The sequence below is a fragment of the Lissotriton vulgaris genome, chromosome 1_1, assembly GCF_964263255.1.
Source record: "Lissotriton vulgaris chromosome 1_1, aLisVul1.2, whole genome shotgun sequence".
NCBI lineage: Eukaryota > Metazoa > Chordata > Amphibia > Caudata > Salamandridae > Lissotriton > Lissotriton vulgaris.
Window position 1 is genome coordinate 1461445369 of NC_141685.1, and position 72089 is coordinate 1461517457.

Sequence of the window (72089 nt, forward strand, 5' to 3'; positions counted from 1 at the left end):
TAATGCAAATATTATAGAAAAGAAACTCATACTCCCTTTTCACACATTTCCCTTTTAGAGAACTTTCACTGGTTAAAGTTACCTACTGCACCATCAAGATACCTCGTCAAGACTTCACCCTTCACAACGACAACACGGACGCGACGCTACTTACTTACCAGTCGCAGGTAGGCTTTCTTTCAAGAACAGTGACAAATCTTTAGAAGCACACTAGGGGGTAATTCATTAGAAATACAGGAAATAGTTTTTACAAAGGTTTTCTTATTGCTTCGCAGGTCGACAATCAAGGAACCAGGTAGCGTCCACGATCCGGCCTACCTCCCTGATTTCTATTTAATTACCTCAGTGTAATTTAACAATCACTAGGTGTTGCCTAGAATTTGGGGAAGTTGGTCCATAACGTCTCTGCGAAAACCCACATCAAGCAACCTACAGGTAAGGGTGCTTGTAATCTTGTCAGAAGGCAAAGCCCACGACGATATTTTCGCCCAGACGTTATGGATCCTTCCATTGCAAGTTCTTTGCAAGACATCACAACCTTATTAACAGCTATTCAAGCCGAAAACGTAGCCCTTCGTAGGGATATCACTGATATTCAAAGCAATATGCAATCCAGTTCAGGAGCGTGGGGGTTTACTCCAACGCAGAAGTCAGTGTTGAAACCAGCCACGTTTCAGCCAGGGTTCCAAACCTTGCATTCAGATTCCAGCTCTTCCACCACTCCTACTCAAATTCAGGTAGTGACGCCAGTGGCAATTCCTCTAGCACCACCCGAGCGATTTTTGGGAGATAACAATAAGTTCTCAATCTTTTTAAATCAATGCCATTTGCATTTTATAGCGAAACCAACAGCTTTCCCAGATGACTCTTCTAAAGTGGCCTTCATCCTCTCCTACTTAGGGGGGGACGCAGCCCTTTGGTCAGTGCCAATTGTAGAGCGAGATGACCCGATTCTTTATAACCTTAGACTTTTCAAGAACACTATGAAAAAGTTATTTGCCAAACATGTCTTTGTTCAGTCCGCAGACCATGAGCTATTACACCTCAAGCAAGGGTCTTCGGACTTATTGCATTACATCTCTCAATTCAATAGACTCGTTATTGAGGCCCGTTGGCCTGAAGAAAAGAGAGTTTCCATATTTTACAAAGGGCTTAGAGATGAGTTAAAAGATATGGTAACGCAAATCCTAGACCCACCTGATACCATCGAAGACTTCATAGATCTAGTAGTAAGACTGAACCATCGGTTATTGGAACGTAGAGGGGAGCGTGGTAAAGCTGAAACAAAAGTGTTTTCTTTTAAAGAAAGATTCAATAGTGTTAAAACAGAAAACATATCTAAGTTGGACTCAGGGGTAGAACCTATGCAGATAGGAACTATCAAAGGCCCTTTGAGTAAGGAAGAGAAGGACAAAAGAAGAAAGTTGAACCAATGCTTATATTGCGGCAAATCAGGACATTTCGTCAAGGAATGTCCAGTTCGCCCAAATAAACCTAAAGGGAGGAATTCTGAGGTAGCTTTAGTACAGCAGTCGGAAAACTAGCGGGCTCGACTAATCAAGAGGTCAGATTGTCGAGTGAGTTATCTAGCTTGGCCTCAATTACCCCAGAGATAGTTTCTCATCATCTTAGCATTAAAGTTACCTTACAATCTGAGACAGAAAAGGGAAAAGAATGGACTGTAGACGCATTGATCGACTCAGGGGCTACAGGCAATTTCGTAGATACCATGTTTTTGAAGGAATTGGATTTTAAAACCAAGGCCAAACAGCATCCGGAGGTGGTCAAGGCTGTAGATGGTAAAGAGTTGTAATCTGGTTTAATCCAATTTCACACCGAAACTCTTGTGATGACCTGTTTGCATAAACACAAAGAGAATATCACTTTTGACATCATAGACGCCCCCCAATTTCGCTTAATTTTAGGCATACCTTGGTTAGTTAAGCATAACCCTAAGATTGATTGGGTGGAAAGAACTCTGCAATTTGACTCTGAGCATTGTTTATCTTCTTGTTTGACAACATCAGATTCCAAAGTATTAATTCCAGGAAATAATTTCCCCTTGACATCAAAGAGCATACTATTACTAGAAGGAATCCCTAAGGAATATTCAGACCTCCATGATGTGTTTGACAAAAAGAGGGCCAACACTCTTCCACCCCACCGGGATTTCGACTGTCGTATAGATTTAGTGCCAGGGGCTACCTTGCCATGTAGTAGAATATATGCTCTTACTGAAAAAGAAAACGAACATTTAAGAGAGTATCTAGATGAATACCTGGCCAATGGGTTTATCCGACATTCTAAATCCCCTGTATCCTCCCCCCTCTTTTTTATTCCAAAAAAGGGAGGTGAGTTGAGAACATGCATCGATTATAGGGCCTTAAACAATGTTACCATCAAAAATAGGTATCCGCTTCCTCTGATCCCGACACTTTTAGATCAATTAAAAGATGCCACCATATACACTAAATTAGATTTGCGAGGAGCTTATCATTTGGTGAGAGTCCGCAGCGGGGACGAATGGAAAACAGCGTTCCGTACTAAATTTGGTTTGTACGAGTATCAGGTCATGCCATTCGGACTCTGTAACGCTCCAGCAGCTTTTCAATTTTTCATAAATGAGGTTCTGAGGGATTTTTTGGATATCTGTTGCATAGTGTACATAGATGACATTCTCATCTATTCTAAGAATTCCACAGAGCATGTACAGCAAGTGAGAGCTATTCTTCGAAAACTACTTGACAATTCCTTGTACATTAAGCTGGAAAAAAGTGTTTTCCATACCACTAAAGTAGACTTTTTGGGATACGTCCTAAGTCCAGATGGCATTGAGATGGATCCTAAGAAAATCCAGGCAATTTTAGATTGGACCAGCCCCTCTTCAGTCAAACAAATACAAAGTTTCTTGGGGTTTGCTAATTTCTATAGGCGCTTCATATGTAATTTTTCGCATGTGATAACCCCAATCACTAAATTGCTAAAGAAAAATGCAAAGTTTGACTGGAATAAAGAAGCTGAAGAAGCCTTTCAAAATCTGAAGAAATATTTCACCTCAGCTCCGGTGTTAATGCACCCTGACCCTTCCAATCCATTTATTGTAGAAGCGGATGCTTCCCAGTTTGCTATTGGAGGTATTTTGTCTCAAAGGCACAAGGAAACTGGTCAGATGCATCCAATCGCATACTATTCAAGGAAATTAACTCCCACCGAGCAAAATTATGCCATAGCTGACAAGGAGTTGTTAGCCATAAAAGCAGTCTTCGAAGAATGGCGTCATTACTTGTTAGGAGCAAGACATCCCATAACAATCTACACGGATCACAGAAATCTGCAATTCCTGCGTTGTGTGAAAGCTCTTACTGCTAGACAGTTGAGATGGACGTTATTTTTTAATGATTACAATTTTGTAATAACCTATCGTCCTGGGAAAGAAAATCTAAAGGCAGATGCGCTTTCACGTTTAGGGATAGTTGATGAAAAAGAGAGTTCTCTTGAAGAAGCTCAAGCTGTTCTACCTGATGGATGCTTCAGGGTGGGAGTAGTGATTACTGATGTAGTGGAAAACATAAAACAAGGTCTTCAAGAAAAAACCTTTCAAGAATGGAAAGTTATGTATCCTTTAATGCAAGTCAAAGAAGGGTTATTGTATATGAGTGAACAAATTTTTGTACCTACACAGGAACTACAAAATAAAGTTATACAGTTTCATCATGATGCTTTAATGTGTGCACATCCTGGAGTTGCTAAAACTAGTCAGTTAATCAAGAGAAAGTTTTGGTGGCCCACTTTGTTAAAAGATGTAAAAGCTTATGTAGAAACTTGTGTAATTTGTACTCAACAGAAAACGCAAAATCAGACTCCCAGTGGTCTTCTGCTTCCCCTACCAATTTCGCCACAACCATGGCACACGATATCGCTAGACTTTGTTGTGGAACTTCCTGAGACCAAAGAGGGGTATAACACTATTTTGACAGTGGTTGACCATTTTTCTCGAATGGCTCATTTTATCCCGTTAAAAAGTATCCCGTCCGCAAGAGAATTGACTCAAATCTTTTCAAAAGAAATAATTAGATTGCATGGAATTCCCTCTGTAATCATTTCTGACAGGGGCCCACAGTTTGTCTCTTATTTTTGGCAAAATCTAGGAGAAACTTTGAACATGGACATTCGCATGTCCTCTGGTTACCATCCTCAAACAGATGGTTTAACTGAAAGAACAAATCAGACCATAGAGCAATTTCTAAGATGTGCTTTAGCGGAAGATGAAAGAGATTGGTCAGATTTACTGTGGGTATTAGAATTTGCTTTCAATAACTTAGACAATGCTTCCACCAGTCTCTCACCTTTCTTTTGTACTTATGGTTTTCATCCTAAAAACATCCCAGAAAAAGTACATGTCCCTTCTGATATGCCGTCTTTGGAAGAACATATTGCTAAATTAGTTCAAGTACAAGATCTGGCCCAATACCATTTAGCTCAAGCAAAAGAAGGCCAAAAAGAAACAGCAGATTTACATAGAAGACCGTCACCTAAGTATTCTATCGGAGACAAGGTTTGGTTATCCACAAAGAACTTGCGGATGACAATTTGTAAAAAATTGCGTCCCAAATTCATTGGCCCATTTTTGGTAGAAAAGATTATAAACCCTGTCAGTATTAAACTCACTTTACCTAAGAGATATAAATTTCATTCGGTATTTCACGTGTCATTGATCAAACCTTGTAATCCCATGACTAGGTTTAAAAAGAATCCACCACCAATATTGGTTGATGGTGTCCCAGAATTTGAAGTTCAAAAGATTGTGGATGCAAAGAGGGTTCGAGGGAAATTATTCTATCTAATACATTGGAAAGGATATGGTCCTGAGGAACGAACATGGGAACCTCTTTCTAATGTTCAACATTCAGCTCGACTACTCAGAAATTTTCATCTTCGTTATCCAAATAAGCCAAAACCAGTTCCACAGATTTTGGGAGGACTCTTGAGAGGGGAGTACTGTTATGAAATACATTCATCTACGCTTGCATGTACATGCAAGCGCAGTTTTCCCACTCAAAAAACCCACCCCTGTCCCGTGCAACCAGCACGCCAATGTGAATGTTAATGTATACTTGTAGAGTGTTCGTATAAAGTGTTCAAGGGTATGTGATTATTGAAGTGCATAAAGGAACTGTGTTTTCGACCTTTTCATTATGTCATGAATATTTGCATTTACCAAGAGCTGTTGGCAGTATTTATAATTCTGTTGCCGATTCTCTAAAATAATGTTTTGGAGATTTAGGAATGCTTCGCTTGGTCTGGCTTGCCTGGGAGCGAGAGCGGGGAGAGAGGACAGCTCGGGGCAAAGTCGGGTTTTCATCTTCAACGCGCACGCTGAAAAACGGTGCGCGCTGAAGAAAACGGCACGCAGTCATTTGGCGCATGATGCGTCAACGTTCTCTGGGTGTGGCTGGGTGTGGCCTTCCTATAAATAGCCACACCCAATGTAGATCGGCGCTTTGCCTTCTATCATCGCCCATCAAGGACCCACGCAGCTGCAGACGATTCAAAGACGACGATCAACACAGCAACGCTGAAGGTCATCTTTCTTCTGCAGTCATCTGAAAAAGAAGGAAAGACAATGATAAGCTAAGTTACTGGCTTTTCTTTTTATTGGTTTTATTCTGGCGCCCAACGCAAGCAAGACATCGGTCTACCATAGAATCAAAGACTTACCTGAACATTGTTAAGGATTTAAAGACTGTAGAAAACCTCGCAGAAAAAGCGTATTTACAAGAACTGTTGGAAAAGACTTTTAAAGACTTTGAGAAGTATCAGAGTTAAACTAATGTCATTATTGTTTGCAAAACTTGTTTTTATGTCATATTGTTCATAATAGGAAGTGAAGGAGAAGAACAACTTGGTGATCATTCAGAGTAAGTGAGAGGAGAAGTTTAGAAGGCTCAGTGTAATGCAAATATTATAGAAAAGAAACTCATACTCCCTTTTCACACATTTCCCTTTTAGAGAACTTTCACTGGTTAAAGTTACCTACTGCACCATCAAGATACCTCGTCAAGACTTCACCCTTCACGACGACAACACGGACGCGACGCTACTTACTTACCAGTCGCAGGTAGGCTTTCTTTCAAGAACAGTGACAAATCTTTAGAAGCACACTAGGGGGTAATTCATTAGAAATACAGGAAATAGTTTTTACAAAGGTTTTCTTATTGCTTCGCAGGTCGACAATCAAGGAACCAGGTAGCGTCCACGATCCGGCCTACCTCCCTGATTTCTATTTAATTACCTCATTGTAATTTAACAATCACTAGGTGTTGCCTAGAATTTGGGGAAGTTGGTCCATAACGTCTCTGCGAAAACCCACATCAAGCAACCTACAAGTAAGGGTGCTTGTAACCTTGTCAGATGTACCTGTTAATCCACTGTAGATCACGCAAGTAGTGGATATTTAAATTGTGAGAGCATGCTGCGACCTTAAAATGCAGGGCTAGATATTTGCCTGCTGGACGGTGATAGTATAGTTATCTAGAGAAGTTTATAAAAAGCTGTGTTTAGAAATCAGCCGTTTATTCAAATAGTGTCTCAAACAACGAAGGTTATGAGCTTATTAAATTACCTTATTTCAATTCAAGGGAGCGTTACCACATGGGCGATTAGCAGGGTTCATACGAAAAAGTCTGAAATTACACAAGAGCACTACTGTGGAGAGCAATTTAGGAATTTATGGCTACTGACTTAAGCTCATAGCGCAGTTATTAACCAATAGTACCTTATGGCTGCAAAACGTATCAACCACTGGAGCGTTATTCTGTTGCAATCTGTCGTTACGAAGCTAGGACAATAGCCTGGCGTGCAGAGAAAGTCGTGGTATTCTGAAAGGGGAAGTAAAGCGATGTTTCAGAACCCACAATAAACTGAAGATAGTATTATGTTAGCGGACTCTCTATAGAACTATAGGTTTACCTTATTGTCGCTCAGAGTCTATTTCCGCATAAATAGTAAGCCAGCAGATTAGTTGCAATCTGAAATAAATATAAAGGTATATTTATTGAGTCTATATTAGATCAACCGCTAGAGGCTAGAATATTAGGACACCTAACAGAACAAAAAGAAAAGAGGTTGCCGTAGGTAATGATTTGCTGGAAACAGTCAATCAAACAGAATAACAAAGTCCAAGCAGATGTACCATAAGGTTCTAGAACTAGTGGTAATTAACAATGGAATCCACCAAATAAGAATGACACCACTATGTGAACTAAGAAACTGTTAGAGAATAACAACATAGAGACGTTGATGTCACATGTACATAATACCCCCAACAAAAAAGGGTGTACAAGGCATGAAGTGTCTTTGGCCACAGGCTAGAAACAAAGATTGCGAATGTGCTGGCTGTAAAAAGGCAGTGCCAGGATAGTGCAATGATGCCTACGTCGCTGCCTAACAAATGTCTTGGACTGGGACACCCAGTGCCAAGGCCATAGTTGCAGCCTTTCCCCTTGTGAAATGGGCCCTTAATCCCTCAGGGGGCTGCTTCTTCACCAAGGCATAACAGATTTAATGCAGAGAACAACCCAGCGAGAGATATTTTTTTTCTGCACTGTCTTTCCCTTCTTTGCCCCCACATACACCACAAAGCGTTGGTCATCCACCCGGAATTCTTTTGTGTGGTCAAGGTAGAACCACAACACTCTTTTTGGGTCCCAATGGTGGAGACGCTCCTCTTCCTTGGAGGGATGTGGAGGAGCAAAGAAGGTAGGCAAAGTAATGGACTGACCCAGATGGAATAAGATAAGGAGGCGAGCTGGATAACGCCTGCAATTTACTCACTCTCTGGGCTGATGTAATCGCCACAAAGAAAGCTGTTTTGATGGTCAACAGCCAGAGGGGACAATTGTGCAAAGGCTCAAAAGGAACGCATATCAGATAAGTGAGGACTAGATTAAGGTCCCATTGTGGCATACCAAAGAGTGTAGGAGAAAATAAATGAACCACCCTTTCAAAAATCTATTTACAACAGGAGAATTAAAGAGGGAAGGCTGCTCTGGCAGCCGCAAAAAAAGCTGACAGAGCAGAAAGATAACCCTTGAGAGTTCCCAAAGCAGATCCCTGCTGGGCAAGGGTAAGAATGAACAGAAGGACAGTAGAAAGAGGAGCAGAAAGAGTGTCAATAGACCTTTCTGTACAAAATAATACAAATTTCTGCCACAGGCAAGCGTATGCTGCCTGGCCCCCAGAATAACATTACAGACTTCTGGAGGAAGGTCAAAAGCCATCAACTGCCGCCCCGCTCAATCTCCAAGCATGGAGGCACAGAGTTGACAGGTTCGGTGGAGAACCCTCCCTTGCTGTTGCGACAAAAGATCCTCCTGAAGAGGCAGCCTGATCGGAGGATCGGCACTCATGCTCAGAAGCTCTGGATACCAGACTGTCCTTGCCCAGTACAGCGTCACAAGGTTGACTTGGGCCCGGTCGCTCCTGGTCTTCTTCAGAACCCTGGGCAGGAGTGGTATGGGCGCAAAGGCGTAAAACAGGCCTGAGCTCCACTTGCGATGAAACACGTCGCTGAGCGATAGCCGCCTTGGTTACTCCAATGCGCAGTACCATTGACATTGCACGTTCTCTCCGGAGGCGTACAAACCTAACCAAGGTTCTCCCCACTGTTGAAAGAGACCTTGCGCCACCTCCGATTGGAGATGCCATTCGTGATCCTGAAGGCATCAATGGCTGAAATTGTCCACCCTGGCGTTATGAAAACCTGCCAGGTGTTAAACCACCAGGGTTATGCCCTGATGTTCCAGCCATGCCCAGAGATGCAAGGCCTCATGACAAAGGGTCCACGACCCCAACCCGCTTTGCTTGTTGCAGTACCACATGGCAGTGGTGTTGTCCGGGGACATTGCACCAGCTTCCCCTTCACAGGGAAGAAATGCTTTCAATGTCAATGAATCGCTCGGAGCTCTAACAAGTTTATGTGGAGCCCCATCTACGCCGGAGGCCAGTGACCCCTGATCTCTGCCTCTCCCATATGGGAGACCCATCCCAGAAGAGACGCATCCATCACAACTGCAAAATCTTTGTTGTTGTTGTTGTTGTTGTTGTAATACTTTATTCGATATATTCATATCATAAAAGTACAAACGTTACAAAACTAAGCATAAAACGAATGTACAAGTATTACATCCATTTCATCTTAAAAGGGATTAAAATCCATATACATAAAACCAGTATACAAGATATTACATCCATTACATCTTAAAAGGGGTTAAAATCCATATACAATTAGAAAGGTAATAACAAAAACCTGTGGTGTATTCTCATTAATATTCATATATCTGGAGGTAGTGGGAGATTAATTTTAGTGTTACCTAACAGCCTGGTCCGTATGAACCAAGCGCTAGCAAGATACTTTGCAATCCCACAGACAATATACAAAGATGTTGTATCAGTTAAAAGTATACGTAATGCAATTCTGAAATCTCTAACACCCAACTCCCTGCATACAGGTTTTAACCATTTTGATCTAGGATGCTTGTAAGCCTTACAAGCGAACAGAAAATGGGGTAGAGATTCTTTCATGCATGGGCAGCCTGGACAAGTAACATCATGATCCCTCCCTGCTTTCCACCCCTCTGTAAACTTTTTAAGAGGGAGTATACCATATCTCATCTTCATGAAGAGGGATCTATCTATTGAGATTTGAATATAATCCAAAAAAGGGTCTAACTTCCTAGTTGGCTTGTGTTCCAGGAATTGGTTAGTCAAAGACCCCCACTTTGTGCTTTTTAGATCCTCATCCTCCACCCACTCCCAATATATTTTTTTAACAATTTGTTTATGAGGTGAGGACCGGGAAATCCAAGATTCAACCATTCCTAAATTCACCACCACCTGCCTCAATTTATTGAGCCACTTTATCTTTTTTGAGGCATTCAATTTAATCAGCTCATCAAACACCAAGGCATATTTTGCCAATTCAGGTGTCCTTCTCAGGCGCACCCAAAATAGCAAAGGGCGGAGACGTACTACATCAGCAATTGATCGTTTACCCATGTCGTTAAAAAGGGGTTTTAAAGGGGTCGAGTAGGGGAGCGATACTAAGTCTCTCACAAACTTATTCTCAGCTCTTACCAAGTCTACTATATTCTCTCCACCCCACAATTCAGAGACGTAAACCGCCGAAGCTAGCGCCTTACCCTCGTAAACTGCGAGGGCCGGGGCTATTGGCCTGCTAATAGACAAGCGCTGATTCCTCAGAATAACTCCAGAAACCCTTTTGAGATTTAGGAGCATTTTTGCTACGTGGGAGTCCCATTTCATGTTATTACTCAACCTGACTCCCAAGTAGTCAAATTCTTCCACCACCTCCAGCGCTGCCCCATTTAACGTGAGGTGAACTTTCCTAGCCTTTTTTTTTTAGGATAATACCATCAGCTTCGTTTTAGTTGTATTGACAGTTAGCCCTCGCTCGTCGCAAAACAAACTAAAGCGATCAAGCAATTTCTGTAAACCCGATGGTGTTTTAGACATCAGGAGGGTGTCGTCTGCAAAATCTGGTTTGTGGTAGGGAGAGAGGTCTGCCGTTGACCCAATCGTGGTTTATTAACCACCACTGCAGATCCTTTGCAGTTCCTTCCGAGATCTGAACCACATCAGTGAGATTGCCCTGAGGCTGTGCCCATTGGAACTTCAAGTACCACTGAGAGCCCGCATATGCCACCTGGCATGTTTTACCAAAAGGATGGAGGAGGCCATGAGACCCAATAGCCTCAGAGTCAACCTCACTGGAATCCAGAATAGAGGCTGAAATATCGGAATCATAACCTGAATATCCTGGACTCGCTGCTCGGGATGATAAGCCCAAAACTGCACTGTGTCAAGAACAGCTCTGATGAAAGGGAGCGTCTGAGAAGGATTCAGGTGTTACCTCTGCACATTTATAGAGAACCCCAGCAAAAGCAGGAGTCTGCTGTAGTCTGAAGGTGGGAGATGACTGCCTGGGGCGAGGATGCCTTCAACAGCCAGTCGTCGAGGTAGGGGAAGACTGAAACCTCTAACCTGAGCAGATGAGCTTCAACCACCGCCATCACCTTGGTGAACACCCGATGGGCACTGGTAAGGCCGAAGGGGAGCATGGTAAACTAAAAGTGCTTGTGGCCTACCTTGAACCGCAGGTAACGCATGTGGCCCGGCAGGTTGGCAATGTAAAAATATGCATCCTGCAGGTCCAACGCCACCATCCAGCCTCCTTGGTCTAGGGGAGACAAGACCTGAGCCAATGTGAGCATCTTGAATTTTTCCTTTTTGAAGAAGAGATTGACGGCCCGAAGATCTAAATGGGCCCGAAGCCCCTTGTTCTTCTTCGGAATCCTAAAGTAGCAGGATTAAAAGCCACTACCTACTTCTGAAACTGGGACCCTTTCTATAGCTCCATTGGCCAAAATAGCTGAACTTCCTCTTGGATCACATTCAAAGGATCCTCCACCAGCCGTTCCTGAGTTGGGTGAATAGGAGGAGGAAAACAAAGGAAAGGAAGGGAATAGCCCTCCTGTACGATCTGCAAAACCCACTTGTCAGTTGTTATAGATCTCCAGCGGGGGAGATGATGATGACTTCTCCCACCCACTGGAGTAGTGTGGTCCTGCAGAATCAGCCTAGGAGTGCTTGGAGGCTGCGGCTGCCGGGGGCAGTGTGGTCGACGACTTCTGGCCTCCATTCCAAGGACGGAATGAACCTGAACCACGCCTATGTCCATGCACAGCTCGGGTAGTCTGAATGGGACAGTGGCTAGGATAGGGCTGACGTGGCTGGAAACCCCTTCCACTGCCATGAAAGGGGCGAAAAGAAGACTGGCCGCAAGGAGTGGAGGAGAGGCCCAAGAGTCTGGCCGTAGCTCGAGAGTCCTTGAACCTCACTAGGGCCGAGTCAGCCTTTTCCCCAAAAAGGCGGGTTCCTTCAAAAGGCATGTCCATCAAATTGGCCTGGATATCCCCTTAGAATTGATTTGTACGAAGCCAGGCGTGGTGTATCAAAACCACATCGTATTGCGAATTTTGCTGCATCTCTCCCATCCTTGACAGCTTGGAAAGGCACTGCCTGGGCCTCCTCCAGGACTTGTGGCATCCCTGTGCAACCGTCTTCCAAAGACAGTGGGAGAAACGGCCCAATAAGCATGCGGTATGCACTGACCACAATGCCAGACTGGAGGAAGAAAACATTGTCTTCCCAAATTAGTTCTGTCACTTGGATTCCCTATTCGGAGAGGTGGAAGGGAATGTGCCCTGGGAAGAAGAGGCCTGCACCACCAAAATTTCTGGGATGGGGTGTTGGCTGAGGAACTTTGGGTCGCTCGGAGCTGGGCGATGGTGGCGTGTATTCGTCCTATTCAAAAGAGGCCCTGTGCTAGGCTTGGACCATGTTCCCAGAAGGACGTCCGTAAGTGCCTCATTAAAGGGCAAATGGGGTTCAGAGGTGGAAGCCCCAGGTTGCGGCACGTTGGTCAGGAGATTAGTCCTGACCTGCACTGAGGGCAGCTCCAGTCCAAGGACCTCAGCTGCCCTCTTAACCACCATGGTATAGGACGCCACCGCCCCCGTAGCCATTGTAGGTGGAGAGAGCATGCCAGTGTCTGGGGAAGTATCCAGGCCACTGGGTTTCCCAAGTTCCCCATACCAGTCCATAGTCTCCTCAGAGACATCCTGGGTCTCTCATGGGTTTCCAGCCTCCCTCCATTTATCTCCTGAGCCACGTGCATCCACAAAGTGCTCAGGCGACAACATAGAACCCCTGGGTTCTGTCGATGACAGAATCAGCGTCGCTCTGCGCCGTTCCCGGCACCGTGTCGTCAGGGATGAGGATGGGCTTGCACCGCCGAAGGGCACCGGTGACATCACAGGCACTGACTTCGGGTTCAACACCAGGAGAGGTCGCATTGGCACGACCGGCATTGAACCGGATCTGGGATCGGATCCCTGAAGCCCACCGGCGCCGTGGCTGAAGCCAATGGCGTTGAACCCAATGGGGCCCCATCCCACCCTGCGGGGCCCAAGGGCTCACCAACGGAGTAGTTTCACTCAAATAAGTGGCGCATGGCCTCGTAAAAATCTTTAATTTGAGCGGTAGTTGCTCTGGCTCCCGGGATCGATTCTGGCTCCGACTCCGCAGAACCGTGCCTAGAGCGTCAGTGTTCTTTACCTCTCTCGACGACGGATGCCAGTTGAGGTGAAGTCGAAGTCCTCTTGGACCCGTGTGTCCAGATGATCTTGAATGGGAGGAAGAAGACTTAGGGCTCCATGAGCAATCCAGCGACCTCCTCTTCCTTGAACGGGATTGTGACTTCCTCTGAGTCTCGCTAGACGGTGTTAACTGCCGGCCGCTTCATAGCCCGCTCACTCAAGGTCTTTGGAGCCATCGACCAACAGTCTGAACAGGACTTCGAATCGTGGTCACATTCAAGACACCACAGACATACGAGGTGGGTATCAGTAACCGACATCATGCGGGAACAGGACCCACATGGCTTAAAACCTGTCTTCCTACCAGACATCCCTCGCACACAAAGTCGTACTAAAAAATATCAACAAAAGTAGAGAAAAAAGCCTGCCAAAAAATGGCAAAGAGGTAGCTCTTCCCAGATCAATGCTTAAGTGGCGCAAAAAGAACTAACTTCCGCGCGCCTGGGTGGCCCCTATGTAGGCACCGCAACGTCATAACTGACGCTACCGAGGCCAACAACGTCATGCTAGCCGAATTGAGCCACCCGACTCAAGCGCGAGGGGTATTATTCAGCAAAAGTTTCTGGTTCATACCTACAATAAGATATTCACGTTACAATCAAGATTTTTACCTTGTTGCTATTCTAAAAAGCCCTGCAGAAGTTCCATTAATTGTCTATACAGGAACAAAAAGCGTTGGCTGTTGTTGTATCTATGTCATCTATGAAATAAAAGTCAACAGAAAAGGAAACATTTAGGACTGTACATCTTATGTTTAGTGCACCTCCATTTCTTTACAAAAAAATTGTTTAAATCTGTTTACAGAGGCACCATTGGGTGACAGGTGCTGGAGTTTTTGTGCACAAACAGCTTTATAAAGTGGCATTTACAGAGTGAGGTGCTATCATTTATGTCCGTCACCTTATAGCTTCTTTTTGTTATCATCCGGTTCAAGCCTGACGCCTGCGAAATTCAAAGGTAAAGAATCTGTAGCTAGAAGTCTCTATCAGATTGGCTGTATCAGTTTTCCAAGCTTTATTATACCAAGCAATGAAAAATTGCCTTGCACACCTTATGTGGTTATCTAGTCAGCACTACGAATTCAGCCCTAGGACATCTGTCAGCAACCCACCCATGTATCTATCCCGCCCCTTCTCCTGTACCTTATATACCCTCATAGCAAATGTTCTTTAAGCAGGGAGGAGGGGTCACTCATGCTCAGCTCCAACTTTATTAAAAACTGTGCAAACAATACTCCACTGAACAACCATACAAACCTGCTATGGAGGACTCTTGCCAGTAGCAGAGTATGTTGTACATTAGCCACTTTGACGTATTTACCAAGAGAATTGAATAGAACAAGTGTACTGTTGAACCTGGCCATTTTTGCAGGATTATACCCAAACACTGGCCTTCTTCCCCCTATTTTTCTGACCTTTTTGTTGGCTTTAGGACTCTGGGAATACTACTACTGCTAATCAGTGCTAAAGTGCATGTGCTCTCTCCTTGAAACATTGTATGATTTGTTTACACCTGTTTGACATATTTAATTTACTTGTAAGTCCCTTGTACAGTTGCATCCCATATACCCATGGCCTGTAAATTAAATGCTACTAGTGGGCCTGCAGTGCTGATTGCACTACCCACGGAAGTAGCATGTCAAACCTGTCTCAGGCCTGCTACTGCAGAGCCTGTTAGCACAGTTTACTGCCACTTTATCTTGGCATTTAAAAGTACTTGCCAAGCCTTAAACTGCTATGTTACCACACATAGATCCCCCCTAAGGTATGCCCTAGGTAGCCCTATGGGCAAGGTACTGTGTAAGTAAAAGGTAGGAAATGTGCCTTTATTGCGTGGAGTGTCCTGGTAGTGACAAAAAGCCTGTTTTGTTTCTCACTACTATGAGGCCTTATCCTCTCATAGGCAAGCATTGGGAATGTCCTTATATGTGTTTAAGTGGTAAGACCTAATGTGAAAGGAGTACCAGTGCCAGTGATTGGCGGTTACTAGCCCACACCACCTCCCTTGATAAAGTCTTAGACTGCTCCTCCTCACTACCCTGTCAGAGTCAAAAGCTACAATGGAGTGCTTGGATCCCACTGTGGACAATTGAGGAACTATTACTTGTGCTGGCCACACAACTAATAATCCAATTTCCAACATTGGGGATCAGGGGTGAGGATAGGACTTTCGTTAGTGTGATACCACAGTTACTTATTGTGGTACTACAACTCTACACTTAGACCATTATGTGTTTTTTTCTTATTTTTTATTGTTCTCTAATAGGCCATTGTGAGAAATGGGGGTCTCTAGTTGGCAAGGGTGTGCACCTTTGTCCAAGTAGGGACCCTTCTTCCTAATCAGGGTAAGGGGGATACACTCCCAAAATAACCCCTGCTTGCCCCCTTGCTAGCTTGATAAAAGGAGTCAGGCTTATCTCTTAGGCAGTATGTAATCCTTTTTTGAACACATACAGTAATACTATTATTAATATTATTATTAGTTAGCTTATAAAGCGCCTGGTTACTCCAAACCGGAATGTGTCCGCATGCTAGAAGACCAACAGATCCCTAACAACTGACCAAGCAAGCAGCCTAAACAATGCCACTGACTTCCAGACCATCAAAAGAGAAACTACTTTCGTCCTCCATACGAACGTTAAAACAGCCAGGTTTTTAATTTTTTCCTAAACAGAGTTTCCGATGCACACATCAGTAGATCCACAGGCAGATAATTCCATGCCTTAGCTGCCAGGAAGCCAAAGGATCTCCCTCTTGCTCGAGCCTTACGTACCCTGGGCGCAGTCACTTTGGCTGTGCCCAACGATCTCAGGCTACGAGCGAGTTGATACGTAGTCATAAGAGGGAGCAAAAATCTCAGCCCCTTTTGATAGAGAATCCTATATCCAAAGCATAGGACCTTAAAAATAACTCTAGCCTGTATAGGGAGCCAATGAAATTTCATCAAGGCTTCCCCTACTGAGGCTCGCCTGGGGATATTCAGAATCAGCCGAGCTGCTTCATTCTGAACTTTCTGAAAGATATTCAAGTTCCTGGCGGTCACCCCCAAATACAGAATGTTACAATAGTCAAGGGTCAAAGTTACATGAGCCTGTACAAGAGTTTGTTCAGCATCAAATGAAAGTAGGTCCAAGATTTTACGTAGCATTTTGAGAATGCCAAAGCAAGCTCCAGCTACCACAGATATCTGCTCTGAAAAGGACAGATTGTCGTCGAACCACACTCCCAAATTTTTGACCTTAGCTTTCGGGACCAGAGTAAGTCCCAATTCCTCCGGCCACCATAACTGAGACCAGAGTGAGGGCTGTTTACCAATTACCAACACCTCAATCTTCCCTGCATTCAACTGAAGACAACTGTTTTTCATCCAATCAGCAAGCGTACCCAAACACCTCTTAAAATCAGATGCCATTCCAGATTCCTATTGCTCCAAAGTAACAATCAACTGAGTCTCATCGACATATGACACCAGTTTTACCCCATGCCTTAATACAATATCCGCCAAGGGGTGCATATAGATATTGAATAGGGTCGGGCTGAGAGCCGAACCCTGCTGCACCCCCTGTGACAGATGGCAGATTCTAGATGTAAAAGGATGTTGTATAACCTGGAATTTCCTGTTCTGCAAGAAATTATTCAACCACTCCCAAATACCGCTGCAGACCACAGCCTCCCTCAGCCTCTCCAATAAGAGGCCGTGGGAGACCGTGCCGAACGCAGCGCTCAGATCAAGTAGGATCATTGCAGCAGTCCTACCTTCATCTGCTGCAGTTCTCAACACATCCGCAGCCAGAAGCAGGGCTGATTCCATGCTATGAATTAGCCTAAACCCAGACTGAGTGTAATGGAGGACCCGGCTTTCTTCCAAGTACATGTACAATTGGCGGTTAAGATGTTTCTCCGCAATTTTAGCAATGAAGGGGAGCAGAGAGATAGGTCTCAAATTTTCTGGAAGGGCAGGGTCTAAAGAAGGTTTCTTCAGCAAAGGTACCACCGTAGCGTGTTTCCAGTTGGTGGGTACCTGCCCCGAGCTGAAGAACATATTCAGTAATGCGGTGAGAACCGGAGCAATAGCCTCCTTCCCTAATCGCAAAAATTTAGGCGGAATGGGGTCCAAAGAGGACCCTGATTTAACCACGTCCATCAATAGCAGGATCTCACTTTCCACAGGAGTGTGAAAGACAAACGTATCCTTGATACCGTGATCAGCTGCGGCAGGGACAGGAATACAATTCCTACTGCTGTCTGGAAAGGTGGCATAGATCTTATCTATCTTGCCCAGAAAGAAGCTTGCGACCTTGTTGCAGTGATCTGTAGATGCAGGAAGTGCTGCTGTCACACGTTCTAAAGAGGATAGTTGTTTATCTACCTGAAAGATGTTCTTAGTGGAATTTTTTGCCAGGTCAATCTGCTCCGTATAAAATTCCTACACACTCTCCTAATCTGTAAGTGATAAAACTTCAATGCCGATAGGGAGAGCTGCCTATTTTCCTTCAGGTAGTTCTTCCTCCACTGGCGTTCAAGGTGTTTGCAACCTGTTTTCAGCTGTGCTAACTCTTCTGAAAAACATTTTGCAGATGCAGTCATATGTGTGCTTTTGCATGGTTTCAGGGAGACTAAGTCCTCAGCTCTCTCCATATCGGCCCCTAAGTCAGGGGTACTAGAGAGCAGTTTCTCCTTAAAAGTAACCTGGGTTAGAGGGCCCTATTTCTGCACCATTCTAAGCTCAACCTGTTCACTCTTCTTACAGAGAACCTCTCTAAGGAAACCTAATCCTAAAAGGGAGAATACAATGGTCGGACCAAACTACAGGGATCGGAAGCAGAGCTTCAATCTCTGTACAAATAGTAAAAATATTATCCAGCGTGTGGCCTCTATTATGCATAGGAGTATGGACCAATTGGTTCAAACCTAGCGCCAGGAGTCCTTGAGTCAGCTCTGCAGATTCTTTACTTTATTTTCAAAATGCAAATTCAAATCACCCAAAAGGATTAAGTTCGGGTAGCGTATAGCGTAGGGGGGCAGGATTTCCAAGAGTTCATCAATAAAGGCTCTAGGTGGACCAGGAGGTCTATAAATGAGAAGCCCTACAATGGATCTGACACCAGCAATACTCAAATTAAAAAAGTCTGCCTCACAGCTTGCCATTGGCAGTTTCACCACTTTTAGCTGAAAATCTTTCTTAATTATGACGGCAAGGCCCCCACCCCTCTGCCCGGATCTATCCACCCGAAGGATAACATAACCTTCAGGTAATGTGTCCAGTAAATCTCGGGCCGACAGGTCATTAAGCCAGGTCTCGACCAAAAATAGCCCAACCGTTTTTTGGTCCGTAAGTAGGTTAAACAATACAGTTACAAACACTACAAATGGACACCGCACCAGTTTAGAAAAATAAGTATTCTATACCAAAACAAGATACCATAATGACAAAAAAATCCACAATACAGTACTAAAAATATGATTCTCAAAAGGTAGAAACAGTTCTGTTGCAAGAAAATGTGGGATGCAACACTTTTACACAATGTACCTTGGATGCGTTCACATTTTTTGCGCTGCACCATCACCCTCAGAATCTTTAGTTCTTCACATGTGTCGGATTGTAGCAAATCCCTGAGACTTTGCTTTTCAAAACATCCCTGAGCTCCTCCCTCTTAGAGAGGGGATTGGAGCCCTTGGTTGCACTAGGTTGTAATCAGGAGGAGATCCCAGATGATGAATCATGTCACCACAGTGAGTGATGGAACTCCAGCCTTTTAAAAGTATTAATATAGACAATATGGTTTGCTTCTTTTTCTTTCTTTTCCCTTTTTATTGGTCTATGTTGTTGTGCCAGTAGTACCAAGCCTGATATTCGAGCTCGAACAGTCCCATGGGCATCTTGTTTGTTGCTATATATCGCAAAACATCAATCTTCCAAAAAGCAAAACCGGTTCCCAACCCTGAACCAATCAGACAAGTTGGGGACCCAAATAAAGAGACAGAGCAAAGAAAAAAGACAATAGAGGGAAAGAAGGTAAGAAGAGAGGACATCCCCACCATCTTCTGACCGGGATGTATTAGTCAAGTTGTGTTCAGGATGCTGAATGGGCTGTGACCAAGTCATGCAGCAAGCGTGCAGTGTCTAAGTGACCACCTCCTCTTCATCTGCGCAGTGGTGGGAGCGAGATTCGAGGTAGCTAAGCATAGGTGCCCAGATATACCTAGGCTGGGAACGTGCAGGCATTAACTCCCAGTAGTCAGTCAGTTGATTGTGGCAGAATGTTGCATACTTAAGCAAATCCTCTATCTTCGGACTGCGCTTTCGGCCTCAGCAAAAAGCCACCCGTCTCTTAGCTAAAAGCAACAACATTGCCACAAGTTTTCTATGTACTGCGGCCAAGCTGTGCACGTATCCTAGCAGAGCCTCTAAAGGGGAGCACTCAAGCGGGGCTTTGATCATCTGGGTCTCAAAGATGCACTTCCAGTAACTTGCCACCGTAGGGCACTCCCTTGCCAGATGAATAAAGGATGCGTCCGGAACTGGGCAGCGCGCACATCTGTCATCTTCGCCAAGACCTGCCCTGCGGAGCCACACCAGGGTTCTGTACAATCTATGAAGAAATTTGAAGTGGATTAATTGCAGTCTTTGTGCTTAGCAGTATTCCCATGTGCCATCTTCAAGCAGACCCCCCAGCACCCTCTTCCACTCTTGCTGCACTTGGGGAATACAGATCCGGGAGGCGCGTTGCATCCGCTAAAAGATGCGTCTTAACATTCTGAGTTCAGGCATATCAAACTTTATTTTCCTATCTTTATCCCTGGGCAGTATTACTCATAAGATGTTATGAGAACACTCTGCTTTCCATCCTATTGGACAGATTGCCTTACAATAGGGAAAAACGAAATTGGCAGTATTTCACTATGAGGACATGCCACACACATCAGGGCATGTCCTACTTTTCACATATACTGCACCCTGCCCACGGGGGTACCTTGGGCCTACCTTAGGGGTGACTCACATATAAGAAAAGGGAAGGTTAGGGCCTGGGAAGTGGGTGCACTTGCCAGGTCGACATGGCAGTACCAAATTGCGCACAAACACTGTAGTGGCAGGTCTGAGTTACATTTACAGGCTGCTTAAGTGGGTGACACAATAAGAACTGCAGACTCACTACCAGCATTTGATTTACAGGCCCTGGGCACACATAGTGCACTGTACTAGGGACTGAATAGTAAATCAAATATGCCAATCTTGAGGGGCGTGATCAAGTGGTCCAACATGGCGGACGAACTTTCGCCAGCCCAACACAAAATCCGCCTCAAACCGTTAAAGTGGCTGCCATACATATATAAATTGTCCCTATATGTGTGACTGATGCAACTGGGCACATAACAGTGCTCTGTGAGGCATGCTGCGGTAAACAGTGACCGAGCTGGGCGTCAGAGGTGGCGCTCCATGGCCTGTGAGAAGCTGAAGGGGCGCACGCGTGCCAGAAGATAACAACTATAGCCTGTGGTCCAGCTTGGCAGTGGGTGACCTATTGGCCGAGGAGCGGCGGCACCGGGCCGTGCGCCAGAGACCAGAGAAGTCCCCGAAGAGGAGCAGCGGTGGCCGGGCCCGATTGGTGCATCCGGCTGCGACGGGACCCGACACCTTGCGGTGAGTGGGCCCTGCCAGCTGAGGGACAGGCCCTGGAAAGACTGGGTGGCTGTGCTGGCACGCTGGTGCCGGATAGGACCAACCAACTAGACATCTTAGGTAGGCGCCGGCACATCCCCCCCACCCCCCCCCCTTCCCCCTGGGTTCGGCTGCAGCAGTGCTGCTGGAGCCTGTTGTGTCCAGCCCAGGAGGACCTGGAGGGCCCGTGAGGAGCATTGTACATAGTCCCACATGTGCGGTGAGGCATCCTGTGGTGTCCTGGCCTTCCCTCGGCTCGATGGTGCACGAGGGACATACACGCCATACTAGGAGCCGTGGGACCCCCAAATAGAACTGCTGCTACGTGTGGTGGGCCTATACTGAGAGGATTTGTATGTGGATTCCAGCTGTGCATGCCCATATGGCCGTGAAAGATGTGGCGGCGTGAGGCGAATACCCTCCGTCCCAGTGAATATTAGGCTCCTATCCCTACCACCTCCCCCGCGTTGGTGAAGGGACACCCAATAGGGGGTGGGGCACTGTCTTGTGCTCAAAGTAGAGGCCTGACTAGCGTTTGGTGCGGCTTGTGGTATTGGCATGACTAAATACAAACCGTCTGGAGGAACCAGTAGGCAGAGCACCATAGACATGTTCACTGGGGCCGGGGCTAAGCCGGTGGACTCCGAGGGCGGTGCCGGAACGCTGCCAGATAATACCATACTCCTGGTGGCAATTACCCAGACAAGGGTGGCATTTGAGACCCAGAAGGTCGCAATTGGCTAGGAGGTGTCGTTGTTGTGCCAGGACCTCAGGGGAGTGGTTGAGCACCTCACTGAGGCAGAAACTAGGGTATCAGTGGTGGAAGATTACGTCTCTGTATTCCAGAACAAGGTCTCATCCTTGGAGACACTTACCAAAGGCCTTACAACTCTAGCAGAAGGGCATGCACGAAGAAACAATCTTCACTTTCCTGAACTCTGTGAGGGTAACAATACTGAAAAGTACATAACAGAGTGGCTCACATCTTTGATGCCAGGGGGACGCCCTTTCTCCCTGCTTCATCGTGGAATGCGTGCATAGAGCCGGCTGCAACGACCACCACCGGAGGCATGACTGCAACCCATAACTGCACACATTTTAAATGATCATGATGGCGACTAAGTCCTTAAAAATGCAAGGACAGAGGGGGACCTATTCTATGACTCACATAGAATCGTGATATTCTCAGACTTTGCAGCAGCGGCAACCCTTCCAAGCGGCCAAGGCACAACTACGAGAACTCAAAATGATATACTCCCTCCAGTTCCCGCTCCTTTGAGAGTTGTATATAATTCACATACTATGTTCTTGAATACACCGGAAATCGTCTACAGCTGGACGGATGAACAGATACGGACCAAGCATCACACTCCTCACCATGATTCAGACTCGTCATCCAGTGAATCCCAGGGTTTGCAAACACAGCAGCGCGGCAAACAGAGACACCACTCCAGGTCCACATGGCGCTCAAAGATACGGGACGATGAACTGGGAAACACGCCAGCAGCAGACACCTCAACACAGCATTAATTAATCGAAGCATCGGTCCAAGGGAACTGACCTGAAGTATAATTACTGTGACTTATGCAGTCTACTGTTAAGTGGATTGCGGGCTGGAACTCCAAAACCTGCTCCTTTACTTTTAAGTTGTCAATATGGCTTTCAGCTGTTCGGGGATCCATTGGAGGAATACACCATCAATCCCCTGTTGGGGTCAATATGGTGTGCCATCCGCAACAGATGCTTCAATTTCTTTGAGGTATTGGGTTGGAGAGTGGGGGAGGGATGGTTTTGGGTTGGTTTTGTTACTGTTTTCGCCCAGTGCTTAGATACTGTCAAGCTAGATAGGTACCTCACTGGGCGTCTGAATTCCTATAACCACCTATTACATGTCAATGTCAACCTCAATAAATCAGGTCCCACAGGGTCAACTGTGTATCATGTGTTGGGATGTAAGGGTCTATTAGACAAAATCAAATGAGGTGCGGTACTCCACCAAGTAAACAAATCTAGAGCTGATTTAGTTTAGTTACAGGAGACACACCTTATGGGCACCAAGACACCCTGCCTACCTCTCTATGCCTATGACTGAGTCAAGTTCAAGTTTTTATTATTATGTTTTGGCTCTCGTTGAGGGCCACATAAAAGACATACCATCAATACAAGTAATAATACATCAAACATATTTCATCTATATACAATATTTCTAGTACATATGTCGATCAAGTCCAAAGAGAAAAAAAAAAAAAAAAAAAAAAAAAAAAAATCATTCATTAAGTAAGCACAAAGAGCAGCTGGCACAATAAGTAAATAACATTAATAAATATCTAAAAAACTTTTAAAAAATTTAAAAATGAAGAAGCAGAACACTTCATTTGGAGGGCAATATAAAAATTGCATAAAAATATTTAGAGTAGATATACCTAAGCGGAGACAGATAGGTTTTAGCCATTTAAGGCGCAAAGTGCGAAGTGCAGGGCAGATCAACAGAACGTGCATGCGGTCCTGTATACTAGTATTACAAAAATTGCACATATTGGATAAACCGTGCCATTTAGAGAGAAGTACATTTAGTGGCAATAGATCGTACCGAAGAAGGAACCAGAATCTTCTGATACCATGAGGTAAGTTCCATAAAACATAATTTACTGCTTTTTTGGCAACATATGAGTTAAGGAGCAGATCACAACCCCCTTTTCCTTGTAATATGTTTTTATCGGTTAGGAGGCATAGTTCCCATGATGCCTGTTTTAGCAGGTTTTTTAGTTGTACTGGAGAGTACTGGAACAAAGTACCTTCCTCCAACCTCAGAATAGTCACCGCTTTTCTGAAGTTCTTTACAAGTAATGAAAACTCTTTAAAGTTGCCTAATAATTCACTCTTCAGCAGTGCCCTCATTGTCCCTGGTTCCGCTCTGGCTAGAGAGGCCACCCAACGTACCAGGGCACAGAGCCCCTGTACCCAGCTACCCCTTAGCCCAAACTCAAGTCTGCATGCTGCTAAAGGGCAGTTAGTATTTAGGGATGCGAGGGATCTCAGAAGTTTCCCTTCGGTTTTATTACAGAAATCCCATAGCTTTATATCTATGAGTTCAATGCCGTAAATAAGGGTAGCGGGAATCTTAGCCTTATATACTTCAAGCAAAGAGGCAAAATGTCTTTTGCCAGTTGCTGAGTAAAGTGTTTTAAGGCCATTGCCATGTGCTATAGCCTTTCGTGCACAGTATTCGATGTGAGGCCTCTCGCTCATGTTAGCCGCGATGATTTTCCCCAAAAAGGTGTAAGTTTTAACGACCTCCAATTTTTGACCACCGATTTGCCAGCCGAAGTTTTCCGAGCGGCACTTCCTTCTCCCCCCTATACACATAATTTTGCTTTTGGTGATGTTAATTTTCATAGAGTGGGAGACTGCAAAAGCATTAAGGGCTTGCAACCTATTTGCCAAACCTTTCGGTGTCAAATCAAGGAGGAGGATGTCATCAGCGTACATCAAGCATGAAACAGAGGCCCCCCCTATCACTGGAGCAATGCCCTCACAAGCCGCCACCACGGTAGGCAAATCCTGCGTATATAGAGAGAACAAAAGGGGCGCTAGAAGACAGCCTTGCTTTAAACCATTAAGGGACGAGATTCGATCCGAAAGACCTCTTTCCCCCCCCTGCAGCACCCTACACCATGTTTCCGTATGCAATGAGCGGACAAGCTCCAGCAAGTACGGGGGTACTCCAAGAAAAGATAATTTTCTCCACAGCGTTCCACGATCCACTCTGTCGAACGCTGTGGAGAAATCAATGAAGGCTGCATAAACAAATCCCCGTCTTACTTTCGTATACTTGTCAGCTATTACGTGCAGGGCGGTTAAATTATCTAGCGTGCCGTGTTCCTTACGGAATCCCGTTTGTTCGCGTGGTAAGATGTTGTTCTCGTCGACCCAGTCGGAAAGTAGCCTTAAGAGACATTTTGCAAAAATCTTGCCGACTGAGTCGAGGAGCGCAATCAGGCGGTAATTACTAGGGACTTCCCTTGCGCCCTTCTTGAAGATGGGTATCAGAATACTACCCCTCCAAGATGCTGGAACCCTTTTTGTCTCAAAACAGGATTTAAATAGAGGGTAGAGAATTTTACTCCAAAGTAAAGGCTCCTGCTTGAGAACAGTCATGGGGAGTTCGTCCGGTCCCATTGCACCGGACGAACGCATATTTTTTATAGCAGCTACTATTGTTTCCTCTGTGGGATAGTTAATTTCACCATCAGAGGTTACATCAGGGAAATTAGTATCCTCTATAATACCATTCCCCCCGTAGAGCTCCCAAATGTAGGAAGACCAAACATCTTCGGCAATAGGGATAGAGCAAGGGATTACTCTGTTGCCACATTCCTTCCCAATTATAGACCAGAATTCACGGATCTTGCCATGCACTACAGCTTCCCTTAGGTTAATCCATACTAGGTCTTCCTTCTCCTTTTTTATTGTCGCCTTCAATCCAACTCTCTTCCTTTTTAACCTAGATATTTCTTTTTCCCGTTCCCCGTTTCTGTTTAGAAACTGGGCGCGTACTAGTTTATTTATCTCTTTATTTAGTGTTCTCAGAGCACTGGGGATATATACCCGCTTTAAAGGACACCTAGCTTTATTAATATCTAAAATAATGTCCCGCATAAATTTTTCGAAGCTGGATATTTCTAAACCATGCCAAGCATTCAGGTCTGCCACAGTTTTGCACAAACTGTCATGCACCCTAGCAATTGCAGATGGATTCCAGTAGCATCTACCAGAGGAAGCATGAAAGTCCGTAACTTCACCGTTAAGAGACCATGATGCCGTACTAGGCGGTATTAAAGAAATAGTCAGGATAAGTATATTATGATCACTCAGCATCGTAGGAACTAATATAAGATCCAAGATGCGCGGGAATATATCATAATCAGATATCGCATAATCAATTATAGAGGGCTTGCCATGGGAATTATGCGTAAATTTTGCAGGTACATCGGAGGGGAATCTCCCATTTAAAATAAGCCCCTCGACTATCGATAATTCCTCAAGGAGAAGTTTCCCTCTTTTGCCAGTTGTAATTTTATCTGGGAAAACGGATTGTGGTATGAAAAACGCCTCTTCTTTTGCTCTGTTTCTGAAAAGATTCATACTAGAGTTAGATATTTTACAATTTAGGTCGCCTACTAATATAACTTGTGGGGCGGGAGTTCTATTTTTGATGAGGCCAATATATTGAAATACCTGCTTCAACACATGGTTAAAACACTCTCCGGGAGGAATATAGACATTTATAATAACAACAGACGTCTTCATGGGCAGTGTGGGAAGGTTTGCTATAGATATAGCCTGGAAGAGGTTACTAGGGTCGATGTACTGAGCAAATTTCCAATTCACTTTATTAGATAACAGGCAAGCGATTCCTCCTTTAGCGTGGCCTTTCTTGGAGGCAACAGCCGGGACTTCCAACACAAAATAGTCATTTCTGACATCAAGTTTACTAGTGCACCAGGTTTCTTGGATACAAATTACGTTTGCACCCAACGCAAATAAAAACTCCAGTTTCTCTGGGCTGTTGTGTATCCCGGCTGCGTTCCATGAAATAATTTTCAATTGGTTATTAAAGATGCTGAAATAATTTGGGATTATCTGTAGATTTAGCTGCTAAAGCACTGTGCAACCAATTCCATCGATTAGAATCCTCTAGCAAAGAGGAATTCTTGGTCAATGGGAGTGGTTTTATCTGGGACACTAAGCGTTTCCCTTTTGCTACCCAGACCTTTAAATCTTTAAAGGATGAACCCATCCCAGTTTGTTTATCATCTTTTTGGGGCATCCTATAAGACACATCTTTATAACCAAAGTTCATTATAGGAAGGACATCAATGCCTGTACATTGGAAGCACTCTGCCTGTTGCAAGACCAAATTTACAATTATTTTTGAGTAAAATTTCACCCTAATACTTGACACAGTTTTCCCCCCCAACAGAGAGACTAGCTCAATGTCACTTGATTGGATGAGCTGTAACTTATCTATTTCACCAAAACGTTTTAGTAACCATGATCTGTTTAAAGGTAAATCATTATCAAATAGCGGCAAAAAGTCCAACACATTAGTGTCCACATAAGATAAAACTTCTTTTTGCTCATGGGGAGCATTTGGCGGCTCCTGTCCCCCCACTATAATAGTGAAAGGAGAAGCCAGTGGGTTAAGACCCCCGAATTTCAGTTGATTAACATTCCCTGGATTCAGTTCAGGGGGAGATCTTAAACCCACCCCTGCTTCTTGTATTGGGACCTCCCCAATCGTAGGTAGAGAGATTAACGGAGTCTCAAGAGTATGGGAACTAAGACTCATTTCCACAGCCACCTCTGCTTTTGATGTAATAAATTCAATGGCACTACTTTCCCCATCACTCAGATGTAAAGAGTCTTGAAAAATGATTCGCCTCTGTCTTTTCTTCTTATGCTTTCTCACCGGTTTCCTTTTAATTCCTTTGTGTTTTTTATGTTTTCCATTTTTTTCCCTAACTTCTAGGTTAACCTCGGTAGTTGATTTTTTATTTTCCGCACAAAAGATAGGAAACAGATCTTGTGGTACCTGGCAGTCCAGTTTGGGCATACTTCCCTCTTCCAACTCTAGATCCCCCTTCATAGTGCACTTAGTTGCAGTAGTTTCGGTGGTTACAGGCGGGCCTTTAGCACTATTATCAGGATCTACCAAAGGTGTTGGTGCTGGGAATTTCAAATTTTCTGTACACACCTCAGTTTCCCCCTTTTTCAAGATAATGACTTGCGGGAGGAGTGGGGTGATCTTTTTCTCCGGCGCTTTTTGAACTAGATGTTCCAAGATTTGTGTAACCGAATCCAAGATGCAGTCCGAGCTACCAACAAATTTCCCCAGGAGAAACAGAATAGAGGCTAGCAGGTGTTCCAAGGCAATAAGGGACTCCGATACTGGTTTATCTACTGCCCCGACTGTGGGGCAGCTGCCAGACAAATTAAGAATTGGACTCCTAGAAGTACTTAATAAGTCAGACATTTCATGATTGCCAACAGAGGGGGTACTACTGTAGAGATGGAGCCCAGATGGAGTCGCCCTTCCCGGAAGTTTATTAGTTTTTGGAACATCCGGGCTGTCAGGTTTCACATAGCGGCCACAAAGTTCAAGGTCAATGGAAAGTGGTAATGAAACCTGCCCATCCATACTGTTCAAAGAGGACTCCAAGGGAGGGACGGGGACGTTAACTAAATCGCCTTTAGGCAAAGTTGCAGGAAGATCAATAGCCCCTCCCTCCTCAAGATGTACAATACTAAGGGAGTCAGTGGGTATCGTCTGTACTGGATCAGAAGTTATAGGCAGAGCATTGCTATGTAAAACATTAGTATAAGCCTCTTGGTTTGTTTGGGCCATGTTATCTTTTCCACCGGTCATTAGGAGTTTGTCCCCCGGTTTTTCCCATAATTCAAATAGCTGACATTGACCCTTTAGCAGCGGATTACTCACTGATTTATTTCTCAGGGGATTAGATTTTGTTTTGGCACAGGTTCTTCCACCCACCATTCTGCCAGAACGGAGCTTTTTAGTCATCTTTTTAGATTAAGGCTTCCCACACCTACGACGTATGTAGGAATGAATATTCCAAGTATGAGAGTGAATAATAAAAATAACTTGGCTACACACCAATGTGAATTAAAATTACAATAGTACAGCCAGCGTTCTTGTACAAACGTAGGAAATCACTTCTCTTGGACCGACGACAGGATAGAATTAGAGTGCAGAGAAAACGTTAAAATAACGGGGCCCAGCCCAGCCTACCTCGGCCACTGAGGGCCACAGAGGGCCCGCCCTTTGCCCGGGCTTCGCCCGGCGTCCCGCTCGCGTCCCGCGAGACGGGGGTGACTCTGTATTTGAGCGCCTCCTGGCGCGCGTTTGGCGCGATTAGCGCCGCTAGTGCTGCTGGGTAATGTAGTTTTTTCCGACCTCCACCGCGCTCCACACGGCTGCCAGACCCAGGAATTGAGCAGGGGTCGGCGGCGGGAGGCGGGAGGACGAAGGCACCAAAGTCAGCGGCAGCAGGTCAACACAAAGCCAGCTAGGGGTCCACACAGCGCCAATTTCCTTCTGCAGAGAGTCGCCCCCTCGACCGGGGTGACTCTGTATTTGAGCGCCTCCTGGCGCGCGTTTGGCGCGATTAGCGCCGCTAGTGCTGCTGGGTAATGTAGTTTTTTCCGACCTCCACCGCGCTCCACACGGCTGCCAGACCCAGGAATTGAGCAGGGGTCGGCGGCGGGAGGCGGGAGGACGAAGGCACCAAAGTCAGCGGCAGCAGGTCAACACAAAGCCAGCTAGGGGTCCACACAGCGCCAATTTCCTTCTGCAGAGAGTCGCCCCCTCGACCGGGGTGACTCTGTATTTGAGCGCCTCCTGGCGCGCGTTTGGCGCGATTAGCGCCGCTAGTGCTGCTGGGTAATGTAGTTTTTTCCGACCTCCACCGCGCTCCACACGGCTGCCAGACCCAGGAATTGAGCAGGGGTCGGCGGCGGGAGGCGGGAGGACGAAGGCACCAAAGTCAGCGGCAGCAGGTCAACACAAAGCCAGCTAGGGGTCCACACAGCGCCAATTTCCTTCTGCAGAGAGTCGCCTATGACTGAGTCATTTATGCAGGATTTGGACGGGGCTCCAGGGGAGTGGCCCTTATGATGCACCGCCGAGTATCATTCACATTCACATGCCAATGGATTGGCCCACATGGGAGATATGTGATTGTCCAAGGGTTTATCTATGGAGTGCAAATAGTAATAGGTAGTGTCTGTGCCCCCTCCACTCTCACAAACTTTCATTGATTGTTTAATAAACGTATGGGGAAAACTACCGGAATGCCTAGCGATTATGGGTGGCAACTGGAACAACGTAATACATGTTTCCGCCGATAGGGGACGGCCCTCCAGGACCATGGTCCAGCCCAAGGAGTCAAAGCTACAGTCCCTTGCAAATATGGTGGGGTGGGTTGATACATGGAGAATAATTCACCCCCACGACACAGGCTATACATATTACTCCTCAGTACACAATACCTTCTTCTGGCTCGATTACCTATTTATTCCAGAGTACTGTCTCCAGAGAGTGGTAGAGGCCCCAATTATGCCCCTGGGGTTATCCGACCATTCCCCGATCATGATAACACTCTAGCTCGGCCTACATTGACGTCCATTTAGATGGAGACTCTCCTCCTGGCATACAGAAAACAAGAAATATAACACTCATATGCATAAGGTGGTAATGGAATACTTTACCCTTAACGCAGACTCTGTCTCCTCTCCGGAAAGGCTTTGGAAGGCCATGAAACCCACAATATGTGGGGTATACATTAGTTATACCACAGCAGAACGAAAACTCCAGATGGGTAAACTTACACACTTGGAAACCCAAATAATGACACTAGAAACACACAGCCAAGACAGCGATGCGCACATAGCACGTAGGCAAAGGTTAATCCAACAACAGTATCAGAGTGAATTATTGGACGAGGCCCGATGCGCTTGGCTGGCATCTGACAGCAGAATATATCAGTGGGGTGACAAATCTAGCAAACTACTCTACCGACTATGTAGGCAGGCTGCAACGTCTATCCCTCTCCCTCCTACTTGCGACACACACTGGACACCTCTCACAGACCCGAAAGCAATCAGTTCGCACATTATTTTAGGGATCTCTACAGACCTAGAGAGGCCGTACACATCTCAATAATACAGTTTTCTAGCTGATAGACCACCACAAACTATCGCTGAGGAAACCCTTAGATGCGCCCATTACACTTGAAGAGTTAACAACAGCTGTGTCCGAGCTGCAGACAGGCCGGGCCCCAGGCCCTTATGTATTCCCTAGTGAGTTTTACAAAGCATTTATAACCCAGCTTGGCCCACATCTCCTTCACATAATTTAAGAACCGACTGAGATAGCGCGGTTGCCACCGGACTGGCGACACCCCAAAATTGTGGTTTTTCCTAAGCCTGGTAGACCACCAAAACAACACACTTCCTACCACCCAATATCTCTTCTGAACACAGAAGCGAAAATCCTTGGTAAAATCCTTCCAAATAGACTGCTACCATGCATGTCAGACATTGTCCACCTAGATCAAGCGGGCTTTATGCCCCATCATTCTACCCGCCATAATATTCGGAGACCTCACAACGCGATAGCATCTGTTGATTGTCTAGATAGACCAGCAGCCCTATGATTGGCGGATATGGACAAAGCTTTTGATTCCATTAGTTGGGCCTACTTACTTGCGCTCTTACCACTTTATAACTTCAGCCCACGGTTTATTGCATATATCAAGCTCCTATACACTGACCTAATGGCTACGGTTCGAGTTGTAGATGGCATCTCAGACTTGTTCCCAGTAGGGCATGGAACGAGGCAGGGATGCCATTTGTCCCCTCTCCTTTTTGCATGGCCATCAAGCCATTGGCCATATGGGTCCAGAAAGATGCGCTGATTCCGCACTGGCGTAACGAAAAGTGAGGGGGCCTCCCTGCACGGTACTTAGGGGGGCCCCCTCTGGGCTCATTCAGGAGCTCTCTCGGCCAGAGTTCAGTGCCGAGGGGGCCCCCTTGGAGATAGGGGCTCCCCCGCACTGCATGGGCTGCGGGGGTCTGTGTTACGCCCCTGTGATTCCGGGTTTCGAATGGACCGAGGATGTAGCAGATCGTATAACATTATATGCAGACAATATATTATTCTTCCTCACACATCCATATAAAATTGGCCCGAGAATATTGCAGATAATGCGGATCTTCAGGGCAACATCATGCTTGTACTTGAATCCTTGGAACTCCACTATCTGGCCATTCTGGGGTACACTGGGGCATACTAACAGGGCCGAGAATCTTCAACATGCAACAGACGGACTGCTGTATTTAGGAGTATTCCTGTCTGAGGACCCTCAAATATCATGGGTTTGAAATCTAGGCCTCGCCACTTAAAAGACGCGAACTAACATACAACTCTGGGCTAGACTGCCTTTGTCTCTCTATGGAACATCTGCAGACTTTAAGATGGTATCTCTCCCACAATTACTTTATCATCTACAGAATCACCCATATCCGATCCCACTATCCTGGTTCAAATATATCAATTCCCAAAAAATCAAACAGAACCTGTTAAAACATAAGGACACACTTTTCACATGCCCAATAAGGTGCTCTATCATTTTCACAATATTTGGTTATCAACCATTTCAAAAGCAAAACATGATAATTAAACATGTATACTTTGGTTGTCAAACTGTTTCACAGTAAACTCTGTAATCAATACAAACAATTTCTTCCAATGACAATTGGTAACCCAAGCTCACTTGGGATAAATATAAAAGTGCCAGTCTTATTCACAAAGTCAAAACAAACTTGTAACAGTTCAAAACACTGTATTCTTGTTTATTTTCATTTTCACATTTTCATTTCTTAGTAGATCGAAACGGCATCAAAACACTTCCCAATGCATTTCGGTGCAGACACCTTCATCAGGGGAACGCTGCAAAATATATACAATACACTTGTTTTAGCAGTTCACATTTGTACTACTGAACAATCTAGATTCAATAAAGTTTTGAAAAAAAGTGACAGACCAAACCACCGGTCCTTTAAACAAGAATCGATCAGTCTCTGTGCAAACAATGCATTATGTAGTGCAAAGCCCCAAGTGCTTAAAATCATGCAGAATGTACAGTACAAAAGCACCCTGTGTGTAAAAATAGTGCCAACCAAAACCATAGCCGAGTATGGTGATATAAACGTCACCCAAAGACTTGAAACACTGAGAAAACACACTAAAATTATCTCCCCTGCCTTATAATGAGGAACTCACCTACATGGATGCCATGGACGCCATAGACACAATTGTACAATCACAGCGATGTGCAGGCTGAAACTATGCACACTGCAAAAAGTAATGAAAGAATAGGATGAGGATAACCCCTCAATCCTGTTATCCAACAATGCCCATAAAAAACATTTTATAAACAACCTACTTCCAGCGACTTGCTTTATCGTCTCCTTTTCCTCCTATGGTAGTAACGCTGTATCGCTGTTCTTTAAAACTGCAAGAGAAATGTGACCATGTAAACTGCGTCTTATCGCCTCGCCGGAATTCTAAAACAAACGTTCCCTCCAGCTCTTACCTCTGTGATTAGTTCTCATGAAAAACAACTTCTCTGTCCTCCATGTGTACAATACCCTGTGATGCTCTGCCTTCTGTGTTTTTACTTCCACTTGTACGTGGCGGCAAAGGCCCCTGGATATCAACGACAGACTACTTGCCCTCAAAACACTGAAAATAGACTCAGTGAAATGCAAACACTTAGATATGTCTTAGTATGAACTAACTCAATCTATTGTTCCCAAATGCAAAAAAGCTCAAGCAATTATTTATATGGGGTAAAAGTACCCTGCTAACAATGAATGAGTGAAAATAAATATAAATCAATAAAAACATTTTCAATACAATCATATTATTACTGCAATCGTTTTTTTTTAACACAAACAGTTACTTATGATACACCATGAAAAATAAAGTTTTATTCACAGAAAGCATGTGAACTCAATGTTATCATTCAACCCACAAGGACTCATGGTATTTAAAAAACGAATCCAAATTGTTTCTCTTTGTGCCAGGTATCTGGCAGCATCAACATGTGGCAACACTGACACCTGCTCAAGTATGGTGAAACGTAACTAAGGTATAGTGTGTTTTTTCTACCCCCCAGTGCAATGCTAAACATGACTTTCACATTGACCGTACGGATCATACTTTTATGCTCCCTCAATCTGATTTTGACTTTCCTGGTGGTTCACCCAACATATACAAGCCCACATGGACACTTAATGGTGTATATTACCATGCTAGTATTGCAATCGGATGTGTGCTTCAATTTAATCTGTTTCCCTGTATGTGGGTGTGCAAATTTGTCACCCACGATCACATTCCCACAGTGACCGCAGTTGTGGCATTTCCGCATACCCTGCTTTAAGGTGTCTATTCATCTAGGATCTTTCTTTCCAAGGAACTCCTTAATGTTCTTAGATCTCGAAAAAGCAAAAATAGGACGACCCTTGAAAACTTCATGGAAGTCATGTTCCTTCTCTATGATTTCCGAACGTTTTTGGATGTAATGCTTTATCGCTGTTGCAGCTGTGGTGTATTTCAAAAAACAAACTTCTCTTGCTGATGGCGGTTTAATATATTTTCTCAGTAGCAGTGCTCTATCTAAATGAAAAGCTTTTTGTGTTGCCACCTCTACAACTTCAGATAGATAGCCTCTCCTCAAATATTGATGTGATAATTCCTCAATGTCTGTTTTACCCTGAATGTCGTCTGAACTGATCCTTCTGACCCTAATGAATTGTGACAGTGGCAAATGATTTTCGAGAGTAAGTGAGTGAAAGCTGTTATAATGGAAAGCATTATTCTCCTGCCAGTGGGTTTTTTATACACCCTTGTAACCAAACTGTTGCATTTTCTTTCAATGAGGATGCCCAAGTAATTGATGGGGGTGGAGTTAATGAAGTGTGTGAATTTTATTTGGGGATGACAGTTATTCAGCATGAGTAACGCATTTTCTAATTGTTGCCGTGTCCCTCTGCATAGTATCAAAATGTCGTCTATGTACCGGAGGTACATAATCAAATGATCTGTCCAAGAGTTATTGTGCAAGATGTGTGTGTCTTCGAACTTGGCCATAAAGATGTTTGCATACGTCGGTGCCCCAGTAAAACCCGTGGAGGTACCTGTCTTTTGTAGGTAAAATTGCTGTTTCCATGAGAAGTAACTGTGATAAAGACTGAATTGCAGTAATTCCAACAGAAATATGTTAAGTGATTCTTCGTAGTCATGCTTCACAAAATCCATCCCACTGCCTCTATACCTTCCCCATGTGGAATCGATGTATATAGTGATGATACATCAATGGTCCCTAGCCATATTTCTGCGTGAGGTGGTATCATGACGTTATGTTGTTTGTTGAGGCAGTCTGTTGTGTTTTGCTCGTATATGATCCAGTTCTGCACAAGAGGTCGCAGATGGTAATCTAAAAATGTGCCTACTGGTTCATGCAAGGACTAGCATTCAGTCACAATGGGGCGGAATGGGGGGTCAAGAGGATCTTTGTGCAGTTTAGGGAGCATACAAATATGCAGTTTTTTGGGGTAATCCGATATCAAACATCTGAAAGTGTTATCATCGATCCATCCAAGATCTTTAGCTTTAGTCTAAAATCTGTAGTAAGGTGATCTGAAAAACGGAAGTAGGATCTGATTCCAAAGGTTTATAGGTGTCAGTGTCCCGTACATGCTGATCAACTTTAGATTCATAGTACGTGGTATTCATGACAACCAACGCTCCACCCTTTTCAGCAGGTTGGAACGTCAGTTTCTCATACATGGCCAACTTGTGTAAAGTTGATAATTCCTTTTTAGACGGATTGGTCCGCTTATACTCTTTTTGATGTATCAATGTTAAATCTTTTTTGATCAGTAATTCAAATAAGTCAAGTGCTTTATGCGAAATAGGGGATATGAAGGTGCTTTTAGGTTTGAAAATTATTTTCGGCTCTAATATAGAAGTGTCAGTTAGAGTCTCACGAACTACATCATGAAAAAACCAATGTAACCTCAATTTACGCATAAACTTGAAGAGTGCAACTTTCGTTTCCAGTTGATTGGTATTGTATGTTGGAACGAAGGACATACCCTTGTTTGAAATTGACCGTTCACTGGATGTTAATTCTGTGCAGGAAATATTCATCACTATTTCCTCTTTGTGTTGCGGCGAAAGCCATTTTGGTTTTTTTGGCTCCTTGTCCCCTCCTAGTTCGTTGGATTTTCCAACCGATTGTTCTTCCAGTGGATGATTTGTTGTGCGTCCCGTCTTTAAAAAAGGCTGTTTTGGAGTTCCACTGTTGGTAGCTGTGTCTTCTGTTGTTTCCACGGTCCTTTGTGTGATTATGATAGGGGCATGTGTTGGCCGTGTGCCTGTTCAGTAGCTATGTTCTCTTCTGACGTTGAGGCATCTGTTTTCTTGAAAGTGCGCCTTTGTGCGTACATGTCTGCCCAAGTATAAACTTCATCAAGTTTATAGTCTATTGTGTCCCGCCTAAATTTGCGTAATTTACGCTCATGAACCTCCTTGGCATATTCGTCAAGCGTCTGTCATGACTCCCGATCTTGCTCTATATTTCCATACACCCCCTAAGCTCTCGTACTTAAAGGAACTGCACGTCACCTATGAGCAATACAAAATTATTCCCCATTTGAAACCCTCCCCTGTCCCGTGCTAACCAGCACTCCATCTGTAGGTGTGTTATGTGCTTGGATATATACTGTACTTTGTATTACTCATTATGTTTGTAAACATGATTGTATATTTGGAATGTAGCAATGCTTATTTGTTTTCGTTTTCGTCATAAGTGCATCTTTATTTTATAGTGCGATTTTGTTAGCATTGTCATCAGGATCTAAACCAATATCAAGTTGACTTTGTTTCAGCATTAGGCACTCGCACTAAGCAGTTTACATGCTGCTTCCAGAGATAGTTGTTAAAGACCTGACCCGGTTCTCTACCGGGATCAGGAACCAAGACGCATCTCACGCATCACGTTGTGTGAGCAACGTAACTGTCAGCTTGGGTGTGGCATGGGTATATAATAATTAAACAACAGGGGGTGGTGATGGACTGAGTTTCTGAATTAAGCAGTATACTCTCACCCAGCCAAGAGATCAGGGCTTGATCCAACACCGTTTTTTAGCTCACTGCACCATCCCAGCTCAGAACCTGGCTATATGCAAATTAGTCTGTCCCTGGCTCAGTGCATTATGGGAACAGGGCAGACCAAACTACCAAGCCAATTCTTTCACTGGGAAGGAAACAAGATTCCGGGGACCGGTTTCTGGCATTACAGCCGTCTTCGGCCCGGCTTGCTTGAATCCCGATGGTGCAATGAGCAAGGGACTCACGTCTGAGTATACCCTTCCACGCTTATGGTGGACAAAATAATTAAACAACAGGGGGTGGTGATGGACAGAGTTTCTGAATTAAGCAGTATACTCTCACCCAGTCAAGAGATCAGGGCTTGATCCAACACCGTTTTTTAGCTCACTGCACCATCCCAGCTCAGAACCTGGCTATATGCAAATTAGTCTGTCCCTGGCCCAGTGCATCATGGGAACAGGGCAGACCAAACTACCAAGCCAATTCTTTCACTGGGAAGGAAACAAGCTTCCGGTGAAGGACTGGGCTATTCTAAGGCCCAGCGGTGGCAGGGGACAACACCTGAAACCTTCGTGGGTTACCGGTTCCGGCGTACAAATGACAGAGACACGGGACACCTCCTTTGGCGTCAAAGATTGAGGTTTATTTACTGCAGGGAACACAGAAGTCACAAGAAGTACAACGCATGTAGGTTCTAGGAGACTGCTTCAAATTGCAACTGTGGGTCGCTCCTTTTATACATAATTCTGTCATAGCACAACATGGCGAACAATATGTTACAACTTAGTTCCCACAGTAAAACTTCAAAAGGGTCGCTTTCATGTATTCAGGGTCCCGGAACATAATTACAGTAGCATCGCCGGTTCCCAACTGTAAAAGTACATCTTCCAACCATTAGTACATTCCATTCCGGCTGTAAACGAGTTAAGGAAGAGTCAGAAAACAGGTGCAGGAGAAGACAAGGATAGACAACAGATTGAAAAGAGTGTAGGGGGGGTAATATCGGAAACACGATTGCAGGATCATAGGAGACATGCCTAATGAATGCACGGCTGAAACAATAGACCGGCACGGCAAGATGAGCCTCGAGCGGTGCCATCTGCCTTTGCAGTGTCATCCCCCTCATCATAAAGACACCCTCAAAGGAACACGTGTCTTCCGCAAGAGTTTGGGAATCCCAGGGTCACGAAGCGGACAGTGTCCGTTCGCTGGCTACTTGAGGGTAAGAGACAAAATGGATGCCGTATCTAAGATGGAACCTGTGGGTTCAGATGAAGAAACCCACGAAACAAACAAACGGTTTAGGTCAGCATAGCGAAAAGGCGTACACCCACTAAACTCGTCATTTGCGGTTCATAGATACCAAACTCGTCCATATTCGAACGAGTCGAAAACACCACTTACAATTGTCACGGAACCTCAGACGCTCCTTTTGCCCTCATGTAGGCAAGCACTAGTCAATATCAGAATCGATCTCGATATTCATCAAATCATTCAGATGTTGCTGCAACAACATCCTATCCATCAATGCTTCCTTGGTAACAGATGGCCGTCTTATACACGTCGTGGCACAGAGGCCACATAAGGCAGGACCACACTATACACAAAGACAACACGTGAACAGAAATGCTACAACAACCCCAATGATCATCAGAATCTTCCAACCCCACGTCGACATCAGGCCCCAAAACCATCCTAGTAGCGTCCAATCACCTACATCCACGTGTATGGACTCGGAGATCTTATGCAACTTCGAGATGGCTTGATAGACAGTTGGAGCGTTATCAGGGATGCAAATGCAGCAACTCGAATGGATCACCTTACATACACCACCTCTATCTGCAAGGACAACGTCTAAAACCATACGATTTTGTAACGTCATAAGCCTGGCCGCCTGAAGCTCCGCTGTCAGATTACCAAGAGCACTGGCAGTTATATTAGCAGTCGATTCCACCACTCGAGTCAACTGTCTCAGGTTCCTACTATTGATCATAGGTCCCCAAAACGGCAAGAAACCCTTAAAGAAGTCTCCTGCTTCTTGACCGGCAGTGTCTTCTTCGCTAATCACGCCTCTCACAACTCTGGTCTTGTGATAATCGGACCCAACCGTAAAGGTCGGCGGCAACAGATTCGCAATATAACAGGTGCCTGAGAAGTCACGAGGCAACAATGTATATGCGCGGTCGTAACATACAAAGTATGTACCCTTGGCAGTCAAAAGAACAGGGGAAGAGGCCGTTGGTAAAACATACGTTTCAGTACAGGCACTCCTCCCGAGCTGAGCTCGCGGACTTCAGCCAAGACCTTTCAAACAGAAGTTACCAAGATGGGGTACGATCCAGATCGGAGACGAGCTTTTAAGCCGCCGATCACCCACTGACATGCTATACTCAGCCTCACTCAGATCTCTGTATGCTCGCACCTCTTCCTCTGGAATAAGCGATGCGTCAAAAATATCTCTATCTAAATCGGCAATTGCTCTTGCCAAAGGATTGTGGTACGGGCCAGGACCATGATCTGCAGTGCGTGGCTCTCGATGGGGGTAGTACTCTAGTGCGCTACGAAACATAGTTTGGAATGCTCGAGCTGACCCCTGGGAACTATAAGGAAGGACCAAGTACGGAATTCCCCTATCCATGGTATGTGGCATTAAACCACACACCCAACAGTTGGTAGTATTCATCACCAACTGATGTTGATGAAGAAGCTGAACAAAGGAGTTATTCATGAATTCCGCACGTCTAACCTGTTCGTGTTGAGGTAGAGGGTGAAAGGAATGTGGAGAAACAGTGGGAATGGATTTTGGTTCAGAAGAAGAAGTAGGTAAAGCAGAAGGCAATAATGACTGTATTCCAAAATATACTCCACCCACCAATAACATGGAAACAGTCAAAAACAGCAGGAACACCTGAAACAGAAAGCATTTAGTTCGTACAACCCTGTGTAGTATAGATCTTAGCACTAGAGTCTTCTCCACTTTCGACAACTTTGAGAATTCCATCCTCTAAAAACCGTCCGCAACGTTCTTGACGCACTTCGTTCTGAGTAGCGATTATCAATTCCCAGGAGTTCCTAGGAATCGACAAAAGTACCGACCTAGTGTCAGGAACCTGCTAAACAGAAGGAAGTACCCGCACGGCCCTACGGTCAACCCAGATGTGAGGTTCTTTTAATCAAACATTCAATTGTAATACAAAATCTCCTAGCTGTGGAAAAACATACGTGGAAAAGAACTCAAAAATCAATAGAGGCTACAAGTGTTCATAATGTTCAAAGTGACAACAAGGGGTAACGTGAATTTCAAAAAGGGGAAAAAAAGAAAAACAAAAGGTATTTTATTAGTCTTTGTTATGAGAACTAAGAAAATATCTGCTTCTTCCAGGACGAGTCTGCTCCTCGAATAATTGTTCAGGTTGCGGAACAGAGTCCTGTCGAGCAGATGATAGTTCAAATCTTGAGTTTCCCAAAGGCAAAGGATCAACAGATGTGTCTGACTGCAATGAAGTATCTCCCACAAGTTGAGCGTCACTGAACGGCACAAATTTAGTCGGGGTCTCAGTCTCTGTTGCTGCAAATCCAGTCCTCACCCACGAATCTGCCAGTAAAGGTATAGGCACCTTTTTGGTGTGGGTGGCATGCACCCAATTTTTCCGGCCTTCCAAACGAACTGCAGTTCTCGTGGCGAGGAGGACCTGAAAAGGGCCCACAAATCTCGGCTCCAAGTTACGCTTCCTTCCAAAATTACGGGTGACAACCCAGTCACCCGGTTGGAGCCGATGTCCAGGACCCTCTGTCTGTGCCGGCAGTGCTTCAAAGACCTGTTGATGAATTAACCTCAGTTTAGCAGTCAGATCATGAAGATAATCAATTAACATTGGGTACTCAAGACTATCGAAGGACCTAGGCCTAGGGACCCCCCAAATGTTCGCAGGGGGGCCGAACACAATCTCATATAGGCTGACCCCTACTCGAGAGTGTACAGTCGCCCTGGTCGACAAGAGAGCCAGGGGCAAGGCATCAGGCCATGATAAACCAGTCGTAGCTTGGATCTTAGCAAGTTTCAGTTTAAGAGTACCATTGTAGCCCTCAACTAAACCTGCTGACTGGGGATGGTTGGCGCTGTGGAATTTTTGTCTAATTCCAAGGCCCTTACACACACTCTGCATCACACTCCCCACAAACTCACTTCCGTTATCTGACCATACAATCCGTGGCATTCCATACCGAGGAAAGTATTCCTTCAGTAGGACTTTCGCTGTGGACAGGGCAGTATTATCTTTGAGAGGATAGGCTTCGATCCATCTGGAGAATGCGCAAACCACGACTAAAACATACTTCAGATTATTACATCTCTCCATATGGATGAAGTCCAGTTGGATAACCTCAAAGGGACATGTAGGAGGGGCAAAATGGCCAGGTGGGTTCGGAGTGCCCTTGCCAGGATTGTACATCATACATACCATACAATTCTTAACCACTCTCTCAGCACACTTAGCGATACCATCATTCTTCCATACGGGGGACAACAACTTGCAGATATCTTTCGCGCTAATATGTGACAAGCCGTGAGCCATAGTCACAAAGGCTAGCACATATGCATCCGGCAACATCCATCTCTGATTTTCCGACAAATCAATCCAACATCCGTGCACATCTAACTTTCCTGTGCTTTCTTCCCACTTAGTCTTTTCAGTTTCGGTGGCCTCATTCTGAATCGCTTTCACGCTCTCAACAGTGTCCTCACACATACCAGTCTCTGCAGGCCACCTCACTGAACTCGTAACATACATTCGGGTTGCAAGATCTCTAGCTGTCTCTTTAGCAATCTCATCCGCAAACGCGTTACCACGACCAACATCATCCGTCACTTTTAGGTGCGCGCTGCATTTAATAATCGCCACCTGCTTAGGCAATGTAAGTGCGTCTAAAAGATCGTTCACGAGCTGTCCGTGTTGGATCTTTGTGCCATGCGATGTCATAAAGCCTCTCTCTCGCCACAATCGACCAAAGCTATGTGCAACGCCAAAAGCATATTGACTATCGGTAAACACATTCACTCGCTTTCCCTTCGACAAAACACACGCTCTCATCAACGCAATCAACTCTGCCGCCTGCGCGGAATTCTGATTCAATCTCGCAGTTTCTACAATCGTACTTAACGTTACCACAGCATACGCAGTCGTCACATCACCATTCGGCAACTTAAAACACGAACCATCAACATACAAGGTACCATCGGGATCTGCCAATGGAGTGTTTTTTAGGTCAACACGACCCTTCGTTTCTTCCTCAGTTCGCAAATAACAATCATGTGGTGGTACATCGTCTGATTCCATATTAGTTGGCAATAACGTCGCCGGGTTTAAGACATTGCAGCGCTTTATTTGGATATGACTCGCCAAAAGCGTCAACTCGTAACAGGACAACCTTGAGCTCGTCAAGTGTTGGGTTTTTGTACGATTCAAGAGAGTGTCAACTGCATGCGGAACCATCACCGTAAGCATATTATCCATGACCAATCCTGCAGATTGTCGGATGGACACCGCAGCCGCCGCTGTCGCTCTTAAACAACTCGGCAAAGCTCTAGCTACTGGGTCCAAGGTCGAGGAAAAATATGCACATGGACGCTGCTTACCACCAAATTGCTGTGTCAAAACACTCAACGCACAACCTTCTCTCTCGTGAACGTATAGTGTAAACGGCTTACTGTAGTCAGGAGTACCTAACACAGGAGCCGAACACAATGCATCACGCAATTCAGAAATACTTTTCTGACACTCTTCAGTCCATGGCAAAGGAGTTGGAACATCCTTGCACGTGAGGGCTACCAATGGTTTCGCTAGCAATGAAAAATTTGGAATCCATTGCCTGCAGTATGACGTGATACCTAGAAAGGCGCGCACATCTCTCTGAGTTGTTGGCACAGTCATTCGAGCGATCGCTGCAATTCTCTCTGGGGTCAACCTTCTTCCCTCCTTTGACAATAAGTGACCTAGATAGGTTACTTCTTGACAACAATATTGCAGTTTAGAAGGTGACACCTGTGATGTAAGTCGCAGAGATGCTGTAACAACGACACCGTAGCAGTTTTGCAGATCTACTATGCCCGATGTGGCAACTGCGACGTAAGGCCCTCTCTGATCAACCGGAACTGATACTACTCCCTCTCTTTGTCTATGGCTATCCTAGTAGTTACCGTCATCAATATCATGCTCGATGTAATAATCATCCACATGATACTGTGCAGATCTACCTGACGAAGAACCACGCTGATCAAAGCAATTATTAGAGTCAGACGAATTATTAGAACGCTCATTTTGAGTTTGAGTAACACCACGACCTCTACCTCGCGAAGCCTGTTGAGGACCACTACGACCTCCTCTAGCTGAACCACATCTATTACGGTCGCGCAAAACCGTACAATCAAACTTCAAATGACCCTCACCTCTACAATACGCGCATTGATTATATCCGAGCATAGATCTCTGCGTGGAAGAGTCATTTCGCGACTGTGACCTAGCAGATTGTGACTGCGATCTATTCCGCTGCTGAGAATCATTTTGATTTGGGCGCGGAGGATACGCTTGCTGTAACAGAACTTTCGTTTTGAGATCCTTTGTTTTCTTATCCGCACGATCATTTTCCTCCTTCTCCCTATTTTCGTAATATTGAGCCGTGGCTAATATCGGAGCAGAGGTAGAAACAGCCCACGAACTCTCTGAATTTTTCAATTTGTTGCTGAGGTCAGGCAACAAATTCGATACGAATTCATCCACGAACAACCTCTGACCTCCCTCGGTGCTCATATCCTGACCACTATGATCGATGAATGCCTCCTCAAATCTCGTAAAGAAATCGGAGACACTCTCGTCCTTCTTTTGCTTACACGCAGACAGTTTATCCCAATTGACTTTAATCGCTGGCATAAGTGCCTTCATTAGGGTAATAATTCTTTGAGGCAAAGCCGCAATAAACTGCTCAGGCTTAGGCCCACCAACCTGCAATGCATCAGCCGCCACAAGTGCAGCCCAATCACCACCTAACTCAGCTGCGTGATTTTCTTGACGAATTTTCGCCCAAACCGGTTGAGGTACTACGTTGCCGAACAACATGTCGATGTCGGCAAGATTCATGATAGTAGCATCTACTAGTTGAGACAACTCTTTGTAGTATCCTGCCGGATTTTTGCGGGGGTCAGGCAAAGATTGTTTCACCTGCAAAACTTCTGATCGCTTCCATGGGAGGTGTATCCAAACTCTCTGGAAATGCGGCAGGACAGGAGGGTTAGCACCAGGGTTACCTGGCATATACACTGGTGGAACTTCACGCATGGGATACTGACCAGGCGTTGCCATCCACTCCTCAGTTTCATCTTTAAACAATGCTCGAGGTATTACAGTAGGACGAAAAGATAGAAGATGTTCTACAGCGCGTCGAACATTACTACCCACAATCATACCACTCGAAAACTGATGCTGAAGTTCAGTTAAGTCAGACAGTACATTGTTTACCTCATCATTTTCTATTACTTCGCGTAAACATTTACACATTTCCTCAAACACAAATCTCTGTGTGGGCTCATTGAATTGAGAGAAGGTCTCAAAAATTACGCGCGGGGAGTTTTTAACAGGATACCTAATCCAATTACGCGCCATTTTTATTAGCGTATCGCTCTCCCTACCACCAGGAAGTTGACTTCGTCGTTGAGGAACATCAGAAACATCGGGCCCAAGAATCAGTCCAAAAGGAGAGTAGAAATTAGCAACAATATTAGGAATGCGTCTTCGAACAGACGGAGAAGAGGAGAGAAGTAAAGGGGCAACAACATGAGGACCAAATACAGGAGCAGTAGGGGCAGTAGGAGTAGCCAAAAGAGCAGAAGTAGCGGAAACAGCAGACTGAGAAGGTATAGGCAGTGGAGCAGTAGGAACAGTAGCAGGTAAAGGAATAGGGACAAGAGGATTCGCAAGAACAGGACCAGCAACAGGCTGAGGAGCGGCTGCCGGAACAACAGGTTGAGGAACAGGAGGAACCACAGGAGCTGTAGTATCCTGTGCATATGGAGGTGGCGACTTCAGTAGGTAGGACAGCAAAGGGTCCTCTACTGCTTTCTCTCCCTTCTTATCAGTACTTGACGGTAAAACGGGATAACACTTATCCACCGCCATACGTTGTAGTCTATCGAAAACTTCCTTTTCCTTCTCTTCTTTGTTTCGCTGAAACTGCTATGCATTTCTCATCGTCGTAACGATACCTTCCCTCTTATTTCTTTTAAGCTGTTTGATTTCCTTCTGTTTGGCCTCTTTACGCCATAACCGAAAGGAATCAAACATGGTTTCCTTTTGAACAATTTTGCTTCTAGATTATCCAGAATCGCTGTTTCGAAACTACCATGAGGTGGCCAACTAATGACACATCCTCTTTTGTATAGCGAACCCAGCAATCATTATATGCAATAGGACCCACTCCATGTCGACTATATAACTCATAAACCGGAGTTCCAACTGGAGGTATCGGACATGAGTCCTCCAATCGGGAATCCGCACCACAACTTTTAAGGCAGCTAAACAAAGTACTACGGCCAGGCATCATGCACACTAACCGAGTTTCACAAACGTCAAGGGTTATTGGATTACGATGTCCTCGCAAAAATGCAAAACCCTCGGTTTTTGGCAATTGCAATCGTCAAATAAAACAACTAAGAACCAAATACTAAGAACCACAAATGCAATGGAACCATGCAAAACAACCAAGCACCAACAACAACCAAGGACTCTGGGAGCGACCCACAAATACTTAACTGAGAGAACAATGGCGTCACCAGGAAGGCCCGTCAATCGTCTCGCTGTACCAAGGACTACGCCAGGCGCCAAAACAGGTCGACAGTCAGGGCATCAGTCCGTCGCAGCCGTCAGGAGGTGGGGATCTTCGCGGGAAAAGTCTTCGGGCCACTTGTTTTGACAACAGGATCGATGAAGCGGGGTGCACCTTCCCTCAGAGATTTCACACGAAGTTCCTCACGATCGTCGGGCTTTGGACCGGTACCGCTGATGTCGCCCGACGTTGGGCGCCAACTGAAGGACTGGGCTATTCTAAGGCCCAGCGGTGCTAGGGGACAACACCTGAAACCTTCATGGGTTACCTGTTCCGGCGTACAAATGACAGAGACATGGGACACTTCCTTTGGCGTCAAAGATTGAGGTTTATTTACTGCAGGGAACACAGAAGTCACAAGAAGTACAACACATGTAGGTTCTAGGAGACTGCTTCAAATTGCAACTGTGGATCGCTCCTTTTATACATAATTCTGTCATAGCACAACATGGCGAACAAAAGGTTACAACTTAGTTCCCACAGTAAAACTTCAAAAGGGTCGCTTTCATGTATTCAGGGTCCCGGAACATAATTACAGTAGCATCGCCGGTTCCCAACTGTAAAAGTACATCTTCCAACCATTAGTACATTCCATTCCGGCTGTAAACGAGTTAAGGAAGAGTCAGAAAACAGGTGCAGGAGAAGACAAGGATAGACAACAGATTGAAAAGAGTGTAGGGGGGTGATATCGGAAACACGATTGCAGGATCAAAGGAGACATGCCTAATGAATGGACGGCTGAAACAATAGACCGGCACGGCAAGATGAGCCTCGAGCGGTGCCATCTGCCTTTGCAGTGTCATCCCCCTCATCATAAAGACACCCTCAAAGGAACACGTGTCTTCCGCAAGAGTTTGGGAATCCCAGGGTCACGAAGCGGACAGTGTCCATTCGCTGGCTACTTGAGGGCAAGAGACAAAATGGATGCCGTATCTAAGATGGAACCCGTGGGTTCAGATGAAGAAACCCACGAAACAAACAAACGGTTTAGGTCAGCATAGCGAAAACGCGTACACCCACTAAACTCGTCATTTGCGGTTCATAGATACCAAACTCGTCCATATTCGAACGAGTCGAAAACACCACTTACAATTGTCACGGAACCTCACCGGGGACCGGTTTCTGGCATTACAGCCGTCTTCGGCCCGGCTTGCTTGAATCCTGATGGTGCAATGAGCAAGGGACTCACGTCTGAGTATACCCTTCCACGCTTATGGTGGACAAAATAATTAAACAACAGGGGGTGGTGATGGACAGAGTTTCTGAATTAAGCAGTATACTCTCACCCAGTCAAGAGATCAGGGCTAGATCCAACACCGTTTTTTAGCTCACTGCACCATCCCAGCTCAGAACCTGGCTGAAATGACTTGAAGTACAGTGGATTGTAGAAGAATAAGTAGTTTATTCAAGGTAACAACCCCAGAGACATCCAAGTACCAACTCTCTCAGTAACTGTGCATCTCTGGACTGCCCCCTGGATTCCACACTCTGGAATCCAGGGGGCAATCTTCACTTCATCAATCGGTTTTCCTCATAAATTTTTCATCAAGTCAATTTTCAATTCTTCAAATTCTTCAAATCGATCCCATCCTCGTGGCCACTGAAATGACTTGAAGTACAGTGGATTGTAGAAGAATAAGTAGTTTATTCAAGGTAACAACCCCAGAGACATCCAAGGACCAACTCTCTCAGTAACTGTGCATCTCTGGACTGCCCCCTGGATTCCACACTCTGGAATCCAGTGAGCAGAGCGACACATAGAACATTACATCATTACTAAGATACAACACTGGCTATATGCAAATTAGTCTGTCCCTGGCCCAGTGCATCATGGGAACAGGGCAGACCAAACTACCAAGCCAATTCTTTCACTGGGAAGGAAACAAACTTCCGGGGACCGGTTTCTGGCATTACAGCCGTCTTCGGCCCGGCTTGCTTAGCCTTCCAGCTTCGATAGAGGACTCACCTGATTTTCGACGACAATTCTTCTTCCTTCTGGATCCACTAGATGGCAGCCCAGCATAGCAGATAAACCAAGAGAAGCAGTAAGAAAGCTAAGTGACAGTTTCCTTTTTTCTGGCGCCCACCGCAAGAAAGCTCAGATTTAGAAGACAATATTGAATAATTTAAAGGAACAATTTTTGGAACCTTAACTTACAGAGAAGCTTGAAGAAAATCAAGAATAATTTAAGGGGAGGAGGAGCTTAGCGCGCATCCAAGATGGTCGCGTGAGCTGTGAGCTCCCAAAACCCTCGCTGCCTCCACCGTCTATCCTGGCGTAAATCCTGTTTCTGACGACGGGTTCTAATAGCTACGACTCTCCTGATCTGAAAGGCCTTTTTCAGATTTTGAATCGGATGCCGGACGCCCGAATTACTCTTTCCTGAAGCCTGGAGGCCTACGCCGTGGCTCATCCCGGGACTTGGGCATCTGGAGCACCCCGAAAGTAATTGAACAACAATGGCCTGTGGTGGGGGACGGCTACTGGGGGTCTACTTTCGGTTTCATTTTCTTTGGCTACGAAGATTGGAGGTGGCAGCCTAGTGACCAAGCTGGCCTGTGAGCGCCATCGCTTGACAGATCTTCACCGACGCCCTGCATTTCAGTCTCTCTTGGTTCCTGCTTGTGGGGAGCCATTTACACCAGGTCCCAAAAGCCCCTGAGGGGCGCGCGACCCACCATGGCGGCCAAGTCTGATAGTGAAAAGCGGTCCCTCAAGAATGCGACTCGCGGTGGTGGGACTCAGACCTCCATTATGGACAGATTTGCGCGCAATAATGGCTCGCCCAGCGGGACTGGTAAAACCTCGGAGGACCTTGGCGATGGCCCCCCTGTGTCGGAGGACCCAACTCTTCGAGACATGATGGGCGGCATCGCTAGCATACAATCGTCGATGGGCCAACAGTACGAAACCTTGGCAGCCAAGATCGACACAGTGGCGGTGGATGTGGGCCTGATCAGGGCGGACTTGGCCAAGACCAACGAAAGAGTCAAATCGTTGGATGTCAATACAGCCAGTCTCACCACAGATGTCACTGAACTCCAGACTGAGATCCGGACGCTTCGGACCTCGAGTGACCAGTTTGCTCGCCGGCTTGAGGACTTTGAAAGTCGCGCTAGGCATAATAATGTTCGCATAGTCGGTGTTCCGGAGTCCTCAGCCGATCAATCGACAGACTTACTTGTTGAAGATTTGATCGTCAACCACCTTGCCCCTAAGGGCCTGAGTAATCTATTTGCGGTGGAGCGTGCTCACAGAATTCCGGGCGGACGACGCAAGCAGGGGACTGCCCCGCGACCCATCAGTGCGCGGATCTTTAACTTCAGGGACAGGGACGCCATTCTGCAGGCTTCGAGGACTAGCGGCCCCATTAAGTTCGAGAATGCGTCCATTAACTTTTATCCGGATTTCACCCCTTCGGTGCAGAAGCAGAGATTGGGATTTTCTGGGGTGAAGCGGAGACTAAGAGGCCTGGGCATGAAGTATGCTATGCTTTTTCCCGCCCGATTGTGCATCGAACATAATGAGCGGGTGCTCTTCTTTGATATGCCAGAGGTGGTCAGTGACTGGTTGGACACACTACCTATGCCACGGGACAATGCGGAACAATCTAGAGGTGCTGAGGGCGGCCAACGGGACCAGGAGGAGTAAGGGCACCGGTGTGTGCTACCATCGTATTGTACTGCGGTGGATTGTTATCCTTTCTTGGGTCGATGACTTTTGTACGGACATGCCTTGGGGCGGCGGGGAATTCGGGACTCTTCCTCCTCCGGGGGGTGTTTCCTTTTCTACTTGTAGTTTAGTTTTCTGGGGTAGGGCGACAGGCACACTGCTGAATGGGGTGGTTTTTTGGTTTCATTGTAGGGGTGCAGGGAGGGGGGTTGTTGTTTTGGTATCTCGGGGGAGGGGGGAGGGGCTTCTTTTTTCTTGTTTGTACTGTTCTTGAGTCTACGTATTGTTGCATGGCTTATTTTGTGTTTCCTTCATGGGGTTTGGGGGACCGGACTACTCATTTTCGGGGTGGAGGGGAAGGGGGTTGAGAGTCTTGAGTTGGAATGTCAACGGCTTGGGGGACAAAATTAAACGGGGAATTGTACTCCAATATGTGAAGCGCCACTCTCCCGACATTGTCCTACTGCAAGAAACGCATCTGGTGGGGAATTCGTTCCATGCAATGAACCGGAGGGGCTACCAGCTGGTGGCTCACTCGGGATTCACTTCGGTCTCTAGAGGGGCTGGTGTTATGATCCGTAGTTCCCTTCCCTTGGAGATTGATGAAACGTTTTTAGACGACAGGGGAAGGTATGCAGCGATTGTTGGTAGGTGGGAGGGGAGAACGGTTGCCATCCTCTCGATATATGTCCCCCGGGTTTGCAGGCCACTACTTTTGTGACTTGGGGAAATTGGTACTGAGGCTTCCGGAGGGGCCCCTGGTGGTTGGAGGGGACTTCAACTCTGTGGTTGATGGTCTGGAAGATCGACATCCTCCCAGGACTCTTACACCGTCACAATCCTGCTTAAGTGGTTTTTTGGAAACGTTCGGCATGGTGAATGGTTGGCGGATGCTTCACCCAGGTCAGGCCCAATATACTTTCCACTCCGGGGCCCATTAGAGCTTAGCCAGACTTTACTATATTCTAGTGCCCGCTGCTCAGGCCACGACAGTGCGAGAGGCCCGACATTTGCCCAGAGGCATCTCGGACCACTCCCCGCTATGGATCCATATAGATCTCCATTTAGATGCAGGAGGCCGGGACGCCCCAATTAATCCTTGGTTTCTCCGTGTTCCAGAGACGAGGGCTGGGGTACTTAAAGCTATAGACCACTACTTTGCTGAGAATGTGGGTTCGGTGTCCTCGTCTGTGACCCTATGGGAGGCCTTTAAAACGGTGATACGGGGTCAGACTTTGTCGCTGGTTGCCAGCTCTAAGAAACGTCACAATGAGGAGGTTGAACAACTGGGGTCCGATATAGCAGCCTTGGAGGAGGATCTTGAGTGTGGGGTAACGCGTGAAAAAGTGCATGTTTTGCAACTGAAGCAGTCTGATTATAGAGCCTTGGTTACGAATGCTGCGAAAGCTATGAGTCGCGAACAACAGGGTTGTTTGTATGATGTGGGCGATAAGGCCGGGAATGATAGCTTGGTTGGACAAGAGGGAGAGATTGAATCGTGTTGTTCCTGTGGTTGAGCAAGCGGATGGTGTACGTGTGACTGATCTGCTGGAGATTGTTGAGGAGTTTGCTTCCCACTTTCGTAAGGTGTACACACCGGTCTCGGATCGGCCGGAGGAGGACTCCCATCTTTTGCTTAGGGATATCGCTTTGCCTTGCCTGTCCGACTCTGATAGAGAGCTAATGGAGGCAGACTTCTCCACTGATGAAGTAGCGCTCGCTATTCGCTCCATCCGCTCTGGAAAAGCCACGGGCCCAAACGGCATTCCCATGGAGCTGTACAAGTTGTGTCCGAACAAAATGGCGCCATATCTTCGCTCGATGTTCTTGGAGTCCAGGGAGAGGGGTTTGCTTCCTTGTGACCAGCGCTTAGCTTCTATCGTGGTGATCCCTAAGGAGGGAAAACCCCGTGAATTCTGTACCTCCTATAGGCCTATTTCACTACTGAATGCAGAACCTAAAGTTTTGGCGAAAATATTAGCTAACCGTGTGATTAAAGTGATTGGAGAATTGGTGCATCCAGATCAGTCTGGCTTTATTCCTGCTCGTAAGACCGCGCTGAATTTACGGCGTCTACATGGTGTGCTGGCGAGGGCGGAAATGCTGCGTGAACCGGCCATTTTGGTTTCCTTAGATGCCACTATGGCGTTTGATACAGTGGCATGGCCATATCTATGGGCGGCTCTGGCGAAGTTCGGCTTCGGGCCGGTGTCCATCGGGTGGATCCGCTTGCTTTATGAGGAGCCTCTGGCCCAGGTTGTCGTTAATGGTCGAGTTTCGGTTCCCTTTGTTCTGGGGAGGGGTACGCGGCAAGGATGCCCTCTCTCCCCGTTGCTTTTTGCCTTGGCTCTGGAGCTCTTGGCCACTTGATTGCGATGGGAGCCGTCCCTCAAGGGTATCAGGTGAGCCCCCGGTTTTGAAGATCGCATCTCACTTTATGCGGACGATATTCTCCTTTACCTCACCTCCCCTCGGAAATCATTGGGGGTATTGTTCGACGTCCTTAATTCCTTCGGGAGGAACTCTGGGCTGGTTATCAATTGGGGCAAGTCTTGTGTGTATTCGCTCACGGACGATACTCCACTCGTACCACGCAACTGTCCAATACAAATTTCGTCCTCCGGGTTTAAATATCTATGTATTTAGTTTCGCGTGGTCCGGCTGTTAGATATCAGCGCAACCTACTCCCCCCGCTTATCCGCTTAAAAGCAGATGTGAAAGCTTGGTGCAGGCTGCCGCTATCCCTGGTGGGCAGGGCAGCCCTATTCAAAATGATGTCCATTCCCAGATTTCTGAATGCGCTTCAGAATACATTGGATCTAGTGCCTTCCAGCTATTTCCATGAGATCGAGTGCCTACAAAGGAAACTGCTGTGGGCTGGACGTCCCCGGATTGCCTTGGCCAAGCTTACGCTGCCTTGGTATGATGGCGGTATTGCGTTGCCGGATATACGTCGATATTACTGGGCCTCACAACTGAGCTCGGTTAATCATGCGATGTATGGTCCAGCTCCCAACCACTCTTTTGCTATGGACAAATGGCTGCTGCCGGGCGGAGACTATAACAGGGCGCTTTATTCCAAACGGTCAGATGTGGCTTTGACCGGGCCTACCAGAGTTGCGGTATGAGTCTGGTACAAAGCTAATGCCGCTATGGGCTGGTCGGATACTCTTACTCGAGCGACTCCACTTTACGCAGCTGAGAGGTTGGGCAATCTGTGGACTACCAAGGGTTTTGATAAATGGGATCTTATTGGAATTAGTAAGGTGGGGGACCATTGGCGGAAAGATAAGATAAAGTCTTTTGAAGAGTTGCAATTAGAATTCAAACTCAGTCATCGAGAATACTTTCGGTACCTACAAGTCCGACACGCCCTTTCCTCTGTTTTTCCGGCTGGCACGCCTGTTCCAGAATCCTCACCCCTGGAGGTTAGAGTACTCGATGGACACGTCCCGGACAGTACAATCTCCCTTATATACAAAAAGCTGATAAACGATCGAGCGGACCTTCTTCTACAGCTCCGTATGGCTTGGACCAGCGATGGACTGGAACTTGATGATGAGGACTGGCAGGCGGTGATATCCTCTCCGAAAGAGGTAGCAATCTCGGCCCGTCTGAGATTGGTGCAGTTAAAAATCCTACACCGAGTGTATATGACGGGTCCTCGCTTGTTGCGTATGGGATATGTCTCGGATGATTTGTGTAAGCGTGGGTGCGGCATGGTGGGTACATTCCTTCATATTTTGTGGGAATGTCCTGCGGTAGCGTCCTTTTGGAATCGTGTGCATGGTGTTATGACTGAGGTGACGGGTGTTTCGCTTTTGCCCAGGGCCCGGAGGTGTCTATTGAATGTGTGGGAGCCTAATGATTATAATGTGGCACAGACGCAGTGGGCCTCCTTGGGAAACATGGTCGCTAAGCGCGATATTGCGCAACTGTGGGGATCATCTAGGGCTCCCAGCCTGTCGGCCTGGTCTAGAAACATGGACTGGTGCAGGTTTCGTGAAAAAACAGTTTACATCGCCCGGGGCAGGCCCAAGAAATGGGGGAGGGTGTGGAATCAGTGGAACCAATACAGCGGCGAAATGTGTAACCCTCCATTAGAACCTCCACCGGAAGTGCTGCTCTCCCCCTAACGTGATGTTCCTTCTGGTTTGGATTTGTCTATCTATCGAAGGCTATCTCTCTTTCCCACTCCCCCCCCTCCCGTCTGCTCTTCCTATAGACTATGAAACAGTTGTGGATGTGGTATTCCCTCCCCAGAAGGATCACTTATGTCTCTGTTTTCAGTTTAGCCTCTACAGTTATTTTCTTTTTTTGGGGAGGGGTTGGTGGGTTTTTTCCAAAAAACAAAAAAACTAAAACCTGATTCCTCCTGTGATGTAATGTACGACACGACATGATTGTTTGATTGCCGCTGGGCCCTAGGGTTGTCGGCTGAAGGGCCGTGTATTTATTTATCTGGGTATGTTTTTTGGAACTGTTGCCAGCCGACCCGACAGGGCTGTAAGATTGCTATTGTATCTTCATGTTCCTCAATAAAAGTTTTTTAAAAAACGGATAATTTAAGGACTCAGTGATTACAGAACTTTGCATTTTTCAATGTGTTACTTGATGTTTGTTTTCTTTTAGAGTTACGTGATGGTACAAAGATATAGGGGAGTCAGGAGGAAGTAAGTAAGGGTGTTAGTGAGGTTCTACTGCTTGAACTTTAATAATTAGAGAAACCAGTAATTTATTCATATGTTTTCATGTTCTAGAAAAAGACAGTATTCATCCTGACTACACCTACTGCTGACGCGACCACTGAATCATATCTTCCTCATCACAAGACTACTGGACGTTACTCCCAATTCCTAAAGATCGCAGGTAGGAAGATTTCTTTAAAAACTTACACTGTAGAACAAAGGGAGGGGGTCAGACAGTTTTAAAACTGAACGTAAAAAGGCAACATTGGGTAGTTTTCTTATACATGTGTCTTGTTGCCTCGCAGGTCGACAACAGGACATCGTCAGCGTCCAGTATCCGGCCCTCCTCCTGGGGTTCTATTCTGTAGCCTAGTGTACTTAGAAACCATAGGTTATTTAGTAGACCTCTTGGATGTTGGTTCATAGCGTCTCTGCGAAACACCTTCAAGCACTGACCAGGTAAGAGTGTTTGAAAGTTCTGACAGAAGGCTAAGCCCACGAATACAGTTTCGCCCAGACGCTATGAATCCAAATCCACAAATCTCCTTGCAGGATATTGCTGCAATTCTATCTGATATTAAAGCAGAGAACGCAGAATTGTGTAGAGATATCTCAGTTTTGCAAACCAATATGAAAGCAACCCCTACTTCTAGTTCCAATCCTTGGGGGTCACCTTTGGTAGAGAAGCCAATTTTAAAACCACCTAGTTTCAAGCCCAGCATGCAAACCCTTCATAGCACCTCAGCTTCTGCCCCAACGCAAATTCAAGTGGTAACTCCAGTTACAGTACCCCTAGCTCCCCCTGAAAGATTTTATGGAGATAGTGCAAAGTTCACTATTTTCCTGAATCAATGCCATCTTCATTTTATAGCAAAACCAACTGCTTTCCCTGACGATTCTGCAAAGGTAGCTTTCATCTTGTCTTATTTAGTGGGGTATGCAGCCCTATGGTCTGTGCCTATTGTGGAACGTAATGATCCGTTATTATATGACTTCAGATGGTTCAAAGAAACAATGAAAAAATTGTTTGCCAAACATGTGTTCGTTAAGCATGGGCGTAAAATCCGTTCCGCTCACGGATTTCGCGGATTTTCGGTAAATTCGCAATCCGCGAACTCTCGCGATTTTGCCGAAAATCCGCAAATTCGCACGCAGCTGATTTTTTTGCTTGGTGATACAATATTGCGGCGCGTGGCGTTCACTTACCGTCATTCAGCGTTTGCCGAGTTGTTTTTCTCGATATTTTGCGAGTGCTGCGCCATTTTGGATCTTACTGCGGGATTACATCATCGCGGCTTGCCACCTTGCACAGCGAGTACGCCGTGATCACGTATTGCGGGAGTTCGCAATTGCGAACACGTAGATGCGGCGGGCAGCAACAATCTCGCTCTCGCGAAATTACAAAATTTGCAATTCTGCACAAGAAATCCACCAGCAAGCAGCATAAACCTTCTGAAAATGAGGATTTTTATCAGAATAACTCCTCAGGTTGACATTTGCCTGCACTTTTTTGGATTTGGCCTTTTTGACTTTCTTTGGATCACTTTTGGATTAGAAATCAACTTTCACAAGTAAGTTTGTTTGGGGCATTACAGTTGCTGTTCTGCAGAAAAACGAGTTTTGCAAAACTGAAAGCACTCAGCAGGTGCAAAAGTTCAAACTCATCATTAGTAACCATTCCCTGTAGTGCTTCCTGAGGGGCCCCTCCAGAGTTCAGTTGCCTACTTGCAACTATTCTATGACCCTGCTCTGAACCTCACAGCCGGCTCATTGAATAGCTACAAGTAGGCCACAAAGGTCCTGGGAAAAAAAATTGCACAGCAACAGAAAGCAAATTACAGATAAGGAAGCAGGTGCCAGACTGGAAGTTTAAATTCAGTGACACATTAATAAATCAACCCCAAATTAATTCATGTCAGTTGAAGCAGGGCAGGTGTGCTTGCTTTTCCCCCCATAATCTACAGTGATGAACCAGAGGGTGGCAGTGATGTACCAGAGGGTGGCATGGGTGAACCAGAGGGTGGCAGTGTTGATACAGAGGGTGCTGTGAACCTATGATGATGAACCAGACGTAGAAACAACATAGTCGCGACCGTTGCGAGCCCACAAGTAAGTTCGCAATTGCGAACTGGTACAAAACCCTCGCGAACTGGCAGAAACCCTTGCGAACACAAAAAAACTAAAAATCTGCATATTCACGAGAGTTCGCGGATTTTGCCGATTGCGAATTCGCGAATAAGCAAATTCGCGAACGCCAGATTCGCAAAATTCGCCCATGCTTAGTGTTCGTTCAGTCAGCCGATCATGCACACCTTAACTTGAAGCAGGGATCATCTGATTTAATTCATTACATCTCCTTGTTTAATCGGTTAGTCATTGAAGCTGAATGGCCTGAGGAAAAGCAAGTCTCTCTGTTTTATAGAGGTCTAAGAGATGACTTAAAAGATATGGTTACTCAAATCTTGGACCCACCAGAAGATTGTGGAGAATTTATAGATTTAGTAGTAAAACTAAACCACCGGTTAAATGAAAGAAAGGGAAAGAAAGGGAAAACAGACCATAGGATGTTTGTATTCAAAGAAAAATCTAATCCAAAGAGTGACTTATCTTCTAAGGTAGTGGAGAAGCGTGGCTCAGTGGTTAGAGGCGGCACACCCGGAAGCTGAGATCGACCGTGGACCAGGGTTCGATTCCCCGCCTCGGCGGGTCTCGGGCTCAAAATTCCACGGACTCGACAATTCTCGCTCTGGTGCCTACTCAACTCACGGGGTCACACTCTGCGACTCTGGGCAATAGCTTGCTTAATCTCCACTACGGCCCCTCGCAGCGGGATGCCTAGCTTTCACCTTGTGGACACCCTGCCGTGGTTTCTCACAGGGGAATACCAGGATTGGTTCCCTAAGCAAGCGCTGGGACGCTTACGGGCAGCTGTGCGCTTTACAAGTCCAGCACATTTACATTTACATTTACATATGGGGGAACCAATGCAAATCGGAACCTTGAGAGGTCCACTTATTAAAGAAGAAAAAGAGAAGCGAAGGAAAATGAATCAGTGTTTATACTGTGGGAAATCTGGTCACTTCGTAAAGGAGTGTCCTACGCGCCCAAACAAACCAAAAGGGAAAGGCAATGAAGTTGCTGCCTTAGATCAGTCGGAAAACTAGACCGCTCAGCAAAAACAGAGGCCGCTTTGTCGAGTAAGCAGTCAAGTTTGGCCTCTACTGTTCCTACAGTTTCGACTAACCATCTTAGCTTAAGGGTGACCCTACAATCTCTTGACAATAAAGCCTTGTCATGGTCCGTGGATGCCTTAATAGACCCCGGAGCCACAGGCAATTTCATTGACACTTAGTTTATACTTGAATTAGGGTTTAAAAAATTACAAAAGAAAAACCCTGAGATTGTAAGAGCAGTCGATGGCAAAGAATTAACTTCAGGCCCAATACAATTTAATACAGAAAATCTACTCATGATTTGTTCTGGACAACATTTTGAGAACATTACTTTTGATGTCATTGACGCTCCCCAGTTTCGCCTAATTTTAGGGATCCCGTGGTTGGTTCAACATAATCCACAAATAAACTGTGTACAAAAGACATTACTGTTCAAATCCCAATTTTGTCAGTCAATCTGTTTTCAACACCATAGTTCTGAGTTGCTAATACAAGGTTACGACTTCCTCAAGACTTCGGAAACTGTGTTAGCCATACAGGGAGTTCCATCCGAATACACAGATCTTCTAGACGTGTTTGATGAAAAAAAAAGCTAACACATTACCACCTCATAGAGACTTCGACTGCCGAATTGACCTAATGCCTGGAGCTACTCTACCTTGTAGCCGCATCAATGCACTTACCGAGTCTGAAAATGAACATTTAAGAGCTTATTTAGATGAATATCTAGAGAACGGTTTCATTAGACATTCTAAATCCCCGGTCTCTCCGACTCTCTTCTTCATACCGAAGAAGGGGGGGAATTGCGCACGTGCATAGACTACCGCGCCCTTAACAACGTGACTATTAAGAATAGATACCCTTTACCACTAATACCAACTTTGCTGGATCAAATAAAGGACGCCACCATTTACACAAAGCTGGATTTGCACGGGGCGTATCATCTAATATGAGTCCAAGAGGGCGATGAGTGGAAGACCGCTTTTCGAACTAAGTTCAGTCTTTATGAATACCAGGTCATGCTTTTCTGACTCTGCAATGCCCCAGCAGCATTCCAGTTTTTCATTAATGAGGTCTTAAGAGATTATTTAGACATCTGTTGCATGGTATACATCGATGACATTTTAATGTATTCAAAAAACACAGAAGACCATGTAAAACAAGTAGGAGCCATTCTTCAACAGCTTTTACAGAATTCTCTGTTTGTAAAATTGGAAAAAAGCATGTTTCATGTTAACAAAGTTGATTTCTTGGGGTATATAATTACTCCATCTGGAATTGAAATGGACCCAAAGAAAATCCAGTCTATACTCACATGGGCTAGTCCAACATCTGTGAAACAAATCCAAAGTTTTTTAGGATTTGCAAATTTCTATAGACGCTTTATTCAAGAATTTTCTAAACTTATAACTACGATTACTAAATTACTACGAAAAAACACCAAATTTGAATGGGATAAACTGCTGAAATGGCCTTTCAGGACTTAAAGAACAAATTCACTACAGCCCCTATTTTGATGCATCCAGATCCGTTCCAACCATTCATAGTTGAAGTGGATGCTTCTCAATTTGCCATTGGGGGCATTTTGTCCCAGAGACACAAAGATACTGGAGAGATGCATCCAATTGCATATTATTCCAGAAAACTAACTTTCACAGAACAAAATTATGCCATAGCCGATAGAGAATTATTGGCGATAAAGGCTGTCTTCGAAGAATAGCGCCATTACTTGTTGGGAGCTCGTCACCCGGATACGATCTATACAGACCATCGCAATTTACAGTCTTTACGATCTGCCAAAGCTCTTTCTGCTCGTCAATTAAGATGGACTATGTTTTTTAATGATTATAATTTTGTCATCACATACCGACCAGGGAAAGTAAATAACAAAGCAGATGCTTTGTCACGAATTGGAATTAATGATGATTGTAATCTAAAACAAGAACAACCACAGACTATTTGCCTGATCAATGCTTTCATGTTGGTGTAATTGATAATGATATCATACATGACATCAAAACAGAACTAAAGACAAAAGAAATTCAGGATTGGAAAAAAGAAAACCCATTATTACAATGGAGAGATGATCTACTGTATATGAATGCTCAAGTGTTTGTACCATCTTCATCTTTACAAAATAAGATTATTCACCTACATCATGATACAATTCTGTCTGCGCATCCAGGAGTCACTAAGACTTATCAGTTAATAAAGCGAATTTTTTGGTGGCCATCAATGTTTGATGATGTACAAACGTTTGTAAAAACATGTGTTATTTGTATTCAAAACAAGGCAATGCACCAATCTCCAAGTGGTTTATTACAACCCTTACCCTTACCTCCTCAACCATGGCATACAATATCTCTTGATTTTATTGTAGAGTTGCCCCGTACTTCAACAGGTTTTACTGCCATCTTAACTGTTATAGATCATTTTACACGTGGACCCATTTTGTTCCTTTAAAGAAATTACCGACAGCTAAAGAATTTACTCAGGTATTTATGAAGGAAATCGTTAGACTGCATGGAATTCCCTCGGTTGTTATTTCTGACAGGGGCCCTCAATTCATCTCTCATTTTTGGCAACAATTGGGAAAAAATTTACATGTGGAGATCCGCACTTCATCTAGTTACCATCCACAAACATATGGTCTAACAGAACGTACAAATCAAACCATAGAGAAATACTTACGATGCATGTTGACTGGTTGTGATCAAGAGTGGTCGGACATTTTGTGGGCCTTAGAATTTACGTACAATAATTCTGATCATGTATCCATTGATATGTCTCCATTCTTTTGTGCTCATGGTTTTCATCCGCAAAGCATTCCAGGGCAAAAAACTCAGCCTGTAATAACTCCCTCTGTCTCTGCTTATGTGCAAAATTTGGTATCCATTCAACAACTGGCACAACATCATTTAGCAGTTGCTAAAGAGGCTCAAAAGAAAAGAGCTGATACACATCATTCCTTACAGCCTTCTTATGTCATAGGATACAAGGTGTGGTTATCCACAAAAAATTTAAAAAATTCAAAGCAGTAGAAAATGTTGTCCTCGCTTCATTGGACCATTACATTATTTGGTGGATTGGAAGGGTTATGGACCAGATGAAAGATCATGGGAGCCTCTCGCTAATCTTCAACATGCTCCACGACTTGTAAAACTATTTCATAGTAGACACCCTGACAAACCAAAACCAATTCCCTTGGTCTTAGGGGGGCTTTTAAGAGGGGGGTACTGTCATGACTCCCGATCTTGCTCTATATTTCCAAACACCCCCCTAAGCTCTCGTACTTAAAGGAAATGCACTTCACCTATGAGCAATACAAAATTATTCCCCATTTGAAACCCTCCCCTGTCCCGTGCTAACCAGCACTCCATCTGTAGGCGTGTTATGTGCTTAGATGTATACTATACTTTGTATTACTCATTATGTTTGTAAACATGATTGTATCTTTGGAATGTAGCAATGCTTGTTTGTTTTCGTTTCCGTTTTTGACATAAGTGCATCTTTATTTTATAGTGTGATTTTGTTAGCATTGTCATCAGCATCTAAACCAATATCAAGTTGACTTTGTTTCAGCATTAGGCACTCGCACTAAGCAGTTTACATGCTGCTTCCAGAGTTAGTTGTTAAAGACCTTACCCGGTTCTCTACCGGGATAAGGAACCAAGACGCATCTCACGCATCACGTTGCGTGAGCAACGTAACAGTCAGTTTGGGTGTGGCATGGGTATATAATGCCACAACCAAAGCAACACGTTGCTTAGCCTTCCAGCTTCGATAGAGGACTCACCTGATTTTCGACGACAATTCTTCTTCCTTCTGGATCCACTAGATGGCAGCCCAGCATAGCAGATAAACCAAGAGAAGCAGTAAGAAAACTAAGTGACAGTTTCCTTTTTTCCGGCGCCCACCGCAAGAAAGCTCAGATTTGGAAGACAATATTGAATAATTTAAAGGAACAATTTTTGGAACCTTAACTTACAGAGAAGCTTGAAGAACATCAAGAATAATTTAAGGACTCAGTGATTACAGAACTTTGCATTTTTCAATGAGTTACTTGATGTTTGTTTTCTTTTAGAGTTACGTGATGGTACAAGGATATAGGGGAGTCAGGAGGAAGTAAGTAAGGGTGTTAGTGATGTTCTAGTGCTTGAACTCTAACAATTAGAGAAACCAGCATATATTTTCATGTTCTAGAAAAAGACAGTATTCATCCTGACTACACCTACTGCTGACGCGACCACTGAATCATATCTTCACCATCACAAGACTACTGGACGTTACTCCCAATTCCTAAAGATCGCAGGTAGGAAGATTTCTTTAAAAAGTTACACTGTAGAACAAAGGGAGGGGGTCAGACAGTTTTAAAACTGAACGTAAAAAGACAACATTGGGTAGTTTTCTTATACATGTGTCTTGTTGCCTCGCAGTTCGACAACAGGACATCGTTAGCGTCCAGTATCCGGCCCTCCTCCTGGGGTTCTATTCTGTAGCCTAGTGTAATTGGAAACCATAGGTTATTTAGTAGACCTCTTGGATGTTGGTTCATAGCGTCTCTGCGAAACACCTTCAAGCACTGACCAGGTAAGAGTGTTTGAAAGTTCAGACAGTGTCTCATTTAGATCCTTGAGGGTTGTCTCAAGTGCAGCCAATGTCATTCTTTTGGATAAATCCGTTTTTACATCTTGAATTTCCGTTTCTAGTTCCTTGAGAATATCTGATAGCACTTCATTAATCAAAAGTAGCAGTAAATTCTTTATTGCGTGATTTAAAAATAAACCATTGCAAGTACAAAACATTTGAAAAGGTTTTAAGATTGCATTTAAAATGTTGAATTCTTTAAAAGTCAGTATGTATAGATGACAGCAAATGAAACTTCCATTTAAAAAGTCATATTCATAAAAAGCCACAACAGCAAGTAAAACTTGGCAGCATTATTCCAATGGGGGGGTCGCAAACTCTGGGCAGCTCAATACGTTTTTTGCAGCGTGCTCCATGAATCTTACTAGGGAACAATTTAATTTGGTGTTCCTAGGGTCAAAACAGGCCAAAACTGCTGCTCTACAGCTTCTAATCATATTACTATTTCAATGATGCTTAAGTAGGGCCTGTCTCTCTGTCAAAAGTAGTGGGCACAGGCATATGATGTGTATGATATCTTCTTTGTGGGTCCCACAAAGTCGGCATTTAACTTTTCCATGTTCTCTTTTCCATTTTGGCCAATGAGTCAACAGGTTAATAACTCCCAGTCTCAGTTTTAAAAAACGTAATTTCGTCCGAGCACTGAACGATATAGTAAGGTACGGCTGTGGAATTAGCAAGGCATAGGATTGAAGGGTCATCCACCCATGACTTCTTTTCGCAATGCTGGCTTTGTTTTCCACTATTGATAATTGTTTGGTGCTGATTTTGGCTAGCTTTTTAAATTCCATCTGACTAGCGTGCAAGTTCCAGAGGTCATTTAGGCACAGGGTTTTTAAGCCTTTTGACCAGTATTCATGTCCTGCTCGCCATGAGTTGTTATCAATGCTGGCCCACAAATGGTATCCTAAGCTTCCCTCCTTTGATAACCTCAATTTGTGACAGCACACGAGGAAAGACCTGGCTCTGGCCAAACGTTGTTTGCAGATGCCAAGTTCCAACCTAATTTGTGCCGGTGATGTATGCTTTGGTAATTTGAACACTGACCTGTAGATCTTAATAATTATTTTATCCAGATGGTCACTGTCCAATCCTTTTAAGGCTTCGCTGCCGTAAGTTAAGGTAGGAATGATTTTTGCCTGAGCCACCTGCAATGTGGGTGCAAGAGTAGGGCCTTGTAGTTTCTTTTGAATTAGTCCGAGTGCAAAAGCGAGTGCCGTTCCCTTCCTTTTTTGCTCTTCTAGGTGGGATTTGTATTTTCCATTGTTGTTGAAAGTGACTCCAAGGTACCTTTGGCAATTTGATTCGACGATGCTTTCATTGTTCAAAGCCCAAGACAGTTTCTTAAATTTCCTTGAGTGCACTGCTAAAATTTTCGTCTTGCTGTTGATGCGAAGCTCATTGTTGTTTGAATAATCAGAAGTAGCGTCCAGAAGTCTTTGCATTGCGATCTTTGTTTTACTTAACAGTACCACGTCATCAGCGTATAATAGATTTGTCAGCAGCAAGCCAGATAGTTTGGGAGCGCGGGAGTTGACCTTATTAAGAACTTCAGGGAGGTCAGCTAAGAATAGGTTAAAGAGTGTCGGGGCCAAGACACAACCCTGTTTGAGGCCTTTTTCCGTCGGAATCGTGCGAGACAGTCTTGAGCCGTCCCCAATCTTAATTCTAACCCATGTGTCCTGGTGTAGGAGTTGTATGGCTCTTAGGAGGGACTCTGGGATGTTAAGTCTGGACAACTTCTGCCAGAGTTTACTTCTGTTGACATTGTCGAAAGCCGCTTGGTAGTCAATAAACCCCATATAAAGTGAACAAGAGCAGAATTTCGCTTGGTCAATCAAGCATGAAAGGGTCATGAGATTGACTGAGGTACCGGTGTTTATTGTGAAACCTATTTGGTTCGGAGGAATTATAGAGTTTTCATCAGCCCATGCCCTAAGTGAGTTGAGCAGCACTCCCGCAAAGTACTTTGCTTCGTTGTCAATGAGTGCGATGAGACGGTAATTCCCTGGGGATTTTTTGTCCCCGCCTTTGAAGATTGGTGCAAGGATGGATCCACGCCAGGAGGGCTGTATGGTGTTGTTTTGCAGACATGAGTTGAAAAGGGGGCTTAGTTTCGCAGCCCAGTAAGTTGCATCTTCCTTGAACAGGGCTTGGGGAATTCCACCTGGACCAGGCACGCCATCCTTGCGTCCCTTTTTTATTATTTTTTCAATTTCGACCTTTTAGACTGTCGCAAAATTGACGTAGCTTTGGATCGAGTGACGTTCTTTTGTTGGTGTCATTTTGTGACCTAGCTTCTTTAGGGAGTTTGAAGTGTTCAGGAGAGGTTCCCGGACAATCTCTGTTTGTGTTAATTTGCCCATGGGAGGGGGATTTGGATGGTTAATGTGCAGTTCCTGGTCATTAAAGTGGGAATAGAGGAATTCAACCCACTCTATTTCGATTATGCTCGAAGAAGCAACTTTAGATGAGTGCCCAGATGCACTATTGATTGTGCGCCAAAACCTGGCAGAGTTGTTTGTTTTAATGTCATGCTGCAGTTTGACCCAAAACAGGTTGCATTGGCTTGTGCGTAGTTCACGTTTTGCTTTCTTGAGCTGATTGCGGGCCTCTCTCAATTTTATTCTTTTAATGGGATCCATTGGATCAGTTTTTAAAGCCCGCCATAAGCGATTCATCGTTCTTGTTGCAGATAGTATCTCAGAATTCGAGGGCGGCGTATACTTTTGATCAGTTTGACTTGTGTGTTTTGTTAGTTTCGCGAATCTGTCAATAAGTTCAGGAGCAAATGTTGACCAGTTGGCACATATATTGTCCGGGCACGTTTGGCGCTCAATTATTTGTTTAGCCTCTGCTGATATGTGTTGGAGTTTCTTAAAGGAGCATTTGATACGTTTGAGATTGATTGTAAGGCTCTCAGATGGCAAGTCCCTTACCTTTTTGTGTTGTATAAGGCAAGTCCTCAGAATAATTTCTTGCGGGCAGTGATCACTTTCTGTTATGTTTCCAAGACAGTATCCTGCTACTTGATGGAGCAATGAAATGCTGACGAAGATATAGTCAATTAATGAAGTGCCTTTTTTCGATAGGTAGGAGAATCGAGGTGGCTTGTCAGCAGGATAACGCCCATTTAGGGCTCTTAGGCCCAGATTTTCAAGGTTACCTTTGCGAGAACTTCCATGTGGATCGTCCTTGTGCCAACCAGGCTGGGTTTGCGGTGGTATCACCCAGATGCTATCATGTGATTTGGTGACCTCATTTTTTTAAAGGACTGATATTAACCACATGTAAAAGTCACCAGTGAGTAGGGTTTCTGAGTTTAGAAAACCTGTTTGCACTCTTACTACTGACGCTATTGCTTCATCTACAAAGGATTTCCTGGATGCTGTGTTTGGGCAGACGTAGGCATTCATGAAGATTAACCTCCAATTTTGGCCATTGCTTAAAGTGAGAGAGATACCCACACATTGGAGGCGATTTGATGAGCCCGGCAGGTCCCAGGAGGTGACTGCATTTTTTGTTGATATATAAACTGCAAGTCCGCTACTCCCTCTTCCTGGACGATTCAATTTATGCGCTGGAATATGATGGGTTTTAAAGCCTTCTAGGTGCTGTGGTGCCGTAAGCCATGTCTCTTGTAGTAAGAGTATGTCGAACCCCTGAAAGTAGGAAATGGTAGCGTTGTCCTCGAGTTTGCTCGTAAGGCCATTTATATTCCATGAACAGATTTTTAGAGTAATCTTTTTGTGGCAGTCCACCCTGCTGGGATGTCAACGTAAGAGGCAGGTTGTATTCAGAGCGCCGGCCAGCCATGACCATGAACCCACCTCGTCCTGATTCCTATTTAATGTGATCCCGTCTTCTTTTGCTTTCCTCATTGGGTGGACAGAAGTAGGAGTTTTGTTGCATGCACCCCTGAGAACGGAGTAAACTGTACCCCTCCCTACACTTCTATGTTCAACACCACAGCTTCCCTGTAGAACGTATGGATAGCCCTCTTCCCTGCCCGGTTGTATTAGTATTCCCCATTGCTTGAAGGTGTCGATTGACCCTAGAATTTTATTCATTGTCTCTGCGGTTCTCCAGGGGACCTTTGTGGATTCGTTTGATTGGCCTTGACATGGTGCAATGGATTCTACCGATATTATGTCTTGAGTGGTAATGCGCCAGACAAACCTGACGCTTGTATCAGCTTTAAGATGTTACCCCGATTTAGGATATCATAGCTGCCTTTAGACTTGTATTCTGGATAGAAGAGGGTAGAGAGGTTGTCCCCACTCCGAACTGTGCTATTTAGCCTGGGCATTGCCTCTGTTTTGTCCATAATTGGCAATTGCACAATTTTTATCAGAGGACCCGTTGAAAGTATCTCGTTGCGCACAGTATCGGGCCTTTCATTGTTTGCATGACCAAGGTTCCAGTTATCATTTGCTGGGAGTGCGCCCTGTTGGTAGTTGATGCGATTTACTATATCTTCCTGCTTTAAAATGGGGCCTCCAGGCAGCCTTGTCGCGAGGCTCGGAGTATGATTCACATCGGTTTCATTCTGCTTGATGTGTGTGTTAGGGGAAGCCAAGTTGGTAGTGGTTTTTTGTTCTTTTGCTTCAATAGGCAAGCATTGTCCCGGAGGGACCGTTGGTGGTTTCTTTGCTGTTGGCGAGCTGGAAATGTGGCTCTTCCTTTTGTCACAATCCTATTTAATTGGTTGTGCTTCCGTTGTTATTCCTGGGTCAGAGGGATTTCCTCGCACATCGTCTCCGGAGACACCAGGACGTCTAAGGCTGTTGAACATCAGGTAGAGGTTTAGGACTTGTTTGCTCCTTCTCATTTTATTGCGTCCTTTCCGCTTCCTCTGTCTTTTGACTTTTCCCACAGGGTTTCCCTCTTCTTGTACAATTGGGGAAAGAGGGGTGGAGCTAACTCTGCTGATGACCTGGGGAGATTGCTTTCCTCTCGTACCGCTACCTTTCACCGTTCTCTCTTCCAGTCGTGGGGAGTTGACTGCTTCTTCCTCTCTTTGCCTTGAATTGAAAACTGTTTTGGATTGACAAGCTTCGCTTGGATTACCTGAATCTGTATCGCTGCCATTCCCAGAGATAGGTGTAGCTTTTGCTATTTCTTTTAAGTCTGCTACAAGCTTTTCCATTATGCCCGGAAGCGAACAAAGTTTCTCCACTATTGGTGAGCAATTGCATCCTTGCTGTGGGCGATCTACAGTTTCCTGGGCCCGTCTAATCAGGCTGTTTAGATTTGAGATCCTTTCATCGATTTTGGCAACATATACGGCAAGTGTATTTAGAAGGCTGATTTGAATGTCCATTTTCTCATGACTTTTGAAGGATATCAAGGGTGGTAGCCCATGCTTTTTCTTGTGAGGGGACCTCGCTTTTGTCCTGCCTTGGAGTTACTGATGGCTTAGGAGGGTCAGGAACTGTGTTCCCATATGAATGCAACATTTTTGCCCATTCCGTCGAATCCAGGTAGGGAAGCACTTTCATGCCACCCTCAGCATCTTCTGTGTTCATTATAGTTTCAGTGTGCACTGGCTCAGATTTGCACACACGGTGTAGGTCCTGTTGGTTGCAATCCCCCCCCCCCCCCAAAGGAGGTGCCTGTACTTGCCGTCGTGAAGGCGGTGTTAATGCCCTTGATGAAATGAAGCGCAGATTCACCGTTTTGACTGCACAGGATGCTGAAGCTGGCTTCAGGAAGCATTTGATTGAGGTTTCCCAAAATGCTGTTTTTTTCTGCCACTGGTTCTGTATCGATTTCCTTTGTGTTGGGGCCAATGCTGGATATGGATATCGCGAATCTGGAGGGAGCAGAGTTGTGGCGACACGCTCTCAGTCTTGGGGGGTCTTTCTTAATGGGCTCCACCTGAGCGCGGTTCGAACTGCCGTTAGCGGTTTGGTGGAAGCAGTGATTGACATGTAACTGCATTGAGGAGTCCTTAATGCCCCATTTGCTGCGCAACCCTTGGAGATGATCACCAGTGGGCTTAGGGGGGTTGGGAGCCCGATGATGTTCTTGTTGCTAGAGAAAACCGTTGACCCGGCGTCCTTTATATAGTTGAATTTTGTTGTTATCTTCGGTTGTTTTCCAATAGGTTTACTGGCCCTTGTATCAGGACACTTCCTGGAGGCCTGGGACTCGCTATCAATTGTGATATCGGTGTCGCTCAGCAGCAGAATAGGTGACCATTCTGGGTCCGAGACTGTCCTCACGTTTCTCCCTTTGCTTTTCTTTTTCCTTTGGGCAGCCGTTATCCTCACCCTGCCAGATTTCATCTCAAGGCAACAAAGTAGATGTGGAGCTTAGCTGAGGAAAGGCCCACTGGACTACTACTGAACCTCTGCTATGGCAGCAGCTTCAAACAGCTGCTACTGACCACCAGTCGCTGGGCACAGGTCGCAAGTCACAAAGCCCAGGTCACTGATCACTGATCTCTGATGTCTGCACACCACGGGCCACAAGGGGTTAGCTAGCGTTCAGGCATAAAACCCGCAAACTCGTGTCCCTTGCCTTGTTCCCACTCTCTCTTCTTTTCGCCAGCCCGCACCCCCCAGCACTCAGGTGATGGCGAGACGACGGTACAGTCTTTAGCCGTAGGGCTCAGTTTTTAGTGGGGACTGGGTGTCGGGGTGGGTGTGGGAGTAGGTATGGTTGTGTCCCACCGACCCAAAACCCAGAAGGCAAGCAACAGTTTTAAATAACACAAGCCTCAAACGCTGCACCCCTACCTCTTCGGGTGTGGTTCGGGTGTGGTTCGGGTGTGGTTAGGTCACGACGCGTGGTCCGAGGACTGGATCTGACCACTTAGAGCAGCCTTCTTGAAGCAGCCGGACTCCTCCTGCCAGTACCCTCAACAGACTTGGCTTGGCTCAGCACAGCAGCTCGGCTTGGCTCAGCACGGCAGCTCGGCGGTGGCAGCAGAGCAGCACGGCGCAGCACAGCGTAGGGCAGGGGAGAGGAAGCGGCAGAGGCAGCATGTAACCACACCAGGCGTGTATTTTCTATATGCTGCGGCCGCGGCTTTACTCGGCTTTGGTCTGGGCTTTAGTCTTAGCCGCCGTTGTCTCTGCTCCTCACTCCTTGCTCTCGCTACCCACGCCGCCGCCACTCACACCGCCTCTCTAGCGCTGCCTCTCTAGTGCCAAAAGTATAAGGTCTAAGGAACACTTATTCAGTATTGCAAACCATTTGGTCATAAAAGGTTTGTTGAATATAAACAGCATAGGTCATAATGCTATGCGCAGTCCTCTTGGTATGCGCTTTGCCTTGTGGTATTGAGTGAGGGTGGTGGCATGAAGCCTTTGGTTGACTTCCCTTTTTAATGTATATTGTAACTGCTTGATGAGTTGGCTAGTGGGGCTGAGTTTGGCCTGAAACGACCTAGTTTCTTGAATCAAAGAGTATATGCTTTCTACCTCTTCAACTGTGTAACCCTTGGTTTCTGCCGGATTGGATGTTAAGTGTGAAATATCATCAAAATCCATGGTTGCGGGTGCTAAATATCAAATTTGGGGCTGTGTATCAGTAATGTCTAAAGAAGTATAGATAACCTGCACACCTAAAACTTTCCACATTAAAGACAAATGTAATCAATTCTTGAATCAGTTAACTGAAATTTTAAGGTGGTGCTGCCCTTAACAAAGCCTGACTAGCCCCCGCCAGGTGATATGTTATTTCCAAAAAACCCGACATTCAGGGTAAAACAGACATTGAGGAATTATCACATCAATATTTGAGGAGAGGCTATCCATCTGAAGTTGTAGAGGTGGTAAAACAAAAAACTTTTCATTTAGATAAAGCACAGCTACTGAGAAAATCTGTTAAACCGCCATCAGCAAGAGAAGTTTGTATTTTGAAATACTCCACAGCTGCAACAGCGATAAAGCGTTACATTCAAAAACGTTGGGAAATCATAGAGCAGGAACATGACATCCAGGAGGTTTTCAAGGGTCGTCCTATTTTTGCCTTTTCGAGATCTAAGAACATAAAGGAGTTCCTTGGAAAGAAAGATCCTAGACGCATAGACACCGTAAAGCAGCGAATGCGGAAATGTCACAACTGCGGTTGTAGTGTAGTTCCTATTTTTCCAATAGGCTCTGCGCATTGGAATAACATAAACGAAAGCTTAGACGTAGGACTGAGGTCGACTAGGTCTCTATTGAATATGTTAGACTTAATTGTGTGTGCCAGCTAGCTCAGAGGTCACTAGAAACGTTCTCGAGTAAACAAGAAGGCGTTTAGCTTTCCTGAATAGACAAGAAGCGATTAGCTTCTGACAACCATATCACATGACAACTTTGTTCCCCCTGCAATAAGGAATATATCTCTAGAGTCGCGGAAACAATAGATAGCTATTTTACTCAGTCAATCGTGCATGCTTCGTTTCACCAGAAATGCAGAGAAATAGAGAGACGGGCGTTTTCAATAAAAGGGTTATTTATTGAGCAGTCTTCTTTCTCATGCAAGAGAAATGAATTGCCACAATTTCAATACTTGTCATAAAGTAAAGTGCGTACAGTAAAAGGAGTATTATGAAATAATACTGTAAAAGCATTTATATGGTTTCTAAGCCATAAGATACTTAAAATGGATAAAATACATACATTGATAAAATAATGACTAAACGTACTCAACTGGTGTTTCTAAGATACGCCTACCCCATTGTACCTAACCTAAGCCTTGTACAGGGAAGGAGTAGATGAGTTACAGTTGTTGCCAAGAATCTGAATCAAGAATTCTCTATGGGTCTAATCAGTTCCGTACCTTGGGTATAGAATAAAGGAGGTCTTGTATCTCTCTCTCAGGACTCGATCTCCCAGAAACCCGCGAGGGTGTCAGGGAAACACTGGTGCTGGATTTTCTCTGCAGGAGAAAAGACAGCGTCTCTCTCAGTGCGTCAGCAGGGAGGGTCGGCTTCCTTCGGCACTCGTATCAGCTGGGCGTCGGGCAAGTAGATAGCCGATCTGCTCCAAACCACTGTGTGTTTGCTTAAGGTAGATACTGGTATATTTATACCTGGAAGGTGCTAAGTTTGACGTAAGGAAGGACATAAGACGTCACTAAGAACTGGCAGTTCGTTCAGGACTCTCAGGAGTTCTAGGACAAATCAAAACAGAAGCGGGGGAATTTCCCGGGCTGCTGGAGGCTTGGTTTGTTTAAGAACGCGTTGTATTTTCTAGGAGTCTATGGGAGTAGCCTTGCCGTATTTGGACTATATTGGCTATGACTTAATATGGATATGATTCTTATGCCTTTATAGGGATATGATTTATTATAACCACACAAGGGCATAAAACGGGAATATCTAATTAGGGTCCTAGATACATTCACAACACCCACTCCACGTATAATGTGCATCATTACTAAATACTAAGCAATACTAAACATATAACGATGCATGTGTTTTCCAGCCCACCCCAAAATACTTAGTTTGCATTTGAAATGGTGTATTCACGAAAAATTAGTATAATACTGTACATTTTCAAGCAGCTGTATCATTCAAATAATGCATATTTTGTTCATTTTAGAATGTTGCCTGAATGAATCACGAAAATGGCATTCATGAAATGGCTCTTAATACAGAAGAGAAGGTCGAGACCATTTCATCACATATTTATACAAACCTGTACATGTGCTAGAGCACATCCTTCCAAACTTTTAATGTTGGTCACACACCCTTTTTGTGAAAAAAATTTCAGGGACACAGTAATGCGAGGAAGCGCAGCGAGCGAGCCCGAACCACCTATGGTGGGTTCAGGCCCCACACACACATACCCCACCCCACACACACCCCACACACAACCCCACACACACCACCCCACCCCACACACCCCACACAACCGCCCCACACACACAACCCCACACACACACACCAAGTTCAAGTTCAAGTTCAAGTTTGGCATTTATATAGCGCACTACTCACCCATAGGGTCTCAAGGCGCTTGGAAAGGTGAGAAGTTACTTATCAAAAATCCAGGTTTTGAGTTGTTTTCTGAAGGAGAGGTGGTTTTGAGTAAGGCGGAGGTGGGTGGGGAGGGAGTTCCAGGTTTTGGCCGCTAGGTAAGAGAAGGATCTTCCCCCCATGGTGGACCTGTGGATGCGTGGTATTGCGGCGAGGGCTTGATTAGATGATCGAAGCTTGCGGGTGGGGGTGTAAAAGGAAAGACGCGTGTTGAGGCATTCGGGTCCTAGATCGTATAGGGCTTTGTGTGAGTGGGTGAGGAGACGGAACGTTATCCTCTTGTTGACGGGAAGCCAGTGGAGGTCTTTCAGGTGATTTGAGATGTGAGCTCTGCGGGGGACATCTAGAATGAGTCTGGCTGAGGCGTTTTGGATACGTTGGAGTTTTTTCTGTCGTTT